The sequence below is a fragment of the Ictalurus furcatus genome, chromosome 15 (assembly GCF_023375685.1).
Source record: "Ictalurus furcatus strain D&B chromosome 15, Billie_1.0, whole genome shotgun sequence".
Taxonomy (NCBI): domain Eukaryota; kingdom Metazoa; phylum Chordata; class Actinopteri; order Siluriformes; family Ictaluridae; genus Ictalurus; species Ictalurus furcatus.
This window is the reverse complement of record NC_071269.1, coordinates 10,773,965-10,846,053: the sequence shown is the minus strand read 5'-3', so window position 1 is coordinate 10,846,053 and position 72,089 is coordinate 10,773,965. Positions and strand designations below refer to the sequence as shown.

General features: G+C 37.7%; 3 protein-coding genes across 3 annotated transcripts; 2 read left to right on the top strand and 1 right to left on the bottom strand.

The window, feature by feature from the left end:
* The first annotated feature begins 15,037 nt into the window (after nucleotides 1-15,037).
* Nucleotides 15,038-19,939, top strand: krt8 (keratin 8). The gene is made up of 9 exons (XM_053643824.1): nucleotides 15,038-15,509; nucleotides 17,009-17,217; nucleotides 17,783-17,843; nucleotides 17,981-18,076; nucleotides 18,165-18,329; nucleotides 18,450-18,575; nucleotides 18,719-18,939; nucleotides 19,041-19,084; nucleotides 19,185-19,939. The coding sequence occupies exons 1-9, from the start codon at nucleotides 15,132-15,134 to the stop codon at nucleotides 19,388-19,390; spliced, it is 1,506 nt and encodes a 501-aa protein (XP_053499799.1). The 5' UTR covers nucleotides 15,038-15,131; the 3' UTR covers nucleotides 19,391-19,939.
* A 32,694-nt stretch (nucleotides 19,940-52,633) lies between these two features.
* On the top strand, nucleotides 52,634-56,488 carry krt5 (keratin 5). Its single transcript, XM_053643997.1, has 9 exons — nucleotides 52,634-53,286; nucleotides 54,171-54,379; nucleotides 54,479-54,539; nucleotides 54,621-54,716; nucleotides 54,822-54,986; nucleotides 55,073-55,198; nucleotides 55,359-55,579; nucleotides 55,665-55,723; nucleotides 55,869-56,488. The coding sequence occupies exons 1-9, from the start codon at nucleotides 52,714-52,716 to the stop codon at nucleotides 56,132-56,134; spliced, it is 1,776 nt and encodes a 591-aa protein (XP_053499972.1). The 5' UTR covers nucleotides 52,634-52,713; the 3' UTR covers nucleotides 56,135-56,488.
* Nucleotides 56,489-60,563: 4,075 nt separating this feature from the next.
* On the bottom strand, nucleotides 60,564-71,383 carry zgc:171775 (STKc_p38 domain-containing protein). Its single transcript, XM_053643755.1, has 12 exons — nucleotides 70,665-71,383; nucleotides 69,458-69,587; nucleotides 68,545-68,603; nucleotides 66,559-66,670; nucleotides 66,392-66,421; nucleotides 65,878-65,925; nucleotides 65,642-65,756; nucleotides 65,311-65,382; nucleotides 62,859-62,938; nucleotides 62,656-62,734; nucleotides 61,753-61,926; nucleotides 60,564-61,590 (listed from the first exon to the last, which is right to left on the bottom strand). The coding sequence occupies exons 1-12, from the start codon at nucleotides 70,781-70,783 to the stop codon at nucleotides 61,529-61,531; spliced, it is 1,080 nt and encodes a 359-aa protein (XP_053499730.1). The 5' UTR covers nucleotides 70,784-71,383; the 3' UTR covers nucleotides 60,564-61,528.
* Between the last annotated feature and the right edge of the window lie 706 nt (nucleotides 71,384-72,089).

Sequence of the window (72,089 nt, the reverse complement as noted above, 5' to 3'; positions counted from 1 at the left end):
ATTAAATAAAAATAAAAATAAAAAACAGGTGTGAAATTGTAACACACCCACACACCAACACACCCACAGAGCCACAGACAATGGAAAATGCATCATAAAATAAATACATTAAACATGTCTACCAAATAAAAATTAGAGAATATTTTAACCACCTCACACTAAAAAGTAGACTGACTACAAGTTAAGCATTTAAAGTTAATTATAATATAATTATTCCCCTAGGGAACATATAGCACATCTAAACTAAGCTTCACATGTTCATAATGTTGTCTTTGAAATTCCATTTATTGTTGGTTATGCAGATAAAGTATAAACAGGAGCTAACATAAATGAACTGTATGTTTACTGCTTAGCAAACAGACAAAACTAACATTCAATGCTAGAGAACAGGTGGCATAGTGGTGTTACACACCTCATGATCGGTTGCTAAAGTTGAATGAATGAATGTTTAGCAATTTTGTGATAGGCAATAACACTTCCTACATTAATCGCTCCAAAACCTATTGTTTTTAATTGGGAATGACCACCATGTGAGCCAGTCAGAACATATGCATATGCTAACTGTTTCTCAATGAAAATGAGTGTTTCAGTCCTTAAATGTAATTATTGGCTAATCAGGGACAGCAGGCTGCAAAGGAGATGAGTGAAAGGTCACTGTAACAAATGTAATAGTAACTTATTCCTTTAAGTTTCCCTATAACAGAGGCCAAGTGTGTTTTGAAATCATGTTCTTTATTTTATTGTTCAATTTTTATTTTTAGTTTTAGCTCTGTCGCATTTAGTTGTATCTTTAATATATATATATAAAACAGAGAACCAGAATACAAAAAAATAGAGAAAAATATTGCAACTTCGTAGAGTCCTGTGGAAAGTTCTCTGTTTATCTGTCTAGTCCATTTGACAGGAAATGATGAGCGAAGAGAAGTGGTGATGTGTGCACAACAATATTCATATAGTGAATAAACATTTATGAAGCCATGTTGTGATAAATATCTGTAGTAATGAATTCTCAAGTACAGTATGATGTCATGGATGACTGAACAGCACCGTAGTGCACCTACGCCCATTATCTCATTCTCAAATTCTTGTCTGTATGACTAAAATGGGGTGCAGCTACACAAATGCATAGAGTGCAATAATTTAGAAGACAAACAGGACTACGGAAGTTAATAAGAAGAGGGATGACATTGACATTATCAGCTATGACACTGCACTGGCCAGAGAGGGAAATCAGCTTATTGGTCAAGCAGTTATTTGTTTGTGGTGCGGAAGGATATTGGTCCAGTTCCTGTCTTAGGAGAATTGGGTCAAAAGGTCAAAGGTGGATAAGTTGTGATCAAGCTGAAAACACAATGTTCCGCTCATTAAAACAGACTCAGTACAAGATAGCTTGTGTAAAAAGTTACAAACGTTATATATTGAGTAAATACAGTGAACCTAATAGATAAAGCATGAAGTTATGAGAGTGAGGAATTTGACTAGACCTACCAATGGATCCTAGGACTTTAAAGTGTTAGGTTAGTGGTTGTAGCTTTTTGTAATTGTTCCAAATTCAACAAAATAGTTCTCATTATGTATTGTTTATGAGCTGTCACTGTCATTGCACACAGCCTGAGTGACTGGTTTGTAACTCATGATTCCTAACAAAACAACATTAATCCTTTCCTGTAATACACTGAATATCCCTAGATAATTTGCTTAGAGGAAGGTTGATTATGGGCCGTTTGTATACCAGAGCCACACCTTCATCGGGCGCTCTGCACGGCTAGATGCAGTAACTCTCACATGAACGGATCAGTAACACCCTGTTTTGCCCTTCCTGCTTTTACACTCACACTCTGGAGAGTGAATCAATGCCTTATCTCTGTCCTCTAAGGTGTGTAACATGAAACAGAAGCATCACTGCTTATAAACAGTGTACTTCCTTCTACAAACACCAATATACTAGATAATATACAGTGCATCCGGAATGTATTCACAGCGCTTCACTTTTCCCACATTTTGTTATGTTACAGCCTTATTCCAAAATGGATTAAATTCAGTATTTTCCTCAAAATTCTACAAACAATACCCCATAATGACAACATGAAAGAAGTTTGTTTGAAATCTTTGCAAATTTATTAAAAAATAAAAAACAAAAAAAGCACATATACATAAGTATTCACAGCCTTTGCTCAATACTTTGTTGAAGCACCTTTGGCACCAATTACAGCTTCAAGTCTTTTTGAGTATGATGCTTGGCACACCTATTTTTGGGCAGTTTCTCCCATTCTTCTTTGCAGGACCTCTCAAGCTCCATCAGGTTGGAGGGGGAGCGTCGGTGCACAGCCATTTTCAGATCTCTCCAGAGATGTTCAATCGTGTTCAAGTCTGGGCTCTGGCTGGGCCACTCAAGGACATTCACAGAGTTGTCCTGTAGCCACCCATTTGTTATCTTGGCTGTGTGCTTAGGGTTGTTGTCCTGTTGGAAGATAAACCTTCGCCCCAGTCTGAGGTCCAGAGCTCTCTGGAGCAGGTTTTCATCAAGGATGTCTCTGTACATTGCTGCATTCATCTTTCCCTTGATCCTGACTAGTCTCCCAGTTCCTGCCACTGAAAAACATTCCCACAGCATGATGCTGCCACCACCATGCTTCACTGTAGGGGTGGTATTGGCCAGGTGATGAGTGGTGCCTGGTTTCCTCCAGACATGACGCTTGCCATTCAGGCCAAAGAGTTCAATCTTTGTTTCATCATGGTCTGAGAGTCCTTCAGGTGCCTTTTGGCAAACTCCAGGTGGGCTGCCATGTGCCTTTTACTGAGGAGTGGCTTCCATCTTGCCACTCTACCATACAGGCCTGATTGCTAGAGTCCTGCAGAGATGGTTGTTCTTCTGGAAGGTTCTCCTCTCTCCACAGAGACACGCTGGAGCTCTGTCAAAGTGACTATTGGGTTTTTGGTCACCTCCCTGACTAAGGCCCTTCTCCCCCGATCGCTCAGTTTGGCCGGGCGGACAGCTCTAGGAAGAGTCCTGCTGGTTCCAGACTTTTTCCATTTATGGATGATGGAGGCCACTGTGCTCATTGGGACCTTCAATGCTGCAGAAATGTTTCTGTACCCTTGCCCAGATCTGTGCCTCGATACAATCCTATCTCGGAGGTCTCTAGACCTATTCCTTGGACTTCATGGTTTGTGCTCTGAAATGCATTGTTAACTGTGGGACCTTATATAGACAGGTGTGTGCCTTTCCGAATCATGTCCAATCAACTGAATTTACCACAGGTGGACCCCCAGTCAAGTTGTAGAAACATCTCAAGGATGATCAGTGGAAACAGGATGCACCTGAACTCAATTTTGAGTGTCATGGCAAAGGCTGTGAATACTTGTGTACATGCGCTTTTTTTGTTTTTTATTTTTAATAAATTTGCAAAGATTTCAAACAAATTTCTTTCACATTGTCATTATGGGGTATTGTTTGTAGAATTTTGAGGAAAATTATGAATTTAATCAATTTTGGAATAAGACTGTAACATTACAAAATGTGGAAAAAGTGAAGCGCTGTGAATACTTTCTGGATGCACTGTAGGTATAAAATCTATATTAGTTGGCTTATGAGGAAAATTATAATTGCCACTGGATCTCAGCCAGCACATTTGTGCTACGTAGTTTGTGATATTGTAAACTGCACCAGAACAGACTCTATGGTTATGTTGGTGAGAAGGCAGAGTATATTAGCACTTCTGCTTTACATGAGCTTTATGGGTTTATCATAGTAGTTAGTAATTCATAAGAAGAGGATTTGTAGAGTAGGGTTGAAAAGGAGGAGACTTTGTGACGTGATTTCAAGAATGGACAGGAAACAGCAAGTCTTAGAGGAAAGATAATGAGATGGAGTCCAGTTGTAACGGCTGACAAACTGGCTACTACGACATGTTTATGGGGCTGTACACACTGACCTGCACATCCTCTTCTGCTTGCTTTTCCTCACTAGTGTGATGGCTCACATTCTCTACTCCAATGATTTAGAGAAGCAGACCCCCCCCCCCCCCACCCGATACACACACACACACACACACACACACACCCACACACACACACACACACACGCCCATACTGCACAGTGCACTCAGTTGTAGAAATTCTGACTCATGACTGCATACGTTACAAGAAAACTGCAGTTTCAACAGTCAAAATTCTTTCCTGGGTTTCCATTTTCCTTTTCAGTCCAAATATAACCCACCATTTTCCATGCTATAAAAAAAAAGCCATCTGCTTTGCCATATGTCATAAATCTCATTGTCAGAAGCTGCAAAAAAAAAAAAAAAAGAAGGTATTTTATATATATCTTTTGGCCACAAAAGATATATATAAAATATTGGTAATTTTAAACAATGTTAAAGAAGCCAATAGAATATTTACATTTAGACTATTTAAAGCTTATTTAAGCACCTAAAACCGGAATGAATCAGATAATATGTGATTATAATAATCTCCATCCATCTATTTTCTGTATATCCTGCTCTACACAGGGTTGTGGGGAGCCTGGAGTCTATCCCAGGGAACTCGGGGCACAAGGCAGGGGACACCCTGGACAAGGTGCCAACCCATCACAGGGCACAGTCGCATACACATTCACACACTACAGACAATTTGAAAATGCCAGTCAGCCTACAATGCATGTCTTTGTACTGTGGAGGAAACCCCTGAAGCATGGGGAGAACATGCAAACTGTCCGCACACAGGGCAGAGGCAGGATTCAAATCCCCAACCCTGGAGGTGTGAGGCAAATGTGCTAACCACTAATTTGTCCATATTCAGTGTGTGGGTGGTACCCTGCGATGGACTGGCATCTAGGGTGACATTGACCCTAACCAGGATAAAACAGTTATTAAAGATGATGATGAATGCCCATATTCATATTTTCATGCTGTCATTTTTGCAGTGTACTCTGAAAGCTACTTTGCTCGTAATAATGCAATCATACATGAAGTGAAACAGAAAGAACACCAGGTGCAAATGATGCCCAACTCAAGTAGATCTTGGCATGAAATAAAAGGAGCATTTCATTATTGTTTTTCAGACATTGAGACTTCAGAGGAAAATTCAGACTTCAGAGGAAAATCTTTACTTTAAAGCAACAAACTTAACAAGACCTGTAACGCAAGTTTAGATTTTCACACGTTCTTTAATTACAACAAGAAACATGACTAGATAGCAACGGAATGTGTGCATTCATATATTAGTAGCGAATCACAGTAAATAATTTGTTTTCACTGTTGGTAATTGTTTCTTTAAACAATATAATATATTTACACTCTTCTCCAGCACTGTACATGTCAAATATAGTTCTTCTTTTATGTCATATAAGAGCGGTTTACCTGATTCTATTGATTTTCAGTGACTGCATTAGACTTTGATACTTGAACTGACACTTGAAATGCAATTCCCTTTACATGGGAGTTTGTCAGTCTTCACTTTCCCATCTGCAACTTGTCCAAAATGCCGCTGTTAGACTTTTTACTGGTTCAAGAATAAGACACAGTAGTTCCCCATTCATAATGTCTCTACACTGGCTTCCACTCAAGTATAGGATCGATTGAAAAATTTTACTTTGTTTTTAAGGCACCACATGGTCTGGCTCCACAGTACATCGGCAATATGATTAGTCCTTATACTTCAGGCAGGGCATTTCCATCTATGAATAAATTACTGCTAACTGTGCCATGTTCATGATTTAAACACAAAGGTGACCGTGCATTTTCAGTAGCTGCCACTAGACTGTGGAATACACTACTTTTAGAGTGCTTCTATTGACGGATTGAAATCTTGCCTTACGACAAGACATCTTTTCTCCTTGCCATATTACTGTATCTAACCCTTGGTATTTCATGTCATGTGTCCATTATTATTATTAAGGGGATTTATACTTTGTATATTTTATTATCTTTTGATGTGTTTTTGTTTTATGTTACCCTGTCTTGTGCTCTACTGTAATTCTGTTGTCCCTTGTTATTAACCTCAATTCCTCACAGCTGTATAGCACATTGATCATTTTCGGCTGTTTTAAATGTGCTCTAGAAATAAAATTGAGTTGAAACTGAGCATTTGAGCAGTTGATGATGATGCTAACTTTTGCGCTTGTATTAAGATAACTGCTGACATGTAATATTTAGTTGTAGCAAGTTTCAATGGGAAAGCACCAGTACATGAACACAGACTCTTTTGTTATTAGAAAAAAAAGTTAACAGGCTTTATTGTGATTTCAACCATATACAGCAGGTACAGTACACTAAAACGAAAACGAGCACAGTAAACATAACAACTTTCCTGCAGGACTTTGTTGCTACAGGACATAAAACATCACAGATCTACCTTCACAGGACTATGTGTGTGCAGATGTGTGTCAACAGTGCAAGACAGTACAGTAATTTCTAAAACAGGACAATAGACACAGTAAAGGACAGTGCAGCGATGACCAGTACACAGTTCTAGCAAGGGAGTAAAAACTTATTTTGTATTCAACTGTATTCACTTATCAATTGAACATCCTCCTTTTGAGTGTTATGAAGTATGAGGTTCTGGCTCATCTGCTTCGCTTCGTCATTATTCGGTTACTATCCTTGGAACATGTTTGGCATGACTGAGTTATTTGACGTGAGCTTGCCCTAGGCACAACACAGTAATTCACTCGTCAGAACACAAAAAAGAGACACTATTAAACATGCTCTACATGGTTGTTTTCAGGGTGTACACATGTCTAAGCATAATAACAATAGGGATGTGAGCAGGTTGTGAAAACAGGAAATAAAATTAACTGTCATAATTACGGATACATGCTCAACTTAATGCCACTGAAAATTAGACACCAGCGAGTGTGGCGTTCCATACAAGCACAAGCAAAATTGTTTTCACACACACACACACAAACACTAAAATAATTCTGTCACACACATAAGTACATGAGCACATCCCCGTGCTTTGGACAAGCATTGTAGGCTGATTGGCATCTCTAAATTGTCCGTAGTGTGTGAATGCCCTGCAATGAGTTGGCACCTCATCTGGGGTGTCCCCTGCCTTTTGCCCTGAGTTCCCTGGGATAGACTCCAGGCTCTCTGTGACCCTGCGTAGGATAAGCAGTATGGATGGATGGATGGAAGTTACAGTATATCATTGGGAACTTATTAACTGGTCACTCTCAGATCTTTATTAAATGCAGTGATGCAGTGATAAAGATTTTGACCTTTTCTCACTAGATTGTTCCAATGAAATAAGGTCATTTCTTAACATTTTTCAATTCATTAAAAATTGATTCACTTTGTTAGACTTTTGAAACTTAGGAATATTTCAAATGAAGTCATTTAAACAAAAAAAGCCTAAAATATAATGCATTCAAAGACTTTTGATTGACAGTGTAAACTCATGCTAACTCGAGCAGACAAGCAACACAACAGAAACACACTCTTAGATTAAAAAAGGGTTTATTAAATAGGTAGTTAAGAGTAAAAAGCATAAAGAGTGTCTACTTATATAGAACATTATACTGTAGGTTTTCTGAGAGGGACAAGCCAATGAATCCTTTAGAGTTGTAAATCTAACCGTTGTTTCTAAGAGTGTATGCATAAGTAATCAGCCATTTTGATATGCTTAATTTGGATAAAGAAAATGTTGCTACAGTTAGGGAATTACACATACAGTTTATTAACTATCTAGTATATCCCGTATATAATAGCCAATGATGTGAATATCAATGTTCTGGTGCAAACTTTCACTCAAATACTCTGTAGAAGACATTTTGCTGCAATGTCTTTAACCAAGAATTCCTCTACTAGGCTATTTGAATAAGATTGATTTGTAATAATTTTTTTAACATATTGAGCAATAACACTTACTGGTCACATGAAGCTTCTCCTCTTCTTGGCAAACAGAATTGGGCTTGTCACGTGTTAACGCTGGACGGTATCGAGGGTATATTCAAACAGTGGAAAGTCTCTGAATTCACGGAAGCCTAAAGAATTTACCACCTCAAAACTATTCGCATTTTGAAAATACCCACTTTACCGTATTGCGTCTACACATGACTTGCAAGCCTGATTGTGTTTGCAGTCAGAGAAGATCAGACGTTTCATGAGAATGTTAAGTCGACACATATGTCGTGAAAAGCACAAACTTTATGCATGAAATGGGGTATACACAATATGTTAAAACAAGAGGTTAAATTTTTTTATAGATATACATAGATCTTGTTCTAATAGTGTAGTGCTAGAGGTTAGCTTGGTTAAAATACGATGGTGCAGAACATCTCATACAGAGCATTCGAAGGAAAGTTTGATACGTATGCTTGTGCCAGAACGTTGATATTGAATGTTTTGAAGGTGCTGCAGATAACTTGGGTTGACTGGATTGATGATAGCTGTATTTCTTAACTTCTGTATTAAAGTAAGTACGACCCAGAATCTGCAGAACTACTGATCTGACCTGGATTTTAAATGACCAACCTGAGAACTGTAGATTAAATTTAAATGTATTCATTTGGCAGACACTTTTAGCCAAAGCAACTTATAATTGAGACAATCCAAGCATGGAACTGAAGCAGTTGATGATCTTGCTCCAAGGTGCGCTCTCTCTCTCTCTCTCTCTCTCTCTCTCTCTCTCTCTCTCTCTATATATATATATATATGTATATATATATGTTTTTAAAGACCGTAGGGAACACATACAAAATACATTTCAAAATATTTTCAATTTATAACGATTAACAATTGTAACAATTAATCAATTTATAACAATTTCTAATATATATATATATATATATATATATATATATAAATATGTATTTGTTTTTAAAGACCGTAGGGACCCCATACAAAACACACACACACACACACACACACACACACTGCATATAGCTTCTTTATGAATATATACACTTCCTGGTAATGACATGGTGCATGCGTTCTTATCCCTCACTTCCATAGCAACTGTGTAAACTTTCCACCACTAGTAGTCATGTGGCAGCGCCTGTATGCATGTGTGTGTGATCTCTGGTAACCCTATTGCTATGACAACACCGGGTGTGGCTTGCTGCCCAGGCGACCATGAGGGAAGTTCTGTGGAGAAGAGGCGGTGCCGGAAAGCGCTACATAGTCTGAGCAACATTCCACAGCAATGGCTATGCTTCACTTACACACATATGATCATTTTCGGTTCATGATGAATGAGGTGACAAATTCAACACTTAGTGATTTTTACCTTGCAGACGGGACAGATTTAACTGCTAGGAAAACAGAGCAAATGTTTTGCATGGTGACTCATAAGAGAGAGCAGAAAGATTAGAATGCAAAAAAGCTGCCTGACTGGTCTCTTAAAAAATAGGGGGGGAAAATGGTTAAAACGATCAAAAACGCACAAATAAAATGAAGACAGTATATACTGAATGGGCAGTCTAAAAGAATTTGCAGTAATTATGAAGTCTTGAGAGAAATGTCTTTTTCTAGTTTCTAGTGATATTTGCTGACATTTTAGTGAAAATGATAGGTTTCACTGTATGGGCATGAGGCTTACCATGTGTGTTTGGTTTATTGAGGGTAAATTTTACAGGCTAACTAAACACACTATGCATCTGGAACTCTTTAACCATGTGCATTGACAGTAATAAGCAACAAAAACTGTTCCTAAACTCAGTAGAAATGCTTCACCTGAAATGCCCTCTTTACTCGTTCCACAGTAGTGCCAACCCCCCTTTTTTTTGAGTGCCACAGTCACAAGTTGTTTGGCATGCTACTCCGCACCAAATGGGGAAGGATGTGGAATCAGATCTGATCTAGTCTGTTATGAGTCATAGACAGAATATTTGTTTAAGTCTATAGCACCGATCCAAATATACAAGAAACACACCGTTCATTCTGATATGGCCATAATATGCACAAATCTGAAAAATATCTTGACATGATAAACACTTCCTTGGTGATACACTTAAAGCAGCAATAAACACACTTACATAAATAACTTGCATTTAGCTGCTTTGCTTTGCCTATGACACTCGCAGATGTTTTATGAGCCTAAGACAGACTGACGCATGAAGCTAGACTAGAGAAAGAGATCTGCGTACTTCCCTGTCCAGATCAACAGTGATCTACATTCCACTGCCGAGCTATGGAGGTTTGTTAGCTACAAATAATGACACAAGGTAGAGAGGGATACAAACTTATTTGTCCAAATACACACTAGATATGTGTTGTGCCCTGATCACAAGATAAGATAAGAATGTAAAATATTCTCATACAGACACACCTATTTTAAGGTGGGAAGAATAATAACGCAAACACTCTTGATCCAACTTCAAGGCTGGCTGACCCTTAAGATACGAAAAGCTGGTTCAAGTCAATGGAGTCTACAGTAATGGGTTTCAAATTCTATGGCACAAACTTTTGTCCATTTCTGTGCAAAAATGGATAGATGAGTCATGGATTTAGGCTTTTATCAAAAAAAAGTTTTAAGCACTTCCACATTTTGAAACACAAAGTGAATAGCTGAGAGAGAGTCTATTTTGTGTGTCTTATTATTATTATTATTATTATTATTATTATTATTATTATTGTTAATAGTAGTAGTAGTAGTAATAGTAGCAGGAGGAGGAGGAGGAGTTGTAAATAAAGCAAACACATAAAAAGAATGCAGTGGAAAAACTTTAGGTCTTTTCCAGTCTTCTGTCCTTGTTGCAAATACAGTGCCCTCCACTAATATTGGCACCCTTGGAAAATATGTACAAAGAAGGCTGTGAAAATTGTCTTTATTGTTTAACCTTTTGATCTTTTGTTAAAAAAAATATCACAAAAATACTCTGCTCTCATGGATATCAAACAATTGCAAACAAAACACAGGTTTATCCAAAAAATATATTTGTGAAATATAGGTGTGCAACAATTATTGGCACTCTTTTAGTCAATAATTTGTGCTACCTCCCTTTGACAAGATAACCGTTCTGAGTTTTCTCCTATAATGCCTGATGAGGTTGGAGAATACAGGGCAAGGGATCTGAGATCATTCCTCCATACAGAATCTCTCCAGATCCTTCAAATTTCAAGGTCCATGCTCCTCTTCAGTTCACCCCACAAGTCAGGGGACTGGGATGGCCATGGCAGGACCTTGATTTTGTGGTCAGTAAACCATTTTTGTGTTGATTTTGATATATGTTTTGGATCATTGTCCTGCTGGAAGATCCAACCATGGCTCATTTTAAGCTTTCTGGCAGAGGCAGTCAGGTTTTAATTTATTATCTGTTGATATTTGATGGAATCCATGATGCCATGTATCCTAACAAAATGTCCAGGTGTTCTGGCAGAAAAACACCACCTCTGGTGTTTTTTCCCCCAAAAAGCTCTATTTTTTTTTCATCTGACCATAGACCCCGATCCCATTTGAAGTTCCAGTAGTGTCTGGCAAACTGAAGATGCTTGAGTTTGTTTTTTGATGAGACTAGAGGCTTTTTTTTTTCTTGAAACCCTTCCAAACAACTTGTGGTGATGTAGACTTCAGATCGTAGTTTTGGTGACTTTCTGACCCCAAGATGCAACTAACTTCTGCAATTCTCCAGCTGTGATCCTTGGAGATTTTTTGGCAACTCTAACCATCCTCTTCACGGTGTGTTGAGACAAAATAGATACATTCCAGGTTGGTTCATAACATTTCCAGTTGACTGGAACTTCTTAATTATTGCCCTGATGGTGGAAATGGGCATTTTCAATGCTTGTGCTATTTTCTTATAGCCATTTCCCATTTTGTGAAGCTCAACAACCTTTTGCCGCACATCACAGATATATTCCTTGGTTTTACCCATTGTTATGAATGACTAAGGGAATTTGGCCTATGTGCTACCTCATATTTATACCCCTGTGAAACAGGAAGTCATGGTTGAACAATTTCCTGCTCCTAGTCACCCAGGTGTGCTTAAAAAATGTAAAATGTCAATCTTCAAAAAGATTTTTCTCATATGACTTCATAGGGGTGCCAATAATTGTTGCACATCTATATTTAACAAAGTTTTTTTTGATAAACCTGTGTTGTGTTTGCAATTGTTTGATATCAATGAGAGCTGAGTATTTTTGTGACCTGAACAAAAGATCAAAAGGTTAAACAATAAAGACCATTTTTTACAGCTTTCTTTACTCATATTTACCAAGGGTGCCAATATTAGTGGCGGACACCGTAGCCATTCTTCCATAACTTTCATGTTTCTTCAAGTGAATTCATTTGTGGATGTTGCCATTGTCTATGATTTAAGGAAAGGTTGGCTCACGTCCAAATTGGATCAAGAAATGAGAGAACTATATTTTTATTTCTTCAGGTTCCTGTTTCTGAAACAAAGGCCGGGATTCTGCAGTGAAACAAAGGAAAGACCAGTCTGATTAAAACAACATTACTCACTAGGACAGAAAATATAGCAATGCAGATAAAGTATGTTTTAATTATAATAACATTACAGTTTTATCCATTAAAAGCATCTGAAATCAGTGTATACATCTGTTGTAAGTGTGTGATTGGGTAGCAGGAACTGGCATAATGTAGAAAAATAAGTGATGAGTGCATGAGACAATAATATTAGGTTACTTAACTGGCACAGTATTGTTATTGTGAAAAAGAAATTAATTATAATTACTTCATTTGTGTTTCATTTGGCTGTATAACAACTATGTTTTCTAAGGTTCCCTGAAAAAATGTTGAAAAACATTTCAAACCTGTCAGCTTTGACTGACGAATTTTTTTTAATAATGTGGTATTTTTAAATTATATATATATATATATATAGTGATAATATTGCATACTGTGATAAAGGCTTAGGCAATTGTATCATCATAATAGTTTTGATAAGACTTTGGAAATAAAACAAAATAAATATTTTTTTTTATAGTATTAAGTATGCTGTATAATTTAGAAGTAGAGCGCTTAACTCAAAACTCATGAGGTGACATTAGAGGTTTTATGGGACTTTACATGAAGAGACAATGACCCTTTTGTCCTTTTCTTGAAAGTTATTGGTATGTTGTCACTAACAGCACATTCATAACACTTTGAGATTGTTGTACTGTGTATGGTGCACATATTGCTTCATACGTAGTAGTGTCATAAATGGAAATTTGACTAACATTTAAGTTTATGGGCTTTACAAATCATTCATTTGGCTGGCATATGAGCTACATAAAGAGGTGAGGTTTTAGAATGTAATGTTTTTGAATGCAAATGAAGCACCAGCACTTCAGTTCTGTAAGAAGGATGGGATTGCATTCTCAAACATTTGACCTGTTTGTAAAACATTTCACGCTTTTCTCTTTCTCTTCTTTTCTCTTCCATTCTGTATAAATACATAACAGTGTACTTCATTTCAAACTTTTATGTCATCTCACAGGTTTTGACCTAGGCCTTACATAAATCCTTTATAAAAAATTGCTTCATAAAATATTTAAGAAAGGCTTATTAATGTGTTATTAAGGCCCAGTGTAGGTCAAATAAAGAGTTTTTAGTATCAGCAATTGGTTCATTAGAGCAGAGAATTAGTGGTTAAGGCTCTGGGTTACTGATCGGAAGGTCGGGGGTTCAAGCCGACTCCCAGCACTGCCAAGCTGCCACTTTTGGGCCCTTGAGAAAGGCCTTTAACCCTCTCTGCTCTCTGCTCCAAGGGCGCTGTATCATGGCTGACACTGTGCTCTGACCCCAGCTTCCCAACATGCTGGGGTATGCGAAGAAAAGAATTTCACTGTGCATATGTATATGTGACCAATAAAGACTCATTATCATTACGTTCAGGCTGTGATTATATTGTCTTTACATGTAGTGTTAATTTGCATAACAATTCTCTCAGAATTCTGCTGATCAAACAACAGGTTTTGCAAGCAATGCAAGTAATGCAGTATCAGTGCAGAGGTGGAGTGATTTCATTTAAGAAACACACAAAAATCATATCTTAATAGATAAGATTCCCCAACTGCTTCAGTCATACAGTCATTCCCCCATTCCCTATTGAACTTTTCATCAAAATGAGTAATGGCTCATGACCTCAAGATAACTACATTTCCTGTAGCACTAACATTTGATGAGAGGAAAAACTAAACCAAACAATGGTGTTATGCTTTAGTTGAAATATTTTTACATGGCAACATTATGTGTCTCTTTATGTGATTATTTTCACATAGTATTTTATTCTACCTGTGCCTGCTTCATTACTACTTATTTGCCTAACTATATAAGTGATACATGAAAACAATTCTTATGTGTCTAAACCTAGAAGCAGGCTAAGCATAAATCCATAAATTCATTATAAATCCCAAAGGCACGTTTTTAAAGGTCTTAGGATTCCATTACTAAGGGTATAAAAAAAACACCACAAGAAAACAAGGGTTAAAGGGTGTGCTGAAGGTAATGCCAAAACAAAGGCACCTATCACAACACACTCATATGGCATGTTGTCTGTGCAAAAGCTTGCAAAGACATCTCATACCTTATTTGAATAGGCAAAAGATTTTAAAGCCATTTCAATGTGAGGTGATTATTTGAATATCCTAGGGCTGTAGAATATGCAGCATTGCCTAGCAGGTAGAGGATGTTGGGTGTCCTGTCCATCATTTTCTATTGCATTTATATTTACTTGATCATAAGTAAGAGTGCAATAGCTGTCTTTCTTTATACCTCTGTTTATATCTTTGCTCAAGGTGCTGTTTTTTTGTTTAAAATGTTTCATTTATTCTTCTAAAGAATGATATTGAACAGGTAAGTAATTTGATATGAGTCACTACCTTTCAAAATGCCTTTTTGTCACAGACACTAATCTAAGAAACTGGCCAAAAAAAAAAAAAAAAAAAGGATAGTAAAGAGGGTGGGTTTGGCGCAGGTAATGATTAAATGAAGAATGCAAGGAGAGGGGTGTTGAGTTTCAGCCCCACCCACTCTCTACTTGACACCTAAGTCCACTAGCCAATCAGAACTATCCTTTAGCTCCTCCCCAGCCCTGTGCTTCTATACTAAGAGGGCATAGTTGGCTGTTCTGCCTCATCTGCTAGGGTTTCTCCATCACAGCAGACGCGCTTCCCCCTTGCCGTGTTCTTTTCTTATTCTCACTCTCTTACTCTCAGCCGCTTCAGGGCAGAAGATCTGCAGGTACAATGTCAGTAACAAGGAAAACATCCTACTCTGTGAAGTCCTCTTCCTCCGTGGCTGCACCACGCAGCTTCAGCAGTCTCTCCTACTCAGGCCCCAGCCTGGGCAGACAGAGTTACACAGCACGCAGCTCCTATGGAGGAACCAGGAGTGGCTTGGGAAGTGGGAGCTACATCAGTAGCTCCGCAGCCTATGGAGGTGGCATGGGTCTCGGTATGGGAATGGGTGGTGGGGCTGTGGCACCCATCACAGCAGTGACATTCAACAAGAGCCTCCTGGCCCCTCTGAACCTGGAGATCGACCCTAACATCCAGACTGTCCGCACACAGGAGAAAGACCAGATCAAGACCCTCAACAACCGCTTTGCTTCCTTCATAGATAAGGTGGGTGACTGCAGCATTTCAATATATCTGTGTCTTTTTCTCTCAAGAAAATGTGAAATAAGGCATATACCATTCTGACATACTAGTGACTACCAGATAGTCATGACTGAGAACAAATAGCAAGAAATTAACTGAATGATGTAACTGATGAAGTCTGTTAGGAATGGGGAAAAAAACGGTAAATAGAGAGTAATTTGTACTGTGGATATACTTCAAAAAGTGATGCCCACTAAGAATAATTTGGTTCGTTGGGGGGGGGGCCTTGAAAAAGTAACTAATTCATACTACAAATAATGTATTCTGACAAACACATTACAAAAAATGACTGATTCACAATAAGTGTAGTGTATCCTGTGAAAAAGATATTGCAAAAAGTAGCTGTTTCCCACTTTGATGTTTGTAATAACTTCCTTGCCACAGAGAAGAACTGTGTGGTTGGGAGGGGAATTGGGTGTGTCACTGGTCAGAATAAAATGGGTTTACCTTTGCAGCAGACTGCCGTGAGGGTGTAGCTCAAAGCTCACGCCCAAAGTCAAAGAAATTTTGAAACTTTGTATCTAAAATACCCTTTGTTACACCAGTATTTTTAATATTGTCTTGGTACTGTGAAATGTTTTGTCATAGTAATGATGTTACAACTTACTTTACATCTTCAGCTGAGAACTTTTGTGCCATCAGACAAAAGACTATTGTCGCCTGAACCTACGGGACCTGCTCTACAGTGTTAATATTTAATCAGGAGAGGTGGTGTCATGTTCTTGCAAACACATGAACACATTACATAACAAGCCCTCTAGAGGCACTGATGACGAGAAATAATTTGCTTTTGATTATACATAACATTACGACCTAGAAATGTTTCTGGTTTTCCTTATCTTATAGCTACAATCTGTTTGGTATTACACCAACATTTTAATGTAGTGTCAGTGAAGACAAATAGTGTTGTAGTTTAGCATAAATGAAAACATAATTTTCACATCAATGAATCACTACTTACACATTCACACACTCCTGTGAAAGAATCAGGCATATCTCATACTAAAATCTCTTTCTTAATGCAGTGGTCCAGTTTTACATCGTAATTTTTTCTTTGTTCCTTTAACACCCCCCCCCCCCCCCAAAAAAAACCTAATAAAAAAACACAGACAGGAAAAACGGGGAGGTGGGTATAGCGTTTGTGAATTCACCCACTCCCTCCTCTTGGTTTTCAATTAGAATGTGTGTCACAGTTTCCTTGGAAAAAAACACCGCTATCCTGCAAACAGTAACTCATTCCATACAACACTGGGCCAACAAGGTTCCCGTGATGCTCACATGGTGCCTCTTGGCATTTGGTTGTTTCTTGGTGCATTAAATGTCGGTTTGGCCCAGAAACCACAGCTCCATTCATTTACTGACTGTAACTGTGGTCTGGGCACAGCGCCCTTTGAAGTGTCGAATATGGCATTGATTTGTGCTCAGACTAAAACAATAACTCCTTTCTCCTTTTCCCCACTCAGGTACGCTTCTTGGAGCAGCAGAACAAGATGCTGGAGACCAAATGGAGCATACTCCAGGAGCAGACTACCACCCGTTCCAACATTGACGCCATGTTCGAGGCCTACATTACCAACCTCCGAAGACAGCTTGACAGTCTGGGCAATGACAAGATAAAGCTAGAGGCTGACCTGCACAACATGCAAGGCCTCGTCGAGGACTTCAAGAATAAGTTAGTATTTGGTTTTATTCCACATGTTACCTTTGCTGGACTCTTTCCACTATTGGATTATAGTGAATGGACGGTGCCCAAGTTTTGTAAACGCATGCTTTTGTGGTACACTTAAGTGTTCCAGTATAAATAGGTCTCCATAGATTTCAAAACCATGTGTCCAACATAGACCTTGCAAAACGAAAGAAAATGCAGTCTCCACTCCTCATGATATGCAAACATACATTAATTTAGGCAACATTACTACATGTCATAAATTACACTGATGTCAACCATTATGCCAAGGCAACTGAGCAAAACTGACCTCCCACCTCTCCAGCAACTAAAAGCAAAACTGATAGGTTCATAAACTTTCTACATGGAGACATTATATACAGAATGTTGACTTGAGACTTGAGGCATGAGATCCAATACAACACTGCTTCCCTCTAGTGTACACACATGTTATTGTTCTTAGGAAATAATAGTGTCGTTTAGTTCTATTCAATATGTGTTGCAAACAATACAATAAAAAAATGGATCTTGGAGTGCCTTCTGACATATTTATAATATGACATTTCTTCAGGTATGAAGATGAGATCAACAAGCGCACAGAGGCTGAGAACGACTTTGTCCTCATCAAAAAGGTTAGTGCAGATGGCTTCTGTACATAAACTGATAAATGCATTTGGGTTTTTCTTTTTTTTTACAGTTACGACACACAGGTATGATTGAGCTTATAACACTAATATTACATTTAAATTTAAATTGTTGTGTTTTCCAGGATGTGGATGAGGCCTATATGAATAAGGTCGAGCTGGAAGCCAAGCTGGAGAGCCTTACAGATGAGATCAACTTCCTAAGGCAGATCTATGATGAGGTAAACCTGCATGTTTTATTTATTTATTTTTTTATTTGATGTTTTATGGAATAATCACTCATTATATCATACATTATCTGCTTTGTAGGAGATCCGTGAGCTTCAGTCTCAGATCAAGGACACCTCAGTGGTGGTGGAGATGGACAACAGCAGGAACCTGGACATGGATGCCATTGTGGGTGAGGTCCGTGCTCAGTATGAGGACATTGCCAACCGCAGCCGTGCTGAGGCTGAAACATGGTACAAGTCTAAGGTATGGTATATTTCTGTATACAGATTGATTTACATGATCTTGACTACATAATTCTGCATAGGCTAAATAGGCCATTCATAGAACCAATCTCAACAATTTTATCATTCTTTTCTGCCTTAGTATGAAGAAATTCAGACATCTGCCAGCCGGTATGGAGAAGATCTCCGATCAACCAAGGCAGAGATTGCTGATCTCAACCGCATGATCCAGAGACTGCAGTCTGAGATTGATGCTGTGAAGGGACAGGTAAGATTTCAACAATCAAACTGTAACATGTTCTAGATGTCCATTGACATGCTTAACAAAGAAAAGTTAAAGTGCTAGCAAATGAAAAAAAAATGGTTCACTTAAGGATTATTACTCATAGTGTCTTGACTTTTGCCCTTTAGCGTGCTAACCTGGAGAATCAGATAGCCGAGGCTGAGGAGCGTGGAGAATTGGCAGTGAGGGATGCAAAGGCTCGTGTCAGGGATCTGGAGGATGCACTGCAGAGAGCCAAGCAAGACATGGCACGCCAGATCAGAGAGTATCAGGACCTGATGAATGTCAAACTGGCCCTGGACATTGAGATTGCCACCTACAGGAAACTCCTGGAAGGAGAGGAGGACAGGTGAGTTCATTATAAAGTAATTTCCAAGCAAGTTTTCCTGTTTTTGACCTAATATGGTACTAGTTAAAAGAAAATAACCATTTTTCTTGATTTACCAACAGACTTTCCAGTGGAATCAAGTCAATCAACATCTCAAAACAAAGCTGTAAGTTTTAAATCTTCATCATTTTATTAGAATAAACCTGATATATGATATACTGTACATTTTCATTTATTTATTTGTTTGTTTGTTTGCATCCCTATAGCGGGCTACACCCCCTTCCCTATGGAGAGTGCTGGCAGTGCCTACAGCAGCTACTCTAGTGGTTACTCTAGCGGTTATTCCGCTGGTTATGGTGGTGGCTTTGGCGACAGCAGCTCTACCCAGAGCAAGAAGAACATCGTCATCAAGATGATTGAAACCAAGGATGGCAGAGTCGTGTCCGAGTCTTCTGAAATTGTCCAAGATTGAATGGAGAGTGCACTTTCCACTTCTGCCCTTTAACTTTGTCTCGTTTTTTCCCTTCCTCATCCTTCCTCTAAACATGTAACAGTTGTCTGAAGTAATTAGTTGCAGAAGGATACAACTATAAAGCAGGCTGTAAATCAATAAATCCTTAACTCTGACCAAAGGGTTGCAAGGGACCAAACAATATCACCTCACATTGTGCCTTAGGCTTGTTTCTGCATAGTGCACTAAAACAAATATTCTCAGTCTGCTCACACAAGCTGTACTGTCTTGCACAACATGTTCTCTTCTTATGAGCTGGAGAATGCTAAATCTGCCACCAACATGAGCTACTCCTGTGACTGTACTCATTGCCCTGTGACAGTAGTCAGGTTTGATTATGAAGGGTTCGTATTTGTGTTGAAGGCAATCATGTTTGTGGCAGATCCATGTTATGCACCTGCTCTTTAGAAAATGTCTTCCCCAATGTATGCTGTCTGATGCAAAAGGAAAGTACACAGAGTACCAAAAGGTGCTGTTTTTGCTACCATTAATAAAGTGTTTACTTAAAAACGTTTGTATCATTTCATTCTTTGAGTTTCCATCTATTACTGGTTGGGATGTATAGATTTGCTCAAATACTGTATTTCTAAAGCACACATCATCTTAAAATTCAAAATAAGGTGAAGACTACAAACCACAAAAGCAGTTTGAGTGCTCTTGTGTGGGGAGGTGACCACGTGCCTGAGTGAAGTGTCAGAGTATTGGTGTCATGGTCAACATGAAAGATGTGGTTAGGTGGCAGAGTGTTAAACTTTCACTGAAGCTGGAACAGTCAACTAATAATATTACAGTGTTACAGGTATTAAAATAAACAATACAATGTGCAAAATTAGTCTTTGTGCAGATGATATAGTACATTTGAAAGACCCACATAAATCACTCAGAAAAACATAAAGAAATGAATTATCAGAACTGTCAAAATATCCCATTAATTTTGCAAAATCTACAGTCTTACCACTTAAAGGAAATCACTGGGACCAAGCAACTGAACTATTAACAATTCCACTTTCCACTTTTAACATTAAGTATCTTGGCATCAACCTTTATATATACACTTTTCCAGCCTTTTTTTGCCCTGGGCACAAATTTTTTGAGATGTGTTGCGGCTATGAAACTCAAAATTGCCTTATTTTTTTTTCTTAAAATAGTACATTTCCTCAGTTTAAACATTTCATACGTTTTCTATGTTCTACTGTGAATAACATATGGGTTTATGAGATTTGCAAATCATTGCATTCTGTTTTTATTTACATTTATTTACATTCTACACAGCGTCCCAACTTTTTTAGAATTGAGGTTGTGTGTGTGTGTGTGTGTAGAGCCGAGCAGCATCTCTACTTTCTGCCAATGGTGAGAATTTCTTTCTTAAATTGCTGCTAAATCTCAATAACACTCTATTGACCACTTGCACTTTTGCTGCTAATTAGTATGTTATGTTTACAGTTACATTTATTATTCTATTGTAATATCTCTTTGCACCTTATTCCACACAAGAACTGTGTACTGGTCAGTGCTGCATTGCACTGCACTGCGTATTATCCTGCACACGTTTAGTTAATAAATAATAAAGCCACTTTATATACTTGTATATTTGTATATATATATATTTGTATATATATATATACACACACACACACACACATATACATTTATATGTATATGTAAATACAGACAGAATGCAATAATTTGCAAATCTCATAAACCCATATGTTATTCACAATAGAACATAGAAAACTTATCAAATGTTTAAACTGGGGAAATGTACCATTTTAAGAAAAAAATAAGGTAATTTTGAATTTTAACTTAACTGACGGTAAGTAAGTGACGGGGGACAGCTGGAAAAGTAAGTGTTACTAAAAAGAAACAGCTGGAGGAACATTTTGCAACTAATTAGGATAATTGGCAACAGGTCAGTAACATGATTGGGTATAAAAAAGAGCATCTTCTGGGCACAAAACCTCAGAGTGTCATCTTTCAAAAGAGACCAAAACCATGCATGTACTCCAAATGGTTCAAAAACAGCTTTAGTTTTAATTTGGGTATGCCTTGGATAGGCATTTTAGGCTAATTTTACTGAAACTTCATGGGTGTAAACTTAAAATAACTGCAACCAAACACTTCCTATAACTGGAGATCAGTCTTTCACAGCACTGTGGTGGAATTTTAGCCCAGTCTTTACTGTAATCACTGTAAGTGCTACTGGTATTGAGTAATAGAAGTTTGAATACACTGAAACAGTGTTTCGGGGTTTTTTTCCGCCTCGTTTTTATTTATTTATTTATTTATTTATTTATTTCATACAGAGTCCTACGCATGCCCACAGCTGGGAGCTATTAGCTGTAAACACAATTGGACCACAGCATGAAGCCTTTCCTTGTCCAAGTTCAAATGTGATAACAATGCCAAATAAAATGAATGTTTTACACATGTTTTTCTAAGGGTATGTCCACTCGTTTTCTACCAAAACCTTTTGGAGACTCCAAAACCCCTTGGTAACCCTGTACACATAACAAGGATAAAAACACTGCTACTCTTGATTTTTCTTATAATTATCATATCACATATCCAGCAATCTACAAAATGTAGATTTATATGTATTTTCATATGTATATTCATAATTGAAACCTTTGTGCATTTTTACGCACTCTTGTGCCATTGGTTACCGAGCTTTATGCAGGGACTTTTAAGTTGAATTGTTGAAACACACCCATGATGCAAGATATCGTTCTTTTCAGCAGTTCACTGGCTACACGATGCCTGGTTGTTGGCACATGCTGGCGTCTGGCAACACTGGGGTGTGAATGAGGCGGAGATGGAAGGAAGTTGCGTGGATTCAGGAAGTGATCCGGAATTAGAAAGTACAGCAAATAGTAATTGGACTTGAGTGGAAAATGATAAAAGAAAGAAAATGAGGAATCAATCATTCGGATCAGATAATGAAAGAGAAAGAGACAGACAACAGGGTAAAAGACAGAAGAGGAGGAATCAGCTAGTGTGCTAAACCCAAAACTGAAAGAAGTGGTCGGCAAAATTGAAAGTGACAAAGGGATGAGAGATGGCAGACTACTGTTGTTTTGTAATGACAAGAAGCAGCAAAAAGCAGCAGTAGGCCTAAAGACTCTGCTACGAATTTAAGTATCTTGTATGGTAATGGAAGAGAAGAACTGGCTGAAAGGAGTAATAACAGGGATTTCAACTGATGTTTCAGTTAAGTCAGTCAACCGGAATCTATCAGGGACAGCAGTGATGGATGTGAGGAGATTGAAATATGTCAAAAATGAACCAAAAATGGAAAGCCTTTCTGTAATGATTCATTTAGATGCCTGAGAAAGTGTATCTGGGATATTTAAGTTACGTGATACGACCGTATGTACCACCACCAATAAGATACTTCAAATGTCAGAAGTTTGGTCATATAGCTGCAGTTTGTAATGGAAAACAACGATGTGCTAGGTGTGGAGGAGAGCATGAGTACAGAAGGTGTGGGCATGGAGTTAACCCAAAATGTTGCAATTGTGGAGAAAGCCACAGTGCGGGTTATGGGGATTGTAAGGTTAGAAAGGAACTCGGTGAAAGTGCAAAATGTAAGAGTGTCAGAATAACCTACATGGAAGCTTTAAAGCGTGTAGAGAAAAATGCAAAGACAAGTACAAGGAAAGCAGATCAGGTGGAAAAATCCTCTACAGTGCATGAACATGTAAGCAGCCAAAGAATAAGTGAAAATACAATGTTGACTGACAAGATATTGTTCATTGCATTTATAGCAGAAGTAGTCAATTGCTCAGCGCAAAGCTGTACAGAAAGAATCACAATAATCCTAAGTGCAGGTAGAAAATATTTGGATGCAGAAGGAGTAATGGTGGAACAAGTAAATGAGAAATTAAAGGTTCAGATAATAAATACACAGGCAGCATGTGGCGGATCTTAATGGTTTTATTCATACTTCAGTGGAATGCTAGAAGTTTGTTATCAAACTTCTAACTGCTATCTGTATGGTATGGGATGGCTATGGCAGGACCTTGATTTTGTGGTCAGTAAACCATTTTTGTGTTGATTCTGATGTATGTGTTGGATCATTGTCCTGCTGGAAGATCCAACCATGGCCCATTTGAAGCTTTCTGGCAGAGGCAGTCAAGTTTTCATTTAATATCTGTTGATATTTGATAGAGCCCATGATGCCATGTATCCTAACAAAATGTCCAGGTCCTCTGGCAGAAAAACAGCCCCAAAACATTAAAGAGCCACCATCATATTTAACCGTGGACATGAGGTACTTTTCCATATGGCTACTTCTCTGTGGGGGCCAAAACCACCTCTGGTGATTATTGTCAAAAAGCTCTATTTCGGTTTCATCTGACCATAGAACTCGATCCCATTTGAATTTCCAGTAGTGTCTGGCAAACTAAAGACGCTTGAGTTTTTTTCTTGAAGCCCTTCCAAACAACTTGTGGTGATGTAGGTGACTCCGGATCGTAGTTTTGGAGACTTTCTGACCCCAAGATGCAACTAACTTCTGCAATTCTCCAGCTGTGATCATTGGAGATTTTTTGAACACTCAAACCATCCTCTTCACAGTGCATTGAGACAATATAGACACGCGTCCTCTTCCAGGTTGATTCATAACATTTCCAGTTGACTGGAACTTCTTAATTATTGCCCTGAAGGTGGAAATGGGCATTTTCAATGTTTGTGCTGTTTTCTTATAGCCACTTCCATTTTTTTTTTTTTTAAGTGCAATATCCTTTTGCCACACATCACAGCTATATTCCTTGGTCTTACCCATTGTTATGAATGACTTAAGGAATTTGGCCTCATATTTATACCCCTGTGAAACAGGAAGTCATTGTTGAACAATTTCCTGTTCCTAGTCACCCAGGTGTACTAAAAAATTGTAAAATATCAATGGGAATATACTTCAAAAAATGTCCTCATATGAATTCATAGGGGTGCCAATAATTGTAGCACAAATATTTAACAAAGATTATAATTTTTTTGGATAAACCTGTGTTTTGTTCGCAATTATTTAATATCCATGAGAGCAGAGAATTTTTTTGTGAATATTTTTAACAAAATATCAAAAGCATAAACAATAAAGACAATTTTTCACAGCCATATTTGCTCATATTTACGAAGGGTGTGCCACGTAATGGAGGCTGAGACGGAAGCAAGTTTGGCAGTTTAATCAAACAACAACACGTCCCAAGGATAAGGCAGAAGACAATAATCATGAGCAGGCAGAGGTCAGGCGATCAGGCAAACAGCACAAACAGGGCAAGGTAAAGAGAAGAAGTTGTAAATGTTATAGAAAATATTTATGAAGTGTAATCAATATGTGTAACTAACATTTGGATTTGTTAATGAAGTATATTCAATATGTATAATCAACATTTAGAATTATTACTTGTAAATGGTGCACTTATATAGCGCTTTTATTCAAAGCGCTTTACACTGCGTCTCATTCACCCATTCACACATACACTCACACACCAATGGTAGCAGAGCTGCCATGCAAGGCGTTAACTTGCCATTAGGAGCAACTTGGCGTTTAGTGTATTGCCCAAGGACACTTCGGCATGTGGAGTCACGTGGGCCGGGAATCGAACCGCCAAGCCTATGATTAGTGGACAACCTGCTGTACCTCCTGAGCCACAGCCGCCCCCTATGCTTTATTACTTAAGCATAATCAAATAATCAATATTAGTTAACAAGCATAATATGTATGTATAATCAATATTTAGAAACATAATTTAAATCCACAGAACAATGTTTGATCAAGTTATAGTCTAAGTGTGTATTGAGTTAGATGAATTCTGTGTCTTACTGTACAATAATTGTTCTTCTGTATCAGCCAGCACTTTTCTGCACAGCAATAAATTGGCATTAGACATTCACTTTTGTAAGTAAATAAACTTGAGGCCAGATACCAATTAAGGAGTTAGAAATTAGGCTAGGGCCTGAGGAAGGGAGGTAGATATCAGCTAGGACAATAGATAGAAACAGACAGAAGCTCATTGAGACATAAGAAGGGAGTGTTGGTCAAAGTCAGGACTCTGTCTGAGTGAAACCTTTTTGTAAAAAAAGAAACCGTGTCCTCATAAAACCTTTTCGTTTCAATTTATTTATTAATTTTCATATGATTCATTTACATGTGATACATTTACATGTGATTCATTTTCATGTGATTCATATTCATGTGATTCATTTACATGTGATTAATTTACCTTTGCTCTTCTCTCCTCCCTTCCCTTTCCCAAATATTTCATTGAGAAAAAGAAGAGAAAAAAAACAAAAAAACAAAGGAAAACAAAATTAAAAGTAGCAACCCCCCCCCCCCCCCCCGGCTCATCATGGCTACTCAATAACTGTCGCTGGTTATATACATATTATAAAACCCAAGAACAGGCACAAAAATTTAAGTGGGAAGTGTCTGTAACTCCATAAAGTATACAATAAAGGGATGCCATTTATATAAATAAATAAATAAATAATCTAAGTTAGGAACGTATACAATACCTGCCTTTGCATTAGAGTACCAGCAACTATAATATATCCACCATTCGCATCAGCGATAACGTTAGTGGACGAAAACTGTAACCTTTTGTCAATTAAAATAGCGACCCCTCCTACTTTCAAATTAAAGTTCAAGTAGAAGACGTTTCAAATATGTAAAAACCTTAGATCTCTTGACAGGAGTACCTCTCCCAGCTGGAGTGGGACCCCCCTCCCCCCATAAAACCTTTTCAAGAAAAACAACTAACTGACATGCTCCACAAATTTAAGATAACATATATACATGATTAATTAATTGTGGCGAAGAAGATTGGTCTGTTTTTAATGAGAAAAGGTAAAACCCTGCCTAAGATGAGTTCGCTGTGGAGAAAGGTATCAAAAGGGCTGTGTGTGTTTGCATAATTTAGACTTTCTGCAGACTGTCTCACTTTATTGTTTCAATAAAGTTTAGTTACTTTTTGACATCTACTAACTCTCTGTCTTAAGCAAAATCAAAACTCCAGAATAAACAGACACAAAATCAAGCCTTGGTAAATGACAGAGACAAACGGCAAATGAGTAAATACTTCACAAAGCACGAATGCATTGAAAGTCCTTTTAAACTGTGTTTGTGATTGTGCTGTGAGATGCAGGTGTGCGTGATTAGAATGAATCTGTGTTCTGGGAATTGCGGTCCATGACGGCGATGTTTGTAGGCCATAGTGCAGGATGGGAATTGTAGTCACTGGTTTGATGTGATATGACAGGGTGGCAATATTAATGTGTGTGTGTGTGTGTGTGTGTGTGTGTGTGTACACTCACAGTGGGGTCCAAACTCTGGGATTTTTTACCATTTAAAACTGGAAATAAACAGAAGGTTTTGAGAAATAAAATTAAAACTAAGAAAGTACCTTTTCAGTATCTTGAATATTTAATATCTATGTCTAAGTTGTACAATATATCTCTTCTATTGAAGCATGTGTTCAGACAGCACTCCAGTGAATTTTATCTAAAATGGATCATGAGGTTTTGCACAAACTTGTGGAGTCCATGCCAGCTCGAGTGCATACAGTCATTAAAGTAAAAAGGGGACATACCATCTACTAAGAAATTCATGTAAATATTTAAGAGTCTACTTTTCACTCAAGTTGTTGTCAATAATATAATTTGTAATGAAACTTGTATTAAATTTGAAAAGAATGCAAAATAGAAGCATTTTCAGTAGTCTCAGACTTTTGGACCCCACTTGTATGTATACTTCACAAGATGCTCAGTTCTTTGTGTGCTGGAGCCACAGGAGGGCAGCAACTCTCCTTGCAATGTGTTCTACACTGTATTACCTGTTTAAACTCAAGTCATTTAACACACTAAACACATATTTAACACACATAAAACACTAAAATGTGTAGAGCAGAGGATCCTCAGGATTAAAACTGATAATAACTGATGAATCTGAGAAATCACATCAAAGTTATCCAGCCATTTTATATGGAATAAATTATGTACAAAAAGCACATTAGACACTAAAGGCTCTTTTTATCCCATAAAGCTGCTAGTTATTCCATGGCTTTTAACTGGGCAACATCAATAGTTAATTTTCGTATTTTCCCTTTTCTTTCTTTCATTTTTTTTTTTGATTGACCCCCTGCTCCTTTTTTCTTTTAAAACAATTTATCTGGCCAGTCATTTGAGTTTTCTGTTAAAAGTGACAAAACAACCAGATGCAATCAATTGTGAACAGCATTCTGCAATGTGTAGTTCAGTGTTTTTAATGTAATCTAGTGGCTGACCAAATATATGTGTGGTACATACTCACGTCATGGCACCTCCATGCCAGGTGCCCTTCCCATAAATTTTCAACTGCTACACACACTTCCTGTTTGCTAGTTTCCTGCTCATGGACTATTTCAAGATTCCTTCATTCAAAGTCATGTTATGAGATCTTGCTGATATTCATATTGCATAAATTCTGAGCTGTTGTATCTTACTTGCTATTTCCTGTGTATGGCCCTGGCCTTGAATTCTGACTACACTCTTTGTATTTACCTTTTGTTCTGGTTTTCTCTGTGGCTCATCAGTGTTTTTGGATTCATTGAACTGTCTCACAAATTCTGATTTATTGATTGCGCTTTTGAGTGAAATCAACCTCCAGCACATTGAGCCAAAAAGCCAAGTCAAGTCTCCAATATTACAATTAGTAGCAAAATGCTACATTCTCTATTTAGGTTTTGGAGTCTGTGTTAAGTGATAGATAAGTAACAGATAAGTTAATATCTTTGTATTTTATTATTTGTCATCATGGAAATTTGTAGCTCAGTCTGTGTTAGATACAAGTGCTGCTTTTCTACTTTTATTAGTTGGTGAAACATCCATGCATTTAAAAATTTAAGTCAGCACCAAAAACAAAGACCAACTCAGTCTTCCACTGAACCTGTCAATGAGGTGTAACTCTAAATCATACCCTGACTATATTATTCCATCCTATAGAACAACATTTTATGTGAGTGAAATATATGGAGATGTATTGTTTGAAAAACAATACATTGGAATGTAATAAAGCAAAGCAAAGTTAGTGGGTATTGATATACTCAGGGCTGTTTCTGAACCTGTCAGCCTACTTTGGACCTCCTTACCCACATTACCCCATAACACCTCTCTTGCAGTCATAACTTGCAGACCACTAGGGGCTCCCTGCAAAAGTCTAGATCACGGTAACAATGGGCCCATCCCTTACTGCCAAATTATTATTTATTTATTTTATTTTATATATACCATGTACCATGAAATGAATGTTGTTCAAATGTAACCTTAGTTGCGATTTACTAAGGAGTACAATTGTAAATTCCCTAAAAATGGCAACAACAAAAAAATTGGGATGGGCAATGTTTCAGATGTAGTCACATGTGCAATTTTACTCATACTTAGAATATACCACCTACAAAATCCTTATTGCATTAATGCATTTCTCTTTTAATTTCAAGTAAATAGATATTTAATAGATAACACAATCTGTAATAACTAGTACTATTGTTTGTTAAGAAAGATCATTTATCATAAAATGATAACTCCTGCAGTGCAGCTCTGTAGGCTGCCAAGTAAAAGTTTGTCATATATGGCAAAATGACTATCTATCTCGATTCTATCCTTGGAAAGCTATTAATCAAAACTATGTAAATAACTAGCTCTCAAACATATGTCAGCTTACTGACATATCTGGCAACTCTAGGGGTGTGGTGTGCTAGGTGAATGCATTTTGTTTTAGATTTGGTCTAGATTTAAGGTGTTTCCAGTTTTCCATTTCTTTTCTCCCCAACATAGGGGAGCAGTCAATGTTTCATTGTTTTTAATAGCACATTCACATGAAGGCATGGTAAATGTGGTAAATGATCTGCACTTATATAGCGCTGTTATCCAAAGTATATTCAATATGTATAATCAACATTTAGAATTATTACTTGTAAATGGTGCACTTATATAGCGCTTTTATTCAAAGCGCTTTACACTGCGTCTCATTCACCCATTCACACACACACACACTCACGGTAGCAGAGCTGCCATGCAAGACGCTAACTTGCCATCGGGAGCAACTTGGGGTTCAGTGTCTTGCCCAAGGACACTTTGGTATGTGGAGTCATGCGGGCCGGGAATCGAACCGCCAACCCTATGATTAGTGGACAACCCGCTCTACCACCTGATCCACAGCCGCCCAGACGTGGCTCAGGGATATGGGATTTCAAAATATCCTTGAGCTTACCCATGTGCTTTTTTTCATTATTTTTTTGCCCAGAGAAAAGCTTGTATAGTATTCTAAACATAGTACTAATGTAGGGTTTGAATTTTGAAACCAGTTGAATAGAGCAGCCTAGCAAGGTAGAGAGGGGTGTACGATTAGAAATCTGCAGCAGCAGTAGTATTTTCAAACCTACTGGAGGCAAACATTTTTACTAATGTTGACTTCAAGCTCAGTTTTGTTATAGTACAAATTTAACTGTGGCTTCTAAATGCAAATCAGACAGTTGATGGAATACACACTCATCTGTGATGGACTGGTGTAGTGGGTGGGTGAAGTCCAGTGTTTCTGGGATAGCCTCCAGGTCTCTCAGAACCCTGACCAGGATAAAACAGTAACCAAAAATGAATGAAATTTCAGATTTATTGCAGCTATATCACAGAGACAAGCAATTTGCCAATATGAATGTTGTGTCCACATTATGTGCACAGAAGAAAACAATTTTTTGACAAAGTTTTGTCAGAGACTAAATTATCTCTGCCAAGTGCACCATCAGTGCACATTCGGATTTTAAAGACAATGTCAGGACCTGATAGAATTGTGTATCATTGCAGCATGTGTAACCACACCTCTTGGTAATGTATTCATTATACCTCAACCCTGTTTTCTTTTTTTTACAGTTACTGTATCTTTGCCAGGATTCCCAGTGCAGTGTTGGTCATGATTAACCCAGAGAATAATTCTGCCACACCCATACATGCCAAAGTTACACTATTATGCCTTATTTTTGTGCTTGGGTTATGATCATGAAATTAGGGCTTGTAGTTTTTTGTATAAATGAGTTTAAACAATAAACGTTAATGAAACCATACTGTACTTAAAGCCTTATATTTACTGTATGTATGTGTGTAACCTCTATTAATGGCACTAGATTTAGCCACATGTATTTTGTAGCTGTTCATGTTCTGCACAGCCTTTTGTTGGAGATCACACTCACTGCCTATTCAAATACACTATATGGCCAAAACATTTGTGCACTCCTGACCATCACACCCATACATGGGTCTTTTTTTGCATTATTTTCTAATATAATACAACAATTTTCATTACAAATTATATTATTGACAACAACTTGAGTGAAATCTAAACCCTTTGGAATATTTGCATAAATATCACAGTTTCTTATAACTGCATTTGGTGTGTCCCCTTTTTACTTTAATGACCGTGTACACTCAAGCTGGCATGGACTCCACAAGTTTTTAGATCAAACCCATCACAGTGTCTTATGAACACATGCTTCAATAAATGAGATTAGGCGTGAGGAAAATCTAACCTTTGGTACAAAGCATTTAACATGGTCAATATCACAAATTCACTTAGATTTAAATCGGGACCTATAAATAGTGAAGAATCTTGAATATTAGTCAAGATATTGAACTTTCCTTTCACTTTCTTTGTTTTAAATTTCAAAATTCTAATACTTTCTGTTTATTTCCAACTTTAAAATGAAAATAAATAAATAAATAAAATAAATAAAATCCAGAATTTCAATGTGCTCTCTGATATTTAGACCCCATTGTGTATTAAACCATTCATGTTCGGTAAATGTGTTATGAAGTAGATTCTGATTTGTGTTCTTGATTTGTCTACACACTGTAAATTTTCTCCTTCTGTACATTGCTCCTTCTAGCCGGTACAAAGGCTGTTGATGTGAAATTCTGACCCTACCATCTGCCTATCACACAACTAGAGTTTCTGTCCAGTTTCGAAAAGTCTGTGCCCACTGTAACCTCAGATTCTAGTTCTTGGCTGCCAGGAGTGGAACCCAATCTTCTGTTGTTGTAGCCCATCTGCTTTATGGTTTCACATGTTGTGTATTCTGAGATACTTTTCTGCTTACAAAATGTAGCTAGTTGAGTTACTGTAGACTTCCTGTCAGCTCAAACTAGTATAGCTGTTCTCCTCTGACCTTTCTCATGAACAAACCATTGTGAGGCACTAACATCATCATGCCACCCAAAGGAATTTGCAGTGTATCATGTATCGCACTACAATTTGTGTTATGCTGAAATTTTTTTAACACTGCTGTTATCATCTATCATTGCTCTTACATAGCTATGCTGCATTATTCTTGTATGTTTTTTTGCTCCTTAATAAGATGCTGTGTTGCAAAAGTTAGAGGCAAGATTAATGGTTTGCCAATGGCATTGCTCTCTGATCACACATTCATCAAGTCTTACTGGACCTGTAATGTTATTATAAAAAGCAAAAGAAGGTGTGGTTTATAAATTCACAAAACAACAATAGGTTTCATATACATTATTTAGTATTATTATTATTATTATTAGTAGTAGTAGTAGTAGTAGTAGTAGTAGCAGTGAGCAACATTTATCTTAAACCATTCAGTTATGTTGATATGTTGATCTAATGTGGCACTGAACCAATGTCATGCAGTTAAGAGTGAAGCAGCTTTATTTGTCATGAGCAAAAAGTTGATGACAATACTTGGTTCTGTGTGTGCACAAAGTAAATCTTTCTTTTGCCTAAGTGCGTGGCTGATCAGATACATGACAGAAAGATAAATACAGTATGTGTTTATTCCACATGATAAATACAGTACAGTGCAGCAGAGGTTTGAGGTACATTTCCTTATGCAAGCACACATTTTCTTTAAATACCTGCCCACAGTTTTTCATGTGCTTAAGTGACCATGTGGCTAAAGGGTGTTATTAAGAGTACCTGTTCTAGCCTGCCTCACTACACATAAACTGACATTGACCATGAAGAATGCAGTAGATGGTAGTAAGTGGAGTGATGCTCTTGTCAAAACACAAAAGCCTGGTGTTGAAACTAGCATGTATAATGACGTACGCCTCTGAAATCATAACATACAGTGACTAAGAAAACTTTTCTCTTTTCAGTAAAGAAAGTTGATGTGTGCTCATGACACAAGAATGCCAATATAAGAAAACATGAGAGTGATCTTGTCTAATGTAATTTCAGAGAAGGAAGGCTTTTTCACATGTGTCACAGCTGTAAAACTCTTTTTGTAAAAGAGCACAGTTATGCTATTTAGGTTGCTTTAAAGCAGGTTTTAGGTTCATCTTTATTCCAAACACAATTTCACTGCACAATATTTTTGCACCACAGTTTCAGCTGGCATTAAACAATAAAAATTTTAGCAATACTTACTGAGCTTTGAGAGTGCAAAGACACCTTGTTAATGAGATGTTACTATTGTGTGGTGATGTCCTATGCATAATGTTAAACATGGTTTGAAATAAATTCTTGGTAAGACCAAGAATAACTATAAAGTAGACCATTAATTAACTGGTTTTGATGTTTGAAAAAGCAAGGTGAATGAAGTTCAAGAGCAAACATGCAGATACAGATCTGTGCCGTATAAAGCAGATCACATTTCTCCCATAGTACTGGTATTAGATTTTTCTCTCAGGAGAAGGGCCATGGGGAATGCAATAATAGATTTATTAGATTCCCAGAGAGAAGTGATAAAAAAAAGTGTGCGTAAATAGCACAGCAACTAGTATTTAAGTAAATAATTCTAACAATTTTCTATTTATCCACCAAGAGTAAACATTCCCAGAGTCTAAGTGATTACTTTCAGATATGTTTTAACTTTGTGTGTAGTTTGAAGAAACGGTTCCTCTTGGAATAACAAGGATCCTTAAAACTCTATAGTTTCCTTTAGGCCTGATCAAAGCAAGGCATGATCAAGGTATTTACTTGTAAGTTGAAGTGGGGTGACATAGTGTACAGTGTCCTCCACTAACATGGGCACCCTTGGTAAATATGAGCAAAGAAGGCTGTGAAAAATTGTCTTTATTGTTTAATCTTTTGATCTTTTGTTCACAAAATTCACAAAAATACTCTGCTCTCATGGATATCAAACAATTGCAAACAAAACACAGGTTTATCCAAAAAAATATTTGTTAAATATAGGTGTGCAACAATTATTGGCACCTCTATGAATTCATATGAGAAAAATATATTTTAAGTATATTCCCATTCATATTTTTTAAAAAAATTGTACACCTGGGTGACTAGGAAAAGGAAATTGTTCAACCATGACTTCCTGTTGCTCAGGGGTATAAAAATGAGGTAACACATAGGCCAAATTCCTTTAGTCATTCATAACAATGGGTAAAACCAAGGAATATAGCTGTGATGTGCAGCAAAAGGTTGTTGAGCTTCACAAAATGGGAAGTGGCCATAAGAATATATAAGCATTGAAAATGCTCATTTCCACCATCAGGGCAATAATTAAGTTATTAAGTTATTAAGTTCCAGTCAACTGTAAATGTTATGAATCGACCTGGAATTGGATGCGTGTTTATATTGTCTCAGTGCAATTTGAAGAGGATGGTTTGAGTGGCCAAAAAATCCCCAAGGTTCACAGCAGAAGGTAGTTGCATCTTGGGGTCAGAAAGTCTCAACAACTACAATCCAAAGTCGCCTACATCACCACAAGTTGTTTGGAAGGGTTTCAAGAAAAAAGCCTCTACTCTCATCCAAAAACAAACTCAAGCATCTTCAGTTTACCAGAAACAACTGGAACTTCAATTGGGATCGGGCTCTATGGTCAGATGAAACCATAATAGAGCTTTTTGGCAATAAACTCCAGACGTGGTTTTGGCACACAGAGAGGTAGCCATATAGAAAAGTATCTCATGCCCACAGTTAAATATGGTGGTGGCTCTTGTTTTTGGCTGTTTTTCTGCCATAGGACCTGGACAATATGTTAGGATACATGGCTTCATGTACTCAAATATCAACAGATGTTAAATGAAAATCTGACTGCCTCTACCTAGAAAGCTTAAAATGAGCCGTGGTTGGATCTTCCAGCAGGACAATGATCCAAAACATACATCAGAATCAACACAAAAATGGCTTACTGACCACAAAATCAAGATCCTGCCATGGCCATCCCAGTCCCCTGACTTGAAACCCATAGAAAACCTGTGGGGTGAACTGAAGAGGAGAGTTCACCAGTATGGACCTCGAAATTTGAAGGATCTGGAGAGATTCTGTATGGAGGAATGGTCTTAGATCCCTTGCCATGTATTCTCCAACCTCATCAGGCATTATAGGAGAAAACTCAGAGCTGTTATCTTGGCAAAGGGAGGTAACACAAATTATTGACTAAAAGAGTGCCAATAATTGTTGCACACCTATATTTAACAAAGATTTTTTTTTTGCATAAACCTGTGTTTTGTTTGCAATTGATTGATATCCAAGAGAACAGAGTATTGTTGTGAATTTTTTTTATCAAAAGTTTACACAATAAAGACAAAGATAAAAAAATTTTCACAGCCTTCTTTGTTCATATTTACCAAGGGTGCCAATATTAGTGGAGGGCACAGTGCAAAACTAGGTTATTAGAAATGGGCCAGGATTTTTAAGGCTTACCATTTTTTTTTTTTTTTTTTTTTAATGGCAGAAAACTATTCTGTATTCTGTATTCATTCACAGCGACAATTCTCACTGTGTGTATTATTACAAGGTTTCATGGAAGGAACAGGTGCTTTATAAGATGGGGTGTGACACTGAACAGATGCTGCACTATTATTACCTGCACGCAACAGTGAATTTGAAATTCATTAGCAGTGTAACTTGTGCTATTGGACCATACTGGCATGACCCCACAAGAACCCAGCATTTTTGTTTTCAGGATTAAAAAGAAAATAATCAGATCTTTGAGTTTTGTACAGGCATTCCACTAGACTACTCACATTATTTCAATCAACTGAATTCCAAAAAAGTTGGGATGTTCTGTGAAATATAAATAAATGTAAATAAAAACAGAATGCAATGATTTGCAAATCTCATAAACCCATATGTTATTCACAGTAGAACATAGAAAACATATTTAAAGTGAGTAAATATACCATTTTAAGAAAAAAAAAAAGGTTTGAATTCAATGGCCGCAACATGTCAAGTTGGGACAGGGCAACAAATTGCGAAAAACTGTGTCTACAATTTTTTTTAGAGCAATTTCAAAATGTTCCTCAACATAAAATTGCAAAGACTATGAATATCTCATTATCTACAGCACATAATATCATCAAAAGATTCAGAGAATCTGGAGAAATATCTGTGTGCAAGGGACAAGGTTGAAAGTCAATATTGCATTCCCGTGATCTTCCGGCCCTCAGGCAGCACTGCATTAAAAACAGGTATGATTCTGTAATGGAAATCACTGCATGGGCTCAGAAACACCTTCTGAACTCATTGTCTGTGAACACAGTTCACGTGCCATCCACAAATGCTGGTTAAAGCTCTATCATGCAAAGAAGAAGCCATATGTGAGCATGATCCAGAAATGCTGCTGTCTTCTCTGGGCCAAAGCTCATTTAAAATGGACTGAGGCAAAGTGAAAAACTGTTCTGTGATCAGACGAATCGAGATTTGAAATTCTTTTTGGAAACCAAGGACAAGGACTAAGTTCAAATGCTCAGTTCAAAAGCCTGCATCTCTGATGGTATAGGGGTGCATTAGTGCCTATGGAATGGGCAGCTTGCATATCTGGAAAGGTGGTGGAAGGTATCTACAAGTTTTAGAGCAACATATGCTTCCATCCAGATTCCATCCCATCTTTACTTCTGAGAGACTCTGCCTCTCTAAAATATTATTTTTATACCCAATCATGTTACTGACCTGTTGCCAATTAACCTAATTAGTTGCAAAATGTTCCTCCAGCTGTTTCTGTTTAGTAACACTTTGTACATTTATTCAGTTTAAACATTTGATATGTTTTCTATGTTCTATTGTGAGTAACATATGGGTTTATGAGATTTGCAAATCATTGCATTCTGTTTTTATTTACATTTATTGACATTTTATACAGCGTCCCAACTTTTTTGGTATTGGGTTTGTATAAATGCAAGTTTGTTATGCAAGTTAGATACACTATATGGCCAAATGTTTGTGGACACCTGGCTATCCCACCTGTATGTGCTTTTTGAATATCCAATTCCAGATTTAGTCTTTCTTTTGCTGTTATAATAACCTCCACTCTTCTAGGAGGGCTTTCCACTAGATTTTGGAACATGGCTGTGTGGATTTGCCCATTCAGCCACAAGAGCATTAGTGAGGTCAGGCACTGATGTCAGGAGGAGGTCTGAGGTGCTGTCGGTGTTACAGTTCACCCCAAAGGTGTTCAGTGGGGTTGAGGTCAGGGCTCTGTGCAGGCCGCTAAAGTTCTTCCACTCCGACATTGGCAAACCATGTCTTAATGGAGCTCGCATTGCCTGGAGAAGAACCCATGCAGCTGGGCCGGGCTCAGTTCTCTTTGAATACTTGGTCATGCCATTCAGCCCCACTAGTGGTGTTTCTAGCCCTGGTCAGTGACATAATCTGGGACTTCCTGAACTGCTTTGTCTTTGTGTACCTTGAAGATGTCCTGATTTTCTCCAGAACTCCTATGAAGCATATCTGCCATGTTTGTCAAGTCCTACAGCAATTCCTAGAGAACTGCCTGTTTATTAAAGCAGAGAAAAGTGAACTCTGTGTCCCCACAGCTCCAGCATTTTGCTACGGTTCACCAACTTTTACCACTGCTTTATCGGGGACTACAGCCGGGTAGTGGCACCCCTCACTAGGCTCACCTCCACCTCCACTTCCTTCGTATGGACCCTTGAGGCAGACGTTGCATTCACTGTTTACCTTTGCCCCTGTGCTCATCCAACCTAATCCCTCATGGAAATTCTTTGTGGAGGTGGATGCCTCCAATTCAAGTGTGGGTGTGGTGTTCTGCCAGCGTTCAGTTCCCGACTAGAAACTTCACCCATGCACCTTCCTTTCCCATCGCCTCTCCCCCAGGGAAAGTAACTACAATCTGGGGAATCATGAGTTGCTTACTGTGACATTAGCCCTGGAAGAATGGGGACACTGGCTTGAGGGGTCTGAGCAGAACGCCAAATGCCTCAACTCTTGCCAAGCTTGCTGGGCCCTGTTTTTTTGGGTGGTTTAACTTCACTATCACCTACTGCCCCTGCCCTAAGAATGCTAAGCCCAATGCCCTCTCCTGCCAGTTCACTCCAGAAGAAGATGCTTTGGGTCCCGACACCATCCTCCCTCCAGTCTGTGTGGTGGGGGAAACACATGGGAGATTGACTCTGTGGACTGAGAACTCAATGCACCCAACACAACTCCGGTAGCAGGCCTCCTGGCCGCTTGTTCGTCCCTGACTGAGTACATTCCCAGGCCCTCCAGTGGGCTCACTGTTCCTGGTTTGCCACCCACTCACTCTCTACTTCAGAATCTGCCTTACTCCCCCCTCACTTGTGGCATGCTGACAAAGCACCCAATGCTGCCAACCTGGGTTTGATTCCAGCACTCAACTGCACTTTTCCCACACTCTTCTCCTACACACCCCCTCTTCAAGATACCCTTAAATAAAACCCACTCAACCATGAATTCCTGTGTCTGTGTTCTGCGTTTGAGTCCCCTCATCTCAGGGGTCATAACACTTAGTTCCAGTAAAGGAAATTGTAATGCTACAGCATTTGTCAGGTGTCCACAACATATAGTGTATGTTTAAGACACTAGGACCAAAGTCTATGTTTTATTGTGAGGACAAAACAGGATCAAAACCAGGAAACATGGAACAAAGATCAAGGCTTAGTATGGGTCTGGCGGATAACACATAAACAATACTTCTCCCTGAACAAAGACACACGAGGGGTTTAAATACAAAACATAATCAAACAGGGATAACGCAAAACAGCTGAGACATTAGGAAATAACAAATAACACAACAGGGGTGGAGACAGGACAGAAACCAAAACAAAACACACATGTAACAGTAAACACAGTTCGACAACCCGGAAGCGCGCACCGTCACTCTACGGGTTGTTGAGCATGCTGCTTGCTCCGATGTTTAGTGTGAGGGGAAACCTCTGACATCCAGAGTGTCCCTGCACTTGTTCTAAGCCATACACTAAACTGTCAAGAGCTTGTTAATTACTTGTTGACATGGATTAAGCAATAACATACTGGACAGATTTACTCCAGTGCCAGGTTTGGGAAACCTGGAATATCACCCGAATATCCATCCATCCATCCATCTTCTACCGCTTACTCCTTTTCAGGGTCACGGGGGAACCTGAAGCCTATCCCAGGGAGCATCGGGCACAAGGCAGGGTACACCCTGGACGGGGTGCCAGTCCATCGCAGGGCACAATCACATACACACTCACACACCCATTCATACACTACGGACACTTTAGACACGCCAATCAGCCTACCATGCATGTCTTTGGACTGGGGGAGGAAACCGGAGCACCCAGAGGAAACCCCCCACCTGAATATCACCCCAGATAAACATAGCATTTCCATTTATAACTCTTTATTGCAATACCCAGTCATATACAGTATGTGCCTTGGTGGGATAACATGTTTGCAATGAAATCTGTCCTCTAATGGCATTAATTGTATTAGTAAGTTTTTCCTGATGATCTGTCTGCTGTGCTGTTTGCTGCTCTTAAATACCCTTATCCATAGGCTATTTATAATTACTATAAATAATAAGCTGGTATAACATCACGATAAAAATCAACTAATTATTGCAGTTAAGTATTTAGAGCAAAATTAGCTGTAAAACTCCTTGAAGTTACTTGTCTGCTTGAAGCAATTCCCACCTGGTCCGAACAACGAGTAAACAAATAATTTTGGTACCAAATTTGTCATGAGAGCATTGTACATTGTTCAGACAGCCTGCTGTACTAAATAGGGCATTACTTACTACCTACTTACTGAAAATGGCACTATATAATTAATGAAGTAAAAAAAGAAACATTAATATACACATACGCCTGCACACAAAACACACACACACAAACACAATTCAAGGTGTGGCCTGATCAAAGCACCACGATACAGTTACAGTGCCAGATGCCCTGCAGGGGCAACGACAGGCCAATGTGTATAGCTGACGGCCCTTTTACGCATGTTTGAATTAAAAAAAAAAAACAAAGATGAAAGAACAAACACTATTCAAGAGATTGAACTATCTAGTAATTTGCAAAAAAAAACTTTTGCTTATCCATGCATTATTATACTGCATATATGGAGTGCACAGTCAAATACTTATGTAAAGTTTCAAATAACTGCAACCCCCTAGAGTTAATCTAAATTCACTACTTTTGAGTTATGTGATTTTAATATCTTTTTATAGGATTGGTTCAACAATTTTAACCTGGCCACAGATCCACACCCATAAAATATTAAATTGCGTTGACTCACTGCAAAAGCAGCATTTCTTAAGCCTGCATGTTGCGTTATGAGGAAGGACTTAGTATAAAATATATACATGTTATTGTAGCAAATCACATAGGGACACATAACAAACAGTACAGGTTGATACTGGCTGGCTGGCAGTCTTTTCTACAGGTCACAAATGTCAGTGTGATTTACACTCCATTCTATGTTAGAAATAGAACAGAGTCAGTGTTCCCCTTGCTGTAGTATCTTTTTTTCTTTCTCCCTAGTTGAGTTTATTAGTATAAGCACTAAAAGCCTCAAGGGCACCGCACCCTCACAGCAGGCACAAAAAACAGCAACTGCTGAATATGAGCATGGTTTCTAGACAGATTTTTTGATGCAGTTTAAAAACAAAGTCATTTTATGGTGGAGTTGCATGTATTATTTACTGATTTGCTGATTTTAGCCTGAATTTACGATAAAGTTTAATACAGTTCTATACATTGATGTATATATGGAATAGTTTTTGGCTATATAAACTGAATTTCATTCATTGATTCATTTTCACTTATTGCTTTATTCTGGTCAGGGTCACAATTTAAGTCTATTCTGAATGTAGCAAATCAAATGTTTTCTTTTTAAAATATAATAATATTATGTTTACTGCTTCCTCTTTATTTTTCTCCTTTTGCACTGTTTGAACATAAATTTACAGCAGATTACAATGCTTTCTGGAAAAGTATTGGTCTAGATGTCTATGGTTATGTTGACTTAATATGTACTATATTTCTGCATAAATATGACCTAAACATCATCAGATTTTCACACAAGTCCTAAAAGTAGACACAATTAAACAACTGAGAAAAGAAATTAAATTTGGACATTTACTTATTGATGAAAATGGCCCAATATTCTGTTAGTGGCAAAAGTATGTGAATTTTTGTATGTGATACTGTGGCAAAAGAATGTGATACATTGCTTTCAGTATCTGGTGTGACCCCCTTGTACAGCAATAACTGCAACTAAACATTTACCGTAACTGTTTATCAGTCCTGCACGTCAACTTGGAGGAATTTTAGCCCATTCCTCAGTACAGAACAGCTTCAACTCTGGGATTTTGGTGAACTGCTTGTACATCAACTGCTTGCTTCAGGTTCTTCTACAACATTTCTATTGGATTAAGGTCAGGACATTGACTTGGCCATTCCAAAACATTAACTTTATTCTTCTTTAGCCATTCTTTGGTAGAATGACTTGTGTGCTTAGGGTCGCTGTCTAGCTGCATGACCCACTTTCACTTGAAATTCAGTTCATAGACAGATGTACTGACATTTTCCTTTAGAATTCACTGGTATAATTCAGAATTCATTGTTCCATCAATGATGGTAAGCCATCTTGGCCTGATGCACCAAAAGAAGCCCAAACTATGATACTACCATCATCTTATTTCACAAAAGGGATAAGGATCTTGTGCTGGCATGCACAAGATGTTTGCATGCAGTGATGTTGGCATGCAGTGTTTTCCTTTCTCCAAACATAATACTTCTCATTTAAACCAAAACATTCTATTTTGGTCTCATCTATCCATAAAACATTTTTCCAGTATCTTTCTGGCTTGTCCAGGTGAGCTTTAGCAAACTGCAGAAGGGCAGCAAAGTTCATTTTGTAGTGCAGTGGCTTTCTTCTTGCAACCCTGCCATGGACACCACTGTTGTTCAAATTGGGTTCTCTTTGTCTACTTTTAGGACTTGTGTAAAAATTTCATGATGTTTTAGATCATATTTATGCAGAAATGTAGAAGAATCACAAACTTTCAAGCACCATTGTAATTACATGTTATACTCTATATATTTCTGATATATTTCAAGTGTGTACTTCATGCTTCAATGCTTTTGGGAAATTTCACCTCAGATTTGCAGTAAAAACATAGCAAATTGTGTTATGTATTTCATTTACCATTTACTTGCTATTCAAAACTTTGATTTATGAACTTGGAGGACCAGTTGATTACTACTAAATGACTGATGCAATCCTTTAATGATATGTAAATTATTTTTTTTTTGTTTGTAGCTTGTGTGTGAAACAGTGTAGCGGGCAAGAACAAAAAGTTCCGTTAAATAATACTAATTTAAATGTGTGTTTTCTCACAGTTGTCTGTTCTTCTGTTTCTTTGATCATGTTTTCAGTTTTGACTCACGACTCTGTGAAGGACCTCGCCCTTCAGATGCGTTCGCTTTAAATGCATCCACGTATTTCACATCTGTAATGTCTGTTAGGTTAGCAGGTTTTGAATTCGCTCTGGTTGTTGGTTTCTGGAAGTAATCAAAAAAGTTTAAAAACACATTTCCTTATAAGTGTATCTAAATGGGTTTTGTAACACCAGAAAAATGATTGTGGTGTAAGGTGGTAAAGAGTGTGCTATTTTGAAAAGTGACTTATAACTTGGACTCTATTAAATGGTAAACATATACAAGTTTTAGTGGTGTGATGACAAATGCCAAAAGGGACTAGCTGTAATATATGTATGTAATATATTATGTGATTGTAATTTCTACTCATTTCTTATTTCAGATTTGAGGGTATTAAGGTGTGTTCAAATAACAAATAAAAGACAAAAAAGAAAAACAGAAGGTCAGCTTTTAACAGGAAAATTACAGTGGTTTATCATAATCAGCACTGCATGTACCTCTAACTCATATTACTACTTCAAATCCACAAATATTTGTCTGTCTTATCCTATAGTGTGCATAACATGCACTGTTCGCTACAGTTTTTAAAACTTTTACAGGCTTAGAATATATCCTTTACTATTGCACAACAGCTCACATTCAACATTTTTCCGAACAGCAGAGAGAGAGAGAGAGAGAGAGAGAGAGAGAGAGAGAGAGAGAGAGAGAGAGAGCTGTACTAACTAGTCCCACTTGACAGTGGGAGTGTCTCTAGGTTTCTCTCAAAGAAACAACATAAATCAACTTATTAATAATTACTCACCAGCCTTTTTTTTCCTTCTCATGGCTGTGCATGGTAAAGGCTGATAATTTTGCAAGCAATATCGTATCATAAATTAATGATAGGATAAATTTGGATAAACTTTTCTTTCAAGTCGAGTCAAGTGAAGTGGGTTTTTATTGTCATTCCTCTATATAGCTTGTATATATTTACGGCATTTTGGCAGATGCCCTTATCCAGAGCGACTTACATTTATCTCATTTATAGAACTGAGCAACTGAGGGTTAAGGGCTTTGCTCAAGGGCCCAACAGTGGTAGCTTGGAAGTGATAGTTTGAACTCCTGACCTTCTGATCAATACCCCAGCACTTTTAACCACTGAGCCACCACGTTTACACGTATACATTGGAACGAAATGTCGTTTCTTCAGGACCATGGTGCACCACAGAACAGTACGCAAGACTAGATAAAGTGCAAATACACAACAGTGTGCGATACATGTAAGTCGATAAATACTTTCCTGCATTTAATACAATTAATTGATAATTCATTCAGTTGAATTCACTAGGATCCCGATTTATCTTTATCACATAAAACTTTGCTCCGTTCTGAAGACTCTGGGTTATGATCTGACGTGGAATAAACCAGATTTTATAGCATGAATACCACACGCCACATTCAGTAACGTACCTGAACAAATAACCAAGTTGTAAACCTTAATGAGATACTTTTTGAGCCTCTTTGAGAAACCTTGCTCTCCTTATAAATTAAGTTGTTTTATGAGAATGAGAAAAAAAGATTCAGTTTACAGCAATTTTCAGATTTGAGTAGTGAATCTGACCAAGTTTCAGCTTACAATACAGTACAAGAGGTGGCTAAGTGTAATACATTACTATAAGAGCAAGGCAGCATTGGAGTATGCTTATTCAAATGTGGGCCTCAGTATTCAGTCTAGGTTGATATTTGATATCATAATGCCCAATGATAAGGGGGATTTCTCAGATCATATTCCTCTCAGTAGTCATAACCATGTTTGGAAGTGAGAGTATGGAGTAGTGTGGTTGACATGAAAAAACATTTTAGGGGATGTGGCTGATCTGATAGGTGGGGTTCTTTAGGCCTGGAGGGAAGGGTGTACAGTGGTGGAGAGTAGGTTTTCTCCTGCACTCTCCTTACAAATATAATGTGTCTGAACAAGTATGAATTTATCCTTTTTAAGTGAAGAATTCACTCCTTTTTTTGAATGATTTTGGCATTATTATAAAGAAAACTTCTAAATCCTTGCCAAACTCACCTCTGTGCATAAATTGGTCTTGTATTCCCAGCAGAATTGCATAAAGCAATCAGTCATGGACAGATTTTCTTACTTTTCCTTCTAATTCAATTTCCGAAATGTAATTTTTTTTAAAACATGCACACACTTTCATTCTTTGTTAAATCAGATCTATATAAAGTAGTACAATATTCAAAACACTAATGCAAAATTATTTCAGTAGGTTTAGGTTTTGGCATCAAGTCTGGTTATACAAAAACAGCCAAAGTTATTATACACATTGATTCTGTTTTGCGGTTGATTACAGGATGAAAATGTTCTGGTCAAATTGTACAAACAACTATGCTGTACAGGACTGCATTCTCTGAAAGAAAAGAATTATAGCATTGAACAAATAGCTCTTCTTCTAATACATACAAGCTGCATTGTTAACTCAGCTCCTTAGATAAACTGGGCCTTTTAGTACCTTTTAGTACTTTTACTGATATGTTATCCAAATACCCACGTTTCTTAAATTAATATTTTCCAATAGGCAGACCAGAGCTTGCATTCCTGATAAGAAGCCAACTCCATTACTCCTTATCCCAGCTACACCTATAAGACATACAGCCTGTCAGGGCAAAGAAACATATCCTTATGACTCAATGAATATTCTTCATTAGTTTGGGGCATTTGTTCTTTTCCAGAATACATAGCACAGTTATTAACACAATTATTTACAATATCACAGTACAACACCAATTCCAAAAAAAGTTGGGAGAGTATGGAAAATGGCAATAAAAACAAAGAGGAGTGATTTGTGAATGTACTTTGACTTGTATATAAAACTTATAAAGACAAGGTATTTGATGTTTTACCTAATCAACTGCATAGTTTTCTGAAGATAAACGTTTATTTTGAAATTGATGCATGCAACATGTTCCAAAAAAGTTGGGACAGGGGCAATTTAGGACTAATAGTGATGTGACAAGTTGAAACAAGAAGGTGATGTGAAACAGGTGAGGAAATCGTATAATCATAGAATATAAGGAGCCTACAAAAAAGGCCTAGCAAGGATGGGTTGAGGCTCGCCAATCTGCCAACGGATGCGTCAGTGAATAAGCCAACACTTTGAGAACAACATTCTCCAAAGACAAATCGGTAGGATTTTGGGCATTTCACCTTCTACAGTGCACAACGTAATTAAAAGATTCAGGGAATCCGGTCAAATCTCAGTGTGTAAAGGCAAGGCCGAAAATCACTTCTGAATGCGTGTGATCTCCGATCCCTCAGTGGTAACTGTCTTAAAAACCGTCATGAGTCTGTAATGGATATCCTGACATGGGCTCGGGAATACTTTGGTAAACACCATTCACCGCTGCATCCACAGATGCAAGTTAAGGCTTTACTATACAAAGCAGAAGCCATACATCAACACTGTCCAGAAGCGCTGCCGACTTCTCTGGGCTCGGTCTTATCTGAGATGGACAGTAGCACAGTGGAATCGTGTTTTGTGGTCCAATGAGTCGACATTCCAAATAGTTTTTGGACAAAACAGCCACTGTGTTCTCCAGACCAAAGAGGAAAAGGACCATCTAAGCAGTTATCAGCGTCAGGTCCAAAAGCCAGCATCTGTCATGGTATGGGTGTGTATCAGTGCCCAAGGCATGGGTAACTTGCACATCTGTGAAGGCAACATTAATGCAGAAAGATATGTACACATTTTGGAGCAACATATGCTGCCATCCAGAGCAGGTCAACGCCAAACCACTTTCTGCCCTGATTACAAGCACATGGTTGAGTAAGCAGAGAATGCGGGTGCTATCATGGCCTGCCTGCAGTCCTGACCTGTTTCTGATTGAGAATGAGTGGTTCATTATGAAACACAAAGTAAGGTAATGAAAGCCCCGTACAGTTGTTCAGCTGAAGAAAATCATAATGGATGAATTGGGGAGAATTCCACTCGCTAAACTTAACCAACTGGAGTCTTCGGTGCCCAAACGCTTAATAAATGTTACTAAAAGAAATGGTGATGTAACACAGTGGTAAACAGTCGACTGTCCCAACTTTTTTGGAGTGTGTTGCAGTCATCAGATTTGAAATGAGTGTATATTTTTAAAAATTAAAATAAATTCACAAAGTAAAACATTAAATCATGTGCTAATAATGTGTTTTCAATATAGTACAGGGTGAATTAAATTTTCAAATGACTCTTTTCACCTTTTTTTTTTGCATTTTCCATACTGTCCCAACTTTTTTGGAATTTATATATATACAAATCATATACATTGGTGCTTGAAAGTATGTGAACCCTTTCTAATTTTCTATATTACAGCATAAATATGACCTAAAACATCATCAGATTTTCACACTTTCACACTCAAGTCCTAAAAGTAGACAAAGAGAACCTAATTATACAAATGAGGGGAAAATATACTTGGATATTTATTTGTTGAGGGAAATTATCCAATATTACATGTCTGTGAGTGGCAAAAGTATATGAACCTTTGCTTTCAGTATCTGGTGTGATCCCCCCTGTGCAGCACTTAACTGCAACTAAATGTTTCCAGGACTTTTAGCCCATTCCTCAGAACAGAACACCTCTGGGATATTGGTGGGTTTCCTCACAAGAACTGCTTGCTTCAGTTCCTTCCACAACATTTCTATTAGATTAAGGTCAGGACTCTGACTTGGCCATTCCAAAACATTAACTTTATTCTTCTTAAACCATTCTTTGAATGACTTGTGTCCATAGGGTCCTTGTCTTGCTGACACACTTTCTCTTGAGATTTAATTCACAGTTTCACAGATGGGATAAGCTTCTTAAGCTGGAATTTTTTCCTTTCTCCAACCATAGCGCTTCTCATTTAAACCAAAAATTCTATTTTGGTCTCATCTGTCAACAACATATTTTTCCAATAGCCTTCTGGCTTGTCCATGTGATCTTCAGCAAACTGCAGAAGAGCAGCAATGTTCGTTTTTGAGAGCAGTGGCTTTCTCCTTGCAAACTTGCCATGCACACCATTGTTGTTCAGTGTTCTCCTGATGCTGGATTTATGAACATTAACATTAGCTAATGCGAGAGAGGCCTTTAGTTGCTTAGAAGTTACCCTGGGTTCACGTCTTGCTCTTGGAGGGATCTTTGTTGGTCGACGTCCTGTGGAGGGTAACAATGGTTTTGAATTTCTTCCATTTGTACACAATCTGTCTGACTGTGGATTGATGGGGTCCAAACTATTTAGAGATAGTTTTGTAATTATTTTAATCTTTTAGGTCATATTTATGCAGACATATAGAAAATTTTAGAAGGTTCACCAACTTTCAAGCACCACTGTGTGTGTGTGTGTGTGTGTGTGTGTGTGTGTGTGTGTGTGTATGCGGTCAAAAGATATGTAATATTGCATAATTTTCCTTATTAAATAAATGACCAAGAATAATATTTTTGTTTAATTTGTTTAATTGGGTTCTTTTTGCATACTTTTAGGACTTGTATGAAAAGACTTTAGCAGCAGATACTTTAAGTCCTATAAGCTGCAAAATCAAACTTTTGAACTTTTGTTCAAAAAAATGCACAAACATACTCTGCTCTCTTGGGTATCAAACAATTGCAAACAAACAAACAAACAAACAAACAAACAAAAAAAAACACAGGTTTATCAAACCAATCTTTGTTAAATATATGTGTGCAACAATTACTAGCACTCTTAGTAAATACTTTGTGCTATCTCCCTTTGCCAATATAACAGCTCTGAGTCCTATAATGCCTGATGAGGTTGGAGAATACATGGCAAGGGATCTGAGACCATTCCTCCCTACAGAATCTCTCCAGATCCTTCACATTTCGAGGTCCACACTGGTGGACTCTCCTCTTCAGTTCACCCCACAGGTTTTCTATAGGCTTCAAGTCAGAGGACTGGGATGGCTATGGCAGTACCTTGATTTTGTGGTCAGTAAACCATTTTTGTGTTGATTTTGATGTATGTTTTGGATCATTGTTCTGCTGGAAAATCAAACCATGGTCCATTTTAATCTCTCTGGCAGAGGCAGTCAGCGTTTCATTTAATATCTGTTGATATTTGATAGAGCCAATGATGCCATGTATCCTAACAAATTGTCCAGGTCCTCTGGCAGAAAAACAGTCCCAAAACATTAAAGAGCTACCACCATATTTAACTATGGGCATGAGGTACATTTCCATGTGGCTACCTCTCTGTTTGCCCCAAAACCATCTCTGGTGTTTATTGTCAAAAAGCTCTATTTTGGTTTCATCTGACCCTAGAACCCAATCCCATTTGAAGTTCCAATAGTGTCTGGCAAACTGAAGATGCTTGAGTTTGTTTTTGGATGAGAGTAGAGGCTTTTTTTCTTGAAACCCTTCCAAACAACTTGGGGTGATGTAGGTGACTTCGGATTGTAGTTTTGGAGACTTTCTGACCCCAAGACACAACTAACTTCTGCAATTCCCCAGCTGTGATTCTTGGAGATTTTTTTTTCCACTCAAACCATCCTCTTCACAGTGCGTTCTGATAATATAGACACATGTCCTCTTACAGGTTGATTCATAACATTTCCAGTTGACTGAAAATTCTTAATTATTTCCCTGATTGTGGAAATGGGCATTTTCAATGCTTGTGCTATTTTCTTATAGCCACTTCTGTTGTATATAAAATATACATGAAATAAACACGAGGGAGACCTAGTATGAGTAATATGTAATCTTATTGAGAATTCACTGGGCTGGTGGACTGTATGAACAGATGTTCACCTAAGACACACACACACACACACACACACACACACACAGAGGCCTGGTGTGTATGCAGAAAACAGAAATTAATCTGTTTCATATTCTGTTTCATGAAAAACTCTTATAGGGTAATGTACATGCAAGCACTATAAACAAAAAAAGAAATGTAGAACAAACATAAAATTTACTCATAATGTTGAGATGGTGTGTTTGAAAGTGTCCGTTCTCGACGAAAATCCAGTCACAGTGATACAGACAAGATCAGGTTATTGTTAAAGAGTGAAACAAAACAAAATATATTTTGGAGCCAAGCTGCACCTGCAAGATAAGGGTTAACATACGTAATGGTGTTCTGGGACAGCTAACTCTAAACATATTGGTGTCTGGGTCATCCTGACCCTAAGAAAACCATATAAATAGAAGAGCTTCAGCTCTGGTTTTTGAGATCGCATTTTGGGGCATCTCAAACTGTGTGGATCTCGTGTGGTGAAACGGAACGAATAAACCTGGACCCTTGCTTCTTCTCACTCACGGCTGGTGTCTTATCTTTCTTTCTCCAATTGAATATGTGAGTATCTGTTTCTATGTTAAGTGTATTCAGGTAATAGGCAAAATTTGAGCCAGCACTTCCCATTTTGTGAAGCTCAACAACCTTTTGCCGTATGCCACAGCTACATTCCTTGGTCTTACCAATGTTATGAATCACTACCATTATACCCCTGTGAAGCAGGAAGTCATGGTTGAACAGTTTCCTGTTCTTAGTCACATAGGTGTACTTCATAAAATGTAAAATATCAGTGGAAATATATTTCAAATATATTTTTCTCTCATGAATTCATAGGGGTGCCTATAATTGTTGCACGCCTATATTTAACAAAATTTTTTTTATAAACCTGTGTTGTGTTTGCAATTATTTGATATCCATGAGAGCTGAGTATTTTTGTGAATATTTTGAACGAAAATCAAAAGGTTAAACAATAAAACAAATGTTCACAGCCCTCTTCGCTCATATTTCCCAAGGGTGCCAATATGCCAATATTACTGGAGAGCACTATATATATACACACATAGAAGAAGAAGAAGCCTTTATTTGTCACATATAAATTACTGCACAGTGAAATTCTTCAGCATTCCGCACATCTACTGTCATAACAACCAAAGGACTAGAGATGCACCGATGTATTGGCCAGAAAAATATATTTGTAGAGTAGTATATTTCATATCCACTTAATGTTAATATATAAAAAAGTTGACATTATATATTACCAGTTTGATGTCAGTGATGAAGTAGAAATGCTTTTGTTTGTGGTGAGTGAGTGTGAGACTAACAGGAGGGTTTTTTTTTAGAATTTGGTCAATGTTAATATGAATTAATAACATTCAATAAGTTAAGAAATCTTACTTTAATCTTCAGAATTTAGTTCATGTGTTAATGTTAATTAGTGTAATGTATTTTCTGTTTATGATACCAGTTACTGTGAAACAACTTGTTGAAATGGAGAGAAGAAGTTTTTATTTGCATTTAGAATTGTGGAATTAATTATTATTAATTTAAAAGAATGCATAAAAGGCAGAACTATTGGTATCAGTATACCGATACCAATTGTTCTGCCTTTTATGCATTCTTTTAAATTAATAATAATTAATTCCTCAAAAACCCAATCTTGGATAGGTAAAATCAAGCAAACTCAGGGGCATTAACTACAGGCAGGTGATTTGCATAATCTGAATGACACTCCCAGAAAATCGACTGAAGTACCTGTGTAACTGAACTCTGATATACACAAATTTTCCCACAAAAATACTGGCATAACTTTTGGACCTAACTCACCAACTTAAGTAGGCAGCAGGTTTTGTAGAACACTCTGACAGGCAATGCCATGGGATAAACCAATTGGATGAAAGGTTTTACTGCTTATTAAGTGGAGATTAAAAAACACACACACACACAGTGGAAAATTGTAGAGAACATAGAAAACAGTGTGATAACTGATAACTTATAAGACTACCAATACGAAAAAGGACAGTGATATTATTTTGTTTTTGTCATAATTTCATTGGCTCTGATTGTTCTAAGATTAGGCTGGTTCTGCTGCAATGCAGTGTTATCGTGACTCTGGTACAGCGTATGTGTCTGTTAGCACAATGTTGGTACGTGTTAGCACAGTGTTGGTGTGTGTTGCTGCAGCGTCGGTATGTGTTAGAGAAGTGTTGGTGTTTAAGTGTGCTGAGATTCATGACCAGCTCAGTGAGAAGACTGCACTGAGCTCAGCTCTTAGGATTGCAGGCTTTTGCAGTCGTACGAGTGTGGGTCACTGCTCTTTAAATAGAGTCAGGATTTAATGGTTGATTTTCTTCTTTAATTTTAAATAAATAAAGTGGATTTGACTTTATTCATTATTTGCAGGCATTATGTGTTATATTTTGGTGTACTTGAAGTACGTCTTACAGAGTAGCATGTACAGTATTAATCACACGGAGACCACCGTATACCTTGGGGGCCATAAACAGTGTAAAAGTCACCTACTGTTATGCTGGACTGTGGTTACTTATAACATAACCTGGTGCTATATTTACTCTCAAGATAACACATTTAATTTAAGGTATGCAGAAAGAATGCCATGTATCTTAATTTTAGTTTACCATCAGAGGGTAAACACACATATAGAAATATAACATGACTTAATAGTAGTATACAAAACCTTGCACTTGGTTTTGTGTATAAACACTGTGTATGAATGTGTACAAATGAACATGCCTATGTAAATTCACATAAATATAGGTTACCTGCCTTTGCTTAATTATATTTCCCCTAATTTCTAAAGCAAATCATCAGAAATGTGGATGCCTGTAAAAATATAAATAAATAAATAATAGGTGTGGTTTTCTTTGAGTAAATGAACACTCATACCCATTCTATCCTTGTGCCCCATTATACCATTATTTAGTTGTAGTCACTTTGTTATACGTTTGGCTCACTTTTCACTTTGCCGATTCACATGGCATTGTGGTTAGGCTTAACCCTCCTCTATTGTAAAGGATCATATATAATAATATATCTCATCAACCTATTTTACACTTAAAAGTGCTACTAATGATGTAGAAACAAGAACAAATACTGCCTGATTTAAACACTGTTTTAGAATCAGAGTATATTGGGAATATAGCATGTAGTCTAGTACCCTTGTAACCAACTAACCAACTACAATCCCTGCTTATAATATTACTGCAACTATTAAAATCAAGTGCACTGAAATATTAGCCTCTATAAAATATTGGTTTGGTGATATATTCTAAATATGAGGCTCTTTGCATGCAATTCACTCTACTGTCTCATAAACCAGTAAATAACCTGGTGTGCTCAGTAGTAGGGAATGCATGAATGCATAAATGCATAAATGCATGAGTGAACAGAAGACAGTTTGTCTTACTGGGCAATAGACTCCATGAGCGAGCATGAATGCATTGAATGGACTACTATTGTCTGCAAAAGCCTTCATTAAATATGAAGGCTATTCAAAATTCCTGCTTGCAGTCTGCCGTTGAAAGCAGTTTGCAATAAAGCCTATAAAACATTTAACTTGAAAAGTTTTGGCAAAAATTTATGTGCATGAGAACTGACTTTATCTAGTGTGTATGCAGCAGGGTGTCCTAACTCCCCACCCCTAAAAACCATCTTACCTGTTGAATATGATCCGTGTTTAGTCAGTACCTGCACAGGTTAGATGGGGCGGATGCGCCAGAGGCAGAGTGGGAGGGACTACGTGACTCCTCCTGCCCTCAGCATGGACTTTAAAAGCTGTGCACCTCCACAGAGAAGGCACTCAGAGGGAATAACCTCTTAGTGAGCTCTCTTACTCTAGCCCTCTCCACCTTCTCATTCTTTCACCAGCAGCAATGAGCGTCAGGCTTCAGAGCACCTCTTTCTCATCCAAGGGAAGTGGTGGAGGTAGCTATGGAGGTGGAGTTGTCAGGAAGAGCTTCTCCAGCCAGTCCTATTCTGCACCCAGCAGCTCCAGGATAAGCTATGGCGGTAGCTTCCGCCGTGCCGGCTATGGCAGTGGTGGTGGTGGTGGTGGCATTGTAGCTAGCTCAGGCTACAGCCTGGGCAGCAGTGCAGGAGGCTATGGAGGAGGCTTTGGAGGAGGCTATGGTCTTGGTGGAGGTGCTGGGGGTGGCTTTGTTGCAGGTGGTGGCTTTGGTGCTGGTGGTAGCTATGGTGCAGGTGGTGGCTATGGTGCAGGTGCTGGTTTTGGTGGAGGAGGAGGAGGAGGAGGACTAGGCGCAGGAGCTGGTTTTGGCCTCGGTGGAGGAGGATTTATGCCACCCCCAATCACTGCTGTCACAGTCAACCAAAGCCTCCTTACCCCCCTTAACTTGGAGATTGACCCCAACATCCAGATCGTACGCACACAAGAGAAAGAGGAAATCAAGACACTCAACAACCGCTTTGCCAGCTTTATTGATAAGGTGGGTCTTCTGCATTCTCACCACCTTGTGCACATGTCTATGTAACTTATTTATATGTGTAAGATCTTAGAGAACTGTACAGTGGTGCCCATTCCATTGAATACAGTCTTGGGGGAGGCCATTCACACATCTCTGAATGACTGTCAGGGGTTTCAGGTCATTCTTATTGAGTATTTTGCAGGCAGTCGATATGGCAAATCTGGCCTTGCTGTGTTTAAAGAGATGAAATGTTAGAAGCAAACAGTTTAAATAGAATTTGATGTCATTTAAAAAGCAGTTTATGTAGCAGTTTGTGTAAGTATGAGTAAGTGTGTGTGTGGGGGGGGTAGTTGTGTGTTTTGGGTGGTGACTGGGCAGAAGCACAGTTTTACAATATAGTTGTGGGTCCTTTTCACCCTTTTCTTTGGTCCTAGCAAGATCCATTTCCATATTTGGATGAAACTTCATTCATAGAAGCCTTAATGTGTTTATTATAATATCCATATTAAGCCATGTTTTTTTCAGCTTTGAATACCCAAAACCACTGTATTTGTCATAAGTCTGTGCCCTTGGGGCAAGGAGTGTCTCATCATGCCTGTTTAGGCCTGGCAATATTGTTGCCAAAGGGCTCCTAGGGCCCTTGCCAAGAAGCTTGCTCAGGAATGTGTTAAAAGCATACACCAGATAGATAGAACATGGCCTGAGGAAGACAGTGTACTTTTATCTGGATTACTTCTGCCTTAAACATTCTAGCCTGTTTGATGGCACACAGTAAGATATAGGGGGCTAGGAATGAGCTAATATTCAGAATATAATTAATTGACCAAAAAAAAATCCCCTGAGAAATTACGAGTTATTTTCCAAAGATTTTAATCCAAATATATATGGGTTCACCCTTTCTGTAGGTCCGTTTCCTGGAGCAGCAGAACAAGATGTTGGAGACCAAGTGGAATCTCCTTCAAGACCAGACCACATCACGTTCCAACATTGATGCCATGTTCGAGGCCTACATTTCCAACCTGCGCAGACAGCTGGACGGTCTTGGAAATGAGAGGATTAAGCTGGAGGGAGAGCTGAAGAACATGCAGGGCCTGGTGGAGGACTTCAAAAACAAGTAGGTTATTTAACCTGTAGTTTACTGATGCTGGTGAAAATGCGTATGTCATATTTACAACATTTCATGGGCCAAACTTTTTCACTTGTTTCTTTGCAGGTATGAGGATGAAATCAACAAGCGTGCTGTTGCAGAGAATGAATTTGTTGTCCTAAAGAAGGCAAGAGCCATTATTATTCTATTTGTCCAAATTTATTCAATTGTTGAAACATCATGTTAAACCATACCTGCCTTCCAACAGAGTGTCGATGAAGCCTACATGCAAAAGATTGAGCTTGAAGCTAAAGTTGATGCACTTCAGGATGAGATCAACTTTCTCAGAGCTGTGTATGAGGCGGTAAGAGAAGTATCCAATTATATTTTCACCGTGATGTGATCAAAAGTCTGTGTGGTGTGTGCATTTGTTTTATCAATGTTTCACATTGGTGCCTTACACTTTCAGGAGCTGCAAGAACTTCAGGGACAGATCAAGGATACGTCAGTTATTGTTGAGATGGACAACAGTCGCAACCTGGACATGGATGCCATTGTGGGTGAGGTCCGTGCTCAGTATGAGGACATTGCCAATCGCAGTCGTGCTGAAGCCGAGTCATGGTACAAGCAGAAGGTAAGAGCAAGAACTTGGACACTGGGAAAAATAGTATAACATATTCAGAGCAACCGAGTTTGTGCTTTTTTCATCTCATTTACCAGTTTGAGGAAATGCAGACATCTGCCACCAGCTATGGCGATGACCTTCGCAACACCAAGGCTGAGCTTGCAGAGCTCAACCGCATGATAACACGAATCCAGAATGAAATTGAGGGAGTCAAGGGACAGGTGAGCTATTGTCTTAGCTTTTCTGATTCAGGTGGCTAATTTAGTTGTACAAAGTCAAAGTTTAAAGTGATGCTCCCGTGAAATTCTACTCTGGTAGAATTCATGATTCTCAGATAGCTGTTTCAATTGTAGATGGTTTCTTCATTTTCTTTTTTTGCAGCGTGCCAACCTGGAGTCACAGATTGCAGAGGCTGAGGAACGAGGTGAGCTGGCAGTGAACGATGCCAAGCAACGTATTAAGGAACTAGACGACGCCCTGCAGAGAGCTAAGCAAGACATGGCCCGACAAGTGCGTGAATATCAGGAGCTCATGAATGTCAAACTGGCCCTGGACATTGAGATCGCCACCTACAGAAAACTCCTGGAAGGAGAGGAGACTAGGTCAGTAATTTGATAAGAAGATATTATGCCATAAAATTGTGTGCTTGTTTTGTCTCTAAAGTGCATGGTATGAATCCATCCACAGGATTGCCTCTGGTGGTGGAACTACAACAGTCCATATTCAGGAAAGTTCCAGTGGCGGTGGTATGTATTATATGCAATTTGTTACTATGACATATTGTTACTGTGTTACTATGATTTTAAGAAAGACATATGCTGTATAGTTCATATCCAGAATGGGAAGTCCATTTTTTAAAATGATTGATTTGTTTTTTGTTTTTTTTCTCAGGATCTGGATTCGGCGGTGGTTTTGGCGGTGGTTTCGGCAGTGGTTTTGGCAGTGGTTTCGGCTACGGTGGTGGTAGTGGCGGTGGCGGCGGCTTTGGGCTGGGTAGTGGCTTGTCCCTGGGTGGGGGCTTGTCCCTGGGTGGTGGTGGTGGTGGTGGTGGTTCTAGCATTGGCTATGGAGGTGGCTCTGGGATCAGTTTGGGTGGAGGCGGTGGTGGATTTTCCGCGTCTCGTTCCTCTGTGGTATCTACCAGCCGCCATTACTAAGCATCCTTTGTCCACCCAGTCCATACATGACTACCTCCAGATCCACCCTTTACTAAATTGCCTAAAGTAATAAAAAAAAGGGAAAAAATCCCACTAATTGCCCACAGCCATAACACCACCATCTGTCATTCAGTACCCCTTTCCACACCATAACCACCACACCCCCATTTATCATGTCCAGCCCATGCTATTAGTATTTATAGAGCATCTACTGACCTGTATCAAATATGTTTACATGTGTCTCACACATAGCATATTATCTCAATGCAACATAAGAACAGTGGATGTTTTATATCTACAGAATTGTATGATGAGGTCAAGTGTATAAAGAATAAAAGAATTAAAGAGAAACGATGTAAGGAGCTTGTGTCTTTTTGATACCTGTCATTCTGTTGCTAAAAGTAAAAACAAATACTTGTCTAAAAAATTTAAGTAAAAAGGTTAGTTAAATTAGTTGACCAAAGTGGCACTCCATTTAACCCTGCCAACAGGTTTCTGCATTTTTAACGTACTCAAGGTGCAAAATGTGCGGTGTAATGCCCTTTACTCTCTCATTCAAACCATGGTTATGTGATTAACTATAAGATTGTATTGGTGGTTTCAATTCACCATTTTTTTCTGACAGCTGTTCTCCAATATTAAAAAAAAAAAAAAAAAAAAAAACTCTGCTGATGCAGTTCAGTTGCTTAGCATTTGTGTTGCAAGGAAAGTGGTAGGAAAAAGACTCCAAACACTTAACCAAGTACCAACAGTCTTGAAATTACACACAAGCACACCATTAAAGTGCTCTTAAATAGCCTCAGAAGCTACTGACTAAAAATATCAGCTGTAAGAAAAGACCACTTGATGTTCATATTACAACATTTAGATTACAGACCCCAGTTGTGTAAGACTGAATTATGGAATATATCACTCAAAAGGGTTATTTTACATGATACGATTGTTTGGCTATGGATGAAAAATAAACTAGAAACTTATTGGGCTAAAAAAGCAACCAGGAGAGGGTTTTTGGTGTAGAACCATCAAAACCAACTCATGCTTTATGCCATGAGTTGACTTCAATATAAGTGGCTGGCAAAGAAAAAAAATACATGCATGCACTACATATATCATAACAACCATATACATTATTATCATATTATTATTATTAGTAGTAGTAGTAGTAGTAGTAGTAGTAATAGTAGTAGTAGTTGTAGTAGTAGTCATGTTGCTACCTAACACTGCTTCCATTATCATGGGACCACATGACACCAAGGTTTTTTGTTTGTTTGTTTGTTTATTTGTTTGTTTGTTTGTTTGCTTTTTTTGTCTGCAAAATGACAGAAAACTGCAGTTATGTGCAGCAGGCCTCAAATCATTTAGCCATAAAACAAAATGTGATGTGCACTGGGACCACTTTGTTTTCACAAAAAAAAAAACAAATCAAATGGACCACGAAATAAACCACAAACGAACCATACTCAGACCATCTTTAGAGTCTAGGTACAGTTGGCTTTTAGGCTGTTTAGGCTGGTCTGAGTTAATTTATTGTGTTCATTTATGCACAAACAATGCTGAGATCTGAAACCCCTTATGCTAAAATGAACCAATGTGAAACCACTCCAAGACATGGTTGTTAGGCTGCACAGATGAGCTAACAGACAATTCCGACCTGGAAGATAGCAACCTCTAAAGATCAGCAGAGAATGTGTTTATGGGATGATATGTCTACCTAGGTGTGCTCTCTTTTACTGTGCTGTTGCATATTTAAGTTTCAAGTTTTAGTTTATTTCATAGTATATTACCTCCCCAAGAGAGTTTTTAGACTGATGGTACTCTTAGTTCATGACCTAGTGAACACATATCAGCATGTATTTGCAAATATGCAAATATTTATAGAGACTTCAAAGTACTTCTGTACGGTAAGTCACTCTGGATAAGGGCGTCTGCCAAATGCCATGAATATATTGTAAATTTGCTCACGGACTTTATAAATGTATAATTTATAGTGGCTGCTTTTTTGACTGTACGATCCTTTAACAGCTATTCTTGGATTGGATTATAATTGCTAAGAAGTATTAGCCACTTCCAGGTTCACTCTTCATACAATTACCACAACACTGTTTTATTGTTTAAACGCTTTTAGTTATCAAAGTTCTTGAGTACATTTTCACAATCATTTTCTAGTCTTGAAATTCGACAAAGAGAACCCAATTAACACCCAAATGAACCCAAATGAGACAAAATATTATACTTGGTCATTTATTTATTGAGGAAAATGATCCAATATTACTATGTCTGTGAGTGTCAGAGACAGTAATCCAAACTCCGGACCAAACTCTGGAACTGTGAGAAGGCAATGGCAACAGCTATGCCATCTTTCCATCCTGTGCAGAAACATATTCATAGCATTTTTCTTGTATACATGGTTATTTAGTTATATTTGGAGTGTGATACGTGATCACTTTTACAAAAAAAACAATTATCATACTCTAAAAAGAAATAGCCCGTTATACTGATAAAATAACATCATGTTCGTGTTTTTCTTGTTAAATCATTTTGAAAAATGAACCTACTTATTTTTTAAAGTGTTCTTATTAACATTTGAAACATACTGTGCACATTTTCTGAACTTTCAAAAGCATGAAGTTATACTAGGTAGAAATCCATTTACATTCATATGTTTATATAGAAAAACGCACTTTCTCTAAGTTCTTTATCCTGATCAGGGTCATGGTGGATCTGAGCGCAAGGTGGGAATACACCCTGGATGGAACATCAGTCCATTGCAGGGCACCATGCATGCGACCACTCATTCATATCTAGAGGCAATTTATCTTCCTATAAAGATAGCCAGTCCACCTACTTGCATGTTTTTAGGTGGTGGGAGGAAACCCCAGCAGACACAGGGGAGAACATGCACAGAAACTCCACACAGATATTCGCACAAGCTCATTATCGAACCCAGGACCCTGGAGCTGTGAGGCCATAATGTTACTCACTGAGCTGTGGCGTCTATGTAGAAATAAAAATGATAAATATATCAATGTACATAGAAATATAAATGTACCTATTAAAGGAGAAGTTACTCAACCAAGAAACTGAATCTGGGGAGAAGATGTCAACAAGACCACTAGAGAGGTTTTTAAAAAGAAGGTGAAGGTGCATTATGGAGGAGTTTAAAATTGCAAGTCCATCAGATGGACCATTGTAACCTTAGGGAATTGAAGACGACTGGTCAAGAGAAACGGGCAAAATTTAAAAATGACTTGTCACCTAATTACTTGTTACCATAGACATCTTGAAGGTGTAATTGCCATGAGCAACTTTGCAAGAAAGTACTAATGTAGGTCATTTGTGATGTCTGAATACTTTTTTCCGTATCAACTTCCTTTCTTTGTTTATGTTTATGAGTACATACTTTTTGTTCATATTTATAAGTACAACGTCAACCGACATTATGTTTGTAAATATTGAAGTGGAAATATGAACATTACATAAATAACAAAAATAGTGTTTTAACACTTATTTCAGCTCACTGTATATACTATTATTATTATTATTATTATTATTATTATTATTATTATTATTATTATTGTTGGTGTTGTTGTTGTTGTTGTTGTTGTTACAGTTTTTTATTTTTCTGTTGTAATGTACAAAAATACATTATTTACACCGGATAGATCAAAGGCCAAAGAATAATAAACAAATTACAATAATAAACAGACTATTGAGCAAACAATTGTTTACTACTTTATAAATTTATGCATTAATATCAGCATTTGTTAATGTTATAATAAGGAGTGTGTTTTGAGATGTGTTTGCAGCGTGTTGATTGCTGTAGTGCATTTTAGGCATAAAACAAGCTGTTAAGCCAAACTGTGTGTTTCTGCAGAGGCTTTTGTGAAAACATCTGAAATAGTGCTACAAAAAAATGCATGTTAGCAGTTATATATATAAAAAAACAAACAATTTGGATACAGTTATTCATTTGTCAAATAAATAACTGTAACTACAAATTTAAGAGCAAAAAAATAATAACAAATGTAATGCCTGTCAGCTATATTATAAATATCTACTTTGAATAAAACAGTTGTTTGGCAAACAGATCAACATCAGCCAAGTGCCATTCAAAGGAGTTCCCAGGGACCCTACAACCTTAAAGAGCTGCTAGAGGCAATGGTTTAATGCCTAAAGAAACGTTGTGCTGAAAAACAATCATCTGTTTGTCTCTTTTTGGAAATAAAACACTCAATAATGAAAATGTTTTATAGAAAATTTACAAGGCTGGTTTTGCTGGAGCATATTTTTTTTCAATCATCGCACTGAAATATGCTTGGGAATTTTGCTTATAATCAAAGGGATGTTTAATTTTAGCAATGCAACAATGCATCATGCCAGGCTTGTCTGAGTTTTTCTAACAGTGACAGAAAACGTATAGGACATCACAAAGGACCAACCTGTTTATCTGCTATTCTCTTCCCACAGCAAACTGCTGCCCCTTACTGGACCACAGACTATTTATTTGCTAGTGCGAAAGCACTGAAATGGAAACATATTTATAATATTTGTGTAATGCAAAATATGTCATTTAATAGGTGCTGTCTCATGTGTGTGTGTGTGGGGGGGGGGGGGTCTTGGGTCATTCCCCCATCCCCCAACCCAGTGCAAAAACAACCCAAACAATAGTCCATAGACAGTTAAAATAATCAGCTATAATTCCCATTTCTATATCAACACCTATTGTGTTTAAACCATATCATTGCGAGAGTGCCCAATCTGAGTACAGTGTTAGTGAATGTGCTTATTAGAAGACAGTGGGAAGTGTTGTTTAATTGTTTGTTTTTATTGTATAAATTTTTTAGAACCCAGTATTTAACCCATGTCAGCACCCTGGCCTCATTTACAATGTTCTGTTCTGTATAAAATCCTCCCCAAATTGTTAGAGGGTGTCAAAGATGGCTTTAATAAACTGTACAGCTGCAATGTTGACCAGTTTATGTGTCATAAAATGTGTCTAATAAAATGGCTGAAAAAGTGTGTATAACAACAGATGTTTCTACATCAATAAATTTATACCTACAGAGTGCGCATGTATGGCAAAAAATGGCCACCAACTGAATATTCATAGCTTCTTTAGAGTACAAAAACATATTTTCCTTTCACTGAATATGCAGTGATTCATTTTTTTCTGAAATGTAACTACAAATATTTGGAAAACAAGTGAGTAAAAAGCGGTATTCATGGATCACAATTTTACAGTGTATACTGACATGGAAACAGAAGAACTATAACCTTCAAGATTGCTGCTTAAATACACTCACTTTCCCTCACTGCTGGTGTGTTGGATAACAGTCATGTAGCTTAATCGTTAGTAACTTTTTATTGCAACATATTCCCAGGTCTGATGAGGTATTATATTGCAGTCTGTCTAGGATTGTCAGGGTCAAAGGTCATTATCTCCATGTGTATAAGACCTGTAAGAAAGAAAAACACACCAAAATTACTCTAGTATATACCAGATTATTTTTTTAAATAATTATTATAGGTATCACTAAGTGTTAGATTTGGGTGATAATATATGGAGGAAAATATGTGATTGTTGCAGTCTATGTATGCATGTGTGTGTTTGTTCTCACTCTTCCACTCGCTAACAGCCAGCTCCAGGCTCTCAAAAGAGTCGTCATAAGAGGGAGATTCCGGTTCGCTTTCTGGGTCGTGAAACTCCGAGAGGTAGGGGTGAGTCAGTCCATCTTTAGCTGTCAGTCTGACTTCTGGGTCCAACATCAGAGTCTTCTCAAGCAGATTCACAGCTTGACACACAAAACACTTTACATTATGGCTATGAGCATTCCAATGAAACTCATTTTATACACACACCATTCAGCTGAAGAAGCATTATTGTATACGGTAACGCTTTCCATTAAGATTCCCATAACTGACATGTTATACCAATTAACCTGAACAAAGCATGAACTTCAGCATTAATACACCATGTGCAATATTAAATACTTGTATTAATTCAATAATATGGCAAGTAATCAACTGCAATAATCAATATTAGTACCATCAATGAGTAAAATTTATCCCACAATGGCACTGTAATTTTGTTAACATTTAAACAAACATCAGTTACATACATGTGTTGAATTACCTTGTTAACTTGACTCATGGTTATTTAATGTTGAAGTTTATAGTTTGTCCATTTTAACTACTGCAGAAAATAATGTTAGCAAAAAGACCCTTACTTTCCTCACATAATTGTACCACCAGAAGTTTCTTTATCATTCAGTAAGCTAAATCCTCAGTTCCCAAATGGAGGTACACCCAGTCCCAAGACTCGTGCAAGATTTCAACATCATTGATTGTGCACCATCTAGTGTGCAAGGACTGAAGTGATAATGTCAGCAATGACCAAATAAATAACATTCCCTCACATTACTCTTGGTTTCATTCAAAATGTATCCTTCATCAACACAATTATACAGTTATGTGTAATGTTAAGCTATGTAAAACTGATTAGTGCAGAGGCAGAGACAGACCTTTGGAATCCATGGATGGGAAGACATCTCTGAGAACTTTCTTTTTCTGGACTGGGAGAGACTGTACATATGACCTTGCCTGCAGGCAGATGGCAGAGTAGACAAGTACAGTATAGCTATAACATCATGAAATCAAACTTTAAAATAAAATTAGCCTCAAAAATACATTACTGGTAACTGAATTAAGCGTAATGGATTCCTACATCTTTGCTCTGCATTTTCTGCACCAGTGATGAGTGTGGTGTTCCCATCAGACGGAGGATCATGTTTAGCTGGTCCATACCTAGGTAATAGGATTAAGGAACCTGTACACATGGTTTAAAATGGGGGCGATTTAGGGGAATAGTGCTTTGCAACCTTTGGCCTATGTGAATGGCAAGCCAGTACTATAATCTGATGGAAATATAAATAATTGCATAATGGAGATAACGATGTAATACAGTTTTACACTGCTTTCTAAAGAAATGCTTTCATTTCATTTCAGTATAATTCAGTATAATTGATTGTTTTGGTAGTTTATAGGCTTTATAATATTGTGTAGTTGTGTAGATTGTCCAGAAAACAATCCAAAGACAATTTCTTTGGATTGTCCAATGGACAATTTCTTTGGATTGTCCACAAAACAATCCAAAGAAATTTTGAAATATGCTCTTAGGACAGAAACAGATCAATCAGAGTTATTATGATATAAACTTATTTTAACTTGTTCTAACTTATTTTGATTATATCAATGTTCAGACACTGGAAAAGCCTTTCACATGGTCAAAACCACTATAGTTCTGAAAACAACAGACTTTCCTGCATTGAAATATGCTTTTTTTTTTTTTTTTTTTACAAAAAATAAAGTTATAACATATTCAGTTGTGATTACCCTCAAAAGTGAACAGGGTAAAAATCACATTTAAATATTTCCTTTTCACTGCAATCCCAATGAAAGATGCCCCACCTACATTTCCAGCATGTTTGACTTATGGAAAACCATTACTGAGAAATTAATATTACAATTTTACACTGGAAAATTAGTTGTCACTTTGATTCACATTCATCATTCACATTAGCCTCTGTCTCATCACCTGAGGTAAATCTCATTCACAGCATTTAAACACAAGAATCATCTTCATCCCTTCAGTTGACCGATGTCTGCTCATGCTATATTCGGTGGGAAATCACTGATTAATTCAGTCGGTTCTTTTCTGTTGGCTAAAATGCTTGTTATTAATTTATTTTTACTGGTTCATTTAAACTTTTTTTTTTACGTTACGATGTGACGGCGCAGAATGCAGGAGCATTCTCCTTAAGTAGTAAAAATTGATTAATAACAAAACATTCACATTGTTTTGGTAAAATGTCTTTTGAAAGTACGAGTGTACAGGGTGTCTGAACAGTCAGGAACCAATGAGAGTAAAACTACATACTAGGGATGGGCACAAGTACTCGAATACTCAGAAGAGACATCAATGATCGATCATTAAAATGATGATCGTGCAGTTTCTTTTCTCCATTTTAATGGAGCTCGCACAATTTATGATGCTTGTATTTATTATGCTGTTTTTTGTACTTATTTGTAATAAACAACGTTATAACAGCCTGTAACATTGAACAAGTGAGACACAGAAACAACAAGATGTGTTGCAGAAGCAAAAGACGTCTGTGTTACATAGTATATGAAAAGAAATTACTTCAAGTACAGGAGTAGACAAAATGACCAAAATGCCCATTTTAATGGAGAAAAAACTGCTCCAATACAACTTAGACGTTCAACATGATGGAGAAGTACACACACCAGATGAAGCACTACTGTATGGAACAGGACATAGGTTCTTTTGGTGTGACTCTCACCTTTTAAAAGTGTTTACGGCTGGTTATTTTAAGTAACTATTTTCAACTTGAAGAAAAATGTGCTGGTTATGGCAACTCTGCGGTACAACACTGATCAAGCCATCCGCTTTTGCTTTTACACATTTCTGTCAGCCATGCAAACAGCAGTGCGTGCATACTACTATAATTATGGTAACTGGAGGGAAAGCAGAGACAATCGGCAATAATTTATTGATTTTGGGCAGGGGGTCTTCACGTTAAGACAATTTATGGTGCTTGTATTTATTATGCTGTTTTTTTGTACTTTTTTGTAACAAACAATATAACAGCCTATAATATTGAACAAGTGAGACACTGAAACAGCAAAATGCATTGCAGAAGCAGAAGATGTCTGTGTTACATAGTATATGAACATAGACAACAATGTAGTTCTTCCGAGTACTCGATGAATACTCGAGTAATTGCTTGAGTGAACAAAATGACCAAAATGCACATCCGTACTACATATACTTCATTTTGTTTTTATCATTTACAGCAACATATGCTCTACATGTTTACTATTATGCTCTATAGATTTTTTCAGCTTCTGTATCATATTTTTGCTGATTGTTTGTTTGTTGCAATTTTTCAACATTTTGACTGTTTTCCAGAGTTCAGCCTTAGCGACATCCAGTGTGTATTTCCAGGCCACCACACACAAAAGAATTACGGCTGCCTTTTTTAACCTTTTTAAACACCTGCACTATAAATATAATCATCCAAATAATTTGGTATGCAGAACAAATACAGAACAAAGTCATTCACCAAGACGTGAATGTAATGGTAAAGAAAGGATACTGTCATTTCCTGGGAAAAGCACCTCACCGGTGATCATCTCAGCCAGGATGCAACCAGCAGACCATATGTCAACTGCACATGGAACAGAATTCAGATCACTTGGGACACTGATAACAGTTAACTGTACAGACTTCAGCCTGCTAACTTGTATTATTTTACTACATTAGGCAACATTTTGAAAGAGATAGTTATGGTATCTTATCCAAGATAACAATATTGTTAAAACGCTTACATTTAGACCAGAGTAAAGCAGAAACTGGTCAGACCTCTACTCTTATATTATTTACATAATTTGAGGGGTCATATAACAACTAAAAGGACCAAAGGTCACCTGTCTGAGTGTAATGCATCCAGTTGAAAATGACTTCAGGTGCTCTGTACCACCGTGTCACAACATAGCCAGTCATCTCCATCTCTGCATGTCTCGCCAATCCAAAGTCCAATATCTGTGGTTGTGTGTATGGATAAGTGTTCAGGAGAGAAAGAGAGATAAATCATTAGCTCAAGAGACATTTATTCAGCCACAAAATCATCCTGCAATGCAGCTGTCTACAATATGTCAGTTACCTTTAACTCACAGTTTTCATCAACAGCAAGGTTGTTTGGCTTCAGATCCTAGTGAAGAAGTATCACAAATGTTGAAACTCAAAATGTTGTGTATCACACTGAACTGAATTGAACTAAAAGTAAGATTCCCTTAACTAATATTATTTTCTGCAGTACTTAACGTGGACAAACCATAAGCTTCAGCATTAATAAACCATAAATAAGAATAAGTAAGGTATATGACACAACAGGGCATGATGTTAGGAAAATATCCAAAGATGGGTTATTTGGCATTGATGTAAACCTCTGATTTGAATTATGATATTGAAAATTAATCATCAATTTCTGATCAATAAGATTAGAGAATTCAACAGTGCTGTGGCATAAATCCAATTTAATATCACTACAGTCTCTATCCTATAAGAATAGTACTTATATAAACTTTAAAATGGATGAATTCAAGAAAATTTCATATTTCCAATCATTGTAATCACTCGTGGCAGGATGTACAGAATGTGAGGAGTGTTGTTCATACCCGATGAATGATCCCAGCGGAATGTATGTACTAAAGAGAAAGTTTTCAGTTACTATTAGCTTGCAGTTAGTTTAAAAGCAGAGAAAGATCGCAAACACTTTGCTGGTTTCTTTGCTATAGTAAACAGTGGAATATAAAAAAGACAAAAAGAAGATAAGAGCCCAGACCTTTAGCCCTCTGAGTAACTGGTAGAACAAATAGACAATGACTTTTTCAGTGAGCCTCCTCCTCTTCATTATGTGGCCAAGATCCTGAGCCACAAATGGCATTACCAAATAGCTGTTAAGCACAAACACACACATTTTATATATATATATATATATATATATATATATATATATATATATATATATATATATATATATATATATATATATATATACATTCATTCATTCATACATACATACAGGCACACTGGCTGGCCAAAATAAGGTTGTTGTTTCGATTTAAATAAGCAAATACTTAAGATCCTATGATAGGATCATTATTACATTGATCAAAATGTTTCAGCTGGCAACAATTCTTTTAACCCTAACTGATGAAGTGTGTAGCTTTTCATTCCTTAAACAAGCATGTCGGAAGACGTATTCCATGGCCGAGGAAAACATGTTACTGTGTTTCAGAAGGCGCAAATTATTGACATGCATCAAACCCGGATGTATAGTTGTGAATTATGATCGGAAAAATGAACGTTGAAAATCTTGAATGATCATGATCGGAGATAAAATGCTTGGTGAAGTCATATCGTAAAAAAATCGACAGTAGAATGGCTATGTTTAATAGTAAAAATAAGAGCATTTCCACATGCACAATGCGACAAGAACATACATCTTTAGGACTAAACAGCTGTGTGGCCTAATCAGTGTGAGACTAATCAGATAAAAACGACTTCAGTTTGCTAAGGAGCATAAAGAGTGTACTGTGGAGAAATGGAAAAAAGTTTGTGGTCTAATGAGTCCAGATTTATCATATTCCAAAGCGTGCATCAGGGTAAGAAGGGAAGCAAATGAAGCGATGCACCCATCATGCATCGCGCCTACTGTACAAGCCTCTGGAGGAAGTGTTATTATCTGGGGTTGCTTCAGTTGGTCAGCAACATTATCGACAATAAAATGAAGTCAACCGAGTACCTGAATGTACTGAATGATCAGGTTATCCTGTCATTTCTTCCCTGATGGCACAGACATATTCCAGGACGACAGTGAAAAGATTCATCAGACTCAGGTTGTGAAAGAGTGGTTCAGGGAGAATGAGGAATCATTTTCACACATGAATTGGCCACCACAGAGTTCTAACCTTAACCCCATTGAAAGTCTTTAGGATGTGCTGGAGAAGATGTTACAGAGTGGTTTGACTCTCCCGTCCTTAATACAAGATCTCAGCTAAAAAATAATGCAACTCTGGATGGAAATAAATATTGTCACATTGTACAAGGTTATCGAAACAATGCCACAATGAATGTGCACAGTAATCAAAGTGAAAGGTGGTACAATGAAATTTTAGAGTGTGCGCCTTTTTTTTTGGCCAGGCGGTATGTATATATACACACGTTTACCTTCACTGTTATAATAACCTCCAATTGTCTGGGAAGGCAATTGTATAAAAGTTGTTTAAAAAGAAAGAAAGAAAGAAAGAAACTACAGCAAAATACACATTATAGGCAAAAGTTTGTGGACACATGACCTTCACATCCTTAAGTGCTTTTTGATCCAATTCCTGCTTCCACTAGATTTTGGAACATGGTTGTGGGGATTTGCCCATTCAGCCACAAGCGGTCAGGCACTGATGTCTGGCAAGGAGGACTGGTACACAGTCAGCATGTCAGTTCATCCCAAAGCCAAAGGTGCAAACCATGCCTTGATGGAGCTCACATATGGGTGTGATGGTCAGGTGTCCGCATACCTTTGGCCATAATAATAATAAGTAGAAGAAGAAGAAGAAGAAGAAAAAGAAGAAGAAGAAGAAGAAAACAACAAAATGACAATAATAAAGAATAACACATATATTTAAGCCTGCACAAATACATATACCCCTACCCCCCTCCCCCAACCCCCCAACACATGCCACAAACACACACTTCTCAGCTATTTAACTTGTCATGACAAGCAGAGAATTTCTGCTCAGGTATGAGTTCTGCTTATCTTGCTACTTACAAAGTCTGGAATTTGTCCAGTGAGGAATCAGGAGTGAAAACATCCAGAAGGCAGATCACCTTTTGAACAATCAATAATACATGCATGAGTAAAGTTGAGTGTGCTACCATATTTAACCCCTTAATCCCAGTTGATCATTCAGATTATTCAGTATCTACAATGAAAGTAATAGAAAAGGTGTGCAGTTACAAAGAATCAATCATTTAGGTCTGATCCTACTAATGGGTTCTGCAAGTTAAAGGGATTAATGATGCAAACTGCTTTAGAAAATCTGACCTAAAGACTGCAATCTGTATGTAAAAAGTAATCCATTTACATTCTTATGTAAACATTTTTATGTAAAAAAAACAAACAAACCTCAAGATCATCTATTTTTCAAGTCACTCTATGTCACAGGCTTTTGTAAAATTGCTCCCATAGTTATTATCAGTGTGACCGATAATAATGATGGAGTGTGTGTAAAATTCCAGTTTGGCAATCACAGCCAGATAAAGACAAACTGTACACTGTGTACGTGTGTTATCCATGAAACTAATCCCATACACTGCAGAACACAAAGAAACTTGGGGCAATTGGACGATTTACCAAACACCAAACAGGTTTTTTGAGGCGGAAATATTTCAGCGTTTCATCAAACTCTGGCTTGCAATGATGGTAATCTATAACTATAACTATACATAGTCTAAACACACAGAGTATAGCTAATTGATTTACAAATAAGTTTTATTTAGACATTTCTGATCATAATAAAGCAAGCTTGAGTCACTAGGAACAAACCCCTCGATAATTAACACTATGCTTATATTTCATGTCAATGCCACTTCACAAATTAATTTATTCATTTTGAGTAATAACATGGTTACTACAATACTAACAAGCTTTGTCATGGGTTCAGTAAGAGTATCTGACTCACATTGTCATGTTGGATGTGGCGTAACAGTCGAAGTTCTCTGTAGGCCCGCTTCGCATGGATCAGAGACTGGAACGGTCGGTACAGCTTTTTAATGGCCACCTTCTCCTTCGTTTTCTGGTCAATAGCGGAGCTAGATACACATACAATATGAAGACCGTGAGTGGTTGGAATAGTTATTTTACTGCCATTGAAATGATCTGAGTAAGGGATGTCCAGGAGTAGGAGAGGGAGAGACAATTAGTGTGTAAGTGCAGGAGGCAGCTTTCTTTTTTTTTCACGAGCCAAGGTGATTGCCCTGCTGGAGAAAATAAACCCAACAGAAACCCTCATACAACATGTAACAGTTTTAATGGTTATAATGGGAATTGTATTGGTTTAATGGAAACTGTAATGGTCCCTGTTGGTCTCTACTGGTAATTTGTTGCCTTCTAATGTTATGTCTAATGGATACCATTAAGAACCAATATTGGTAATGTTAATGGTTTTAATAGTTAGCTGATTGTTTGTAAGGGTATTTGTAGTGGAAACCATTAGAATTTCTATTATGGTTTCTATTGTGTTTCTGTATAACACAGGTTTCTGTTCCCATTTATTTTACAAGATGAAGCTAGTTTGCTGATTATAAATAAATAAATAAATAAATAAATAAATATATCTTACTGCTACACAGCAGTAAGGGAAACAGGGTATGCCCTGCTGTTGCACCTGAAACCTCAGTTTTACATTTATAACATCTTAAGGGGAATGTAAAATTACATCAAATGTGTTTATCGGAGAAACATTTTTTTTTTAGAGAAACTGATGATGTTCAACACACGGCAGGGACGTCGCTTGGTGACGTCATCGAAGCCCGTGTGGCTACTTGCAGAAACTTGTTGCTCCTCTGGAATGTGACACAACATACAAGCCTGTTTATATTCTACATAATGCAACCTTAAAAAGACTCAAGTCTGATGGGTTTACCTTTTCACGACAAAAAGAAAGAAAGAAAGAAATTAAGAAAGAAAGAATAACACTTAGGCTATGAGGAAAAACATAGCCTAAGGCTATAGTATTGTGCATAGCATGCACAGCCAACATTTTTGCTGTCACAGTTTGCTATAAGCTTATAATTATATCCTGTACAACAGTGTAAAATAAGTGTAAAGTATGCACACAGGTTGTATACCTGAACTGTCAATATTGTTAGTTAAAATATTCCCCTTACCATACTGTCCCATATGCCCCGGGGCCTATAGGATTTAATGTTGTGTATCGGTCCGGGATTTCCCATGAGGTTTTTTGAACCTCCAGTCTGTGGAAGCCCGCTCTCAAGGGGGAAGCCATGAAATGATCAAATGAATAACAATAACAACAACTCAATGTGATCCCAGTAAGTCCACGAGCTCAGCGGTGTTTGACTGAGCTATGTTTCTGAGGCCCTTCAGCTCCCAGGTGGAGAAACGCCCACCTCAGGACTCACCTTAGCATGGTCACATGGTTTGTTTTACAATCTCAAACCACTCCCTGTTTCCTATACAGGTGTCCTACATGACTTATGTCAATACTGGGAGTTTGTTCCACTAAAGGCCACGTAAAACTGTAAATCATAGCTGTCCTGTTAATCAGCAATCACTAAGCCAGTTTCAGTCCTGATTATCCAGAGGGAGGAACTGGATTAAGAATTAATAGAAGGGTAGATCCCAGGATCTTCTACTCTCCAGGAGCGGGATGATCACTAATCTAAATCAATTAATAGTCTATAATCAGTAGTAATATACCAAATGGCATAAATGTAAGTGTAATTTGCTAAATGCTGGAATCAATAGTCACATACCTGCCTGCGATTTAGAAAAATTCCTATAAGCCGGTGGTTTTCAACCAGGGGGGTGCGGAGAGATCGGAAGTGGGGCGCAAATTGTTTTCAAGAAAAAAAAAAAACACAGACAGGGCATCATTTGTGTACTTGGTGTATTTTACTGCTTTTCAAATAGAATGTGCATAAATGAAAAACCCCACATTCCCTCTCCTTCTGTATTTTCTTTTTGCTGGGGAGAGGCGGAGCTTAGCCTAACTTTTATCTAGCTGTCAGTGCAGACCAGTGTTGCCAACTTAGCGACTTTTCAGACCCCTTTAGAGACTTTTTTTTTTAGCAAAAATTTAGGTTATATACAGATAGATTTTTATATAGAATAGATAATTATTATACCTTGTCTCCTCCAATATGGGGGGGGGGGGGCTTGGGGGTGCTTTAGTTACAAAAGGTTGAGAACCTCTGCTATAAGATGTTTGCACATTTGGCTCAATTCTGGACTTTGACATTGAATGTTTTCTTTTCTGATACTGTCTCCATGCACACACAACCTGCTGCACAACCTGCTGTTGCATGTTCTTCACACTCAAGTGGTATCCCAAATACTGCAGATGAGTGCTAATGGCCTCAGTGTGAAGTAAAAAAAAAAATAAATAAAAAAAATCTGATGAATCCTGCAGGAATAAATGGAGCCTTTCATGAAGTATAGATTTTATTTCTCTGGCCTTGTCTTTCATGCATAGTGGTCTTTCTTTTGTGTACACATGGGTTTTCATGTCAAAGTTGCATGCTAGGATCTTACAGATCGCCACCTACTGGAAAGTAGGTGTAATTGCAAAC

What these genes read in the sequence shown, in the direction of transcription:
- krt8 (XM_053643824.1), top strand. Translation starts at nt 15,132, where the DNA reads ATGTCAGTAACAAGGAAAACATCCTACTCTGTGAAGTCCTCTTCCTCC. An exon ending in TTGCTTCCTTCATAGATAAG is followed by an intron (nt 15,510 to 17,008) that starts GTGGGTGACTGC and finishes TTCCCCACTCAG; the next exon opens with GTACGCTTCTTGGAGCAGCA. An exon ending in TTGATGCTGTGAAGGGACAG is followed by an intron (nt 18,576 to 18,718) that starts GTAAGATTTCAA and finishes TTTGCCCTTTAG; the next exon opens with CGTGCTAACCTGGAGAATCA.
- krt5 (XM_053643997.1), top strand. Translation starts at nt 52,714, where the DNA reads ATGAGCGTCAGGCTTCAGAGCACCTCTTTCTCATCCAAGGGAAGTGGT. An exon ending in GTGGAGGACTTCAAAAACAA is followed by an intron (nt 54,380 to 54,478) that starts GTAGGTTATTTA and finishes GTTTCTTTGCAG; the next exon opens with GTATGAGGATGAAATCAACA. An exon ending in AATTTGTTGTCCTAAAGAAG is followed by an intron (nt 54,540 to 54,620) that starts GCAAGAGCCATT and finishes GCCTTCCAACAG; the next exon opens with AGTGTCGATGAAGCCTACAT.
- zgc:171775 (XM_053643755.1), bottom strand. Translation starts at nt 70,783, where the DNA reads ATGGCTTCCCCCTTGAGAGCGGGCTTCCACAGACTGGAGGTTCAAAAA. An exon ending in GCCACATCCAACATGACAAT is followed by an intron (nt 68,604 to 69,457) that starts GTGAGTCAGATA and finishes ATTGTTCAAAAG; the next exon opens with GTGATCTGCCTTCTGGATGT. An exon ending in AGAAAATGCAGAGCAAAGAT is followed by an intron (nt 62,735 to 62,858) that starts GTAGGAATCCAT and finishes ATCTGCCTGCAG; the next exon opens with GCAAGGTCATATGTACAGTC.